Here is a 72,089-nt window from a genome sequence, read left to right on the forward strand (position 1 = left end):
CCTTCCAAGCTGACAGAGAAACACTGAACATCATCAGCCCTTTCTTGAGTCAAGTGCATATCTTGTGTGTGTAGCTCCAGAGGAAGACAGTTGTCAGTGGAGTTATTGACAATGCAGCCAGGAAGAGTGGGCCTTGTGGGAACATCCCAGATAAAGCTGTTCAAAGATGTGATGCTGGAAAATATCAGTCATCTGCTGTCAGTGGAATATCAGGTTCATAAATCAGATGTAGCTTCAAAGTTGTTTCAGGAGGAAAAACTGTGGGAAGAAGTAATTGGATTGCTCCAAACACAGAATTCAGGCAGGGAAAATAGTCTTAAAAAACAAGAAATGCTCTCCGTGCATCATATCTGCAGGAAAGTCATATCTACCATGATGTCATTGAAGGAGAATTCTCATACTCAAAAGAATGGCATTGTATGTAGTGAATTGCCAGAAGATTGTGCTCACATTTCCAGAGTGATTCAGCGTGTATTAACTCCCAAGGGAAGGAAACTCTACTTCAGTACTCTGTTTGGAAAAGCCCTCAATGACCAATCGTCTTTTAATCAACAGAAGCATTTTCACACTAGAAGTAAGTCATATGACTGTCATCTAATTGGGAAATCCTTTGTTCAAAACTCTGGCCATACACATTACAATGGAACTCACATTGGAGAGAAATCCTGTGAATATTATCTATGTGGGAAAGCTTTACTAAATATTCTGAAGTGAAATAACATGAGAAAATTCACACTGGAAAGAGAACATATATATGCCATTTATGTAGGAAAGCCTTCACTTGAAGTTCTGACCTTAGAGAACATGAGAGAATTCACACTGGGGAGAAACCTTATGTATGTCGTCTATGTGGTAAAGCCTTCACTCATTATTCTAAACTTAAATGGCATGAGAACAGTCTCACTGGAGAGAAACCCTAAGAATGTCTTCAATGTGTTAAGGCCTTCAGTCAAGGTGCTCAACTGAGATAACATGAAAGAACTCACATAGAAGAGAACCCATTTGAATGCCATCTATGTGGGAAAGCCTTCATTCTTTGTTCTTAGAGTACATGAGGGAGAGCACACTGGAGAGAAACCATATGAATGTGATCTGTGTGGGAAAACCTTCACTTGATGTCTGCCCTTAGAGAACATGAGAGAATTCACTCATGTTTTCTAATCTTAGACAACATGAGAGAACTCACACTGGAGAGAAACCCCATGAATGTCGTGTATGTGGGAAAGCCTTCATTCAAAGTTCTAACCTGAGAAGACATGAGAGAACTCACACTGGAGCGAAACCTTAGGAATGTCATCTATGTGGGAAAACCTTCACACGTGTTTTAACCAGAGACAACATGGGACAACTCACACTAGAGAAAAACCTTATGCATGTCACCCAGGTAGGAGAGCCTTCACCCATTGTTCTGGCTTTTGAAAACATGAGAAAACTCACAGGGGACAGATACAATAAGAAATAGGAAGCAGATGCTTTTGAGAGTTGTTCCTGAAAGCTCTGTATATGCTGACGTGAGTGCCATTTTCCCTGAGGCATATCCTAGCTGGGATCCTAATGACTCTGGGAAGTGGATTCACTTACAGCACTATAAGATACACATTTTGGCTGGTCTTAAGAACAAGGGAACCAAAACAAAAATATCTAAACAAAATAATGAGCCTAATGAGAATCCCTCTGTTTTCTTAGAATCTTTGAAGCTCCATAGGTATTCTGATATAGATCTGGAAATTCCAAAGTATACTAAATAATTAATATGAATTTTATTAGAGTACCTGGACATTCATAATAAATTACAGAATAAAAGGGCAGGCTTGGAATGCCCATGGCCATGTTCATAGACGTTGCTTTCAAGGTACTTAACAATCAAGAACAAGCTCAGCAAAAACAGCAGATAAAGTAACAGACTACCCTTCTGGCAGCTGCTCTACTGGGAACTGAGCATGAGGATGGCATAGCAGAGAAAAGAGAAAGGAGTAACTTAATACAGTTCAGTGTGCTTACTGCAGGAAAGAAGTGCACTGGAAACAAACCATCCCAAACTGACAAATAAGGCAGAATAAAGTAACGAAATGACATTAATGGCCCATGGATATGAACTAGAAAATTCTGATTAGGGTTTCCTGAGGGCAATGACAGAATCTTTCCCCCATCATGCCTATTTCCCACCAAAAAACTTAGGTAAAGGCGAGGGTGGGAAGCCAATTAGAGGACTTTCTCATTGATAAACCAGCAGTTTGCCACTGAAACAAATGAGCAAATTGTGATTATTGAAATACATGCCCAAAATACACCTAAAGTGCTGCCACGCTGTTTAGATTGTAAATTTAGGAAAAAGTATTTGCAGCATCAATTTTTGAATATGCCTGAATGCCCTATACCCTTCCTGGGAAGGTATCTGCTAACTAAATTAAATGCTTCCGCCGTATTTTCAAAATGAGAAATAAACCTGAGTATCTCCAAAGGACTGCATATGCAGGCTGCCTTTTTATAAGCTGAAGAACCTGAAAAAGAACCAGTACCAGTTCATATACTCAGACATGTCACATGTGAGGTGAAGAACTATAACTGCCCATCCAGAAAAGCTTAGCTCAAGGCAGGAACAAATCAACCCAAAGTAATCAATATCCTTTGTCATTGCAAGTGAGGGAAGGTATTTAAGCAATAATAGAAACTTTTTAAAAAAGTGAACAAATAGACAATCTGTTCCTCAATTCTGCATTTAAAATGTTAGAAATGCTCAATCAAGATATCAATTTGATTTGACACTTAATGTGGACAGAATGTTGCAGTTTGTTAATGAGAAAGCAATGTGATAATCTGCCCTTTGGTTCTAACTTTCAAATATTGGAGATGTCCCATCAAGATATCAGCTCAGTTGACATCTAATAACTTGATAAAAATGTTTTGTGTACGTACTTCTAAAAATAAAAAGATCCCAGATCATGCCTACCTTCTCATGAAAAAAAAAAAGCCGAAGCAGAGATCATATACCCAGAAAGCTAAAAATATTTACTGTCTGGCCCCTTACAGAGAGTTTTCTGTACTTTGGATGTCATAACTCATCTACTAACCAACATTACTTAACTCTGAAATTGATAAAGTTACCTCTTAAAAGCCAAAATAGTTTCCTCTGAATACATGGTGAAACATATGCCCACAAGTACACGCATTATTCCACATAACAGAATCATCGCTCTGTCTGATAGAATCAGTATTCACTTATTTTCTGCTAGAAGTCTGCCATTCTGCCACATTAAAGATAGGACAATGTCAGGAAGGCATTCAGTCTTTTCAAACTGCAAATAAAACTCGACTCTACCTGACTTCTGTTTTAAAAAACATTTGGAGACATCTTGGCCTACTTTCATGGTTGTATGTTTTTCTTCAGAACTGAGTAAAAACCTCATGTACTGATTTTCATTTACTTAGAAGTTGTGATGGTTTAGTTGATGTGTCAACTTGGCCAGGTGATGGTGTCCAGTTGTTTGGTCAAGGAAGCACTGGGCTGACTGTTACTGTAAGGATATTTCATGGATTTAAATAATCGGGAGGTTGATTGCATCTATGGCTGATTACATCTACAGTCAACTGAGGAGCCTACCTTTAACAATGAGAGGAGACTCATCCAATCAGTCGAAGGCCTTAAAAGTAGAAGTGATGATTTCAACAGTCAGAAGAGAAAATTTCCATCTCTACTTCAGCCAGCCTGTTTCTCCTGGAGAATGCATTGAATAACTTTCATCAGAGTTCCCAGCTTGCAGTCTGCAAGGAATTTGGATTTGCCCATCCCCACAGTTATATGAGCCAGTTCCTATTAAAAACTTCATATTTACATTGTGTGTGTGTGTATTTGTGTGTGTGTATGTTTGTATATATATATAAAATGTTTGTGTATGTGTGTGTGTGTATGTGTATATATATATTTTTTGTAGGTTTTGTTTCCCCAGGGAATCCTGACTAATACAGAAGTTACCTGGAGATTGCGGAAGGGCCATCATGGTTTTTAATGTCTATTATTTCTCAATTTCAATCTTCATTGTAAGAGGGAAAGTGAAGACAACTATACTCCAGCTCTTTCAACTTAAAATTCCTTGAATATCCAAAATGACTCTTCTTTTGACCCTGAAGAATTTTATGTGTCTATATATGCAGTATTATCTATTCAGCTAAGGGAATTGATGAAAAATAAATGAAAGCAATTATGTTCCACTTCAAAAGTTTCTTTTCAGTTGTTTTTATTTTGCCTAACCTAGTCACTTGCCCTTGGTTACCCCAGTCATGGGAACTTTATTGTCACTGGATACCCTTCACTTTAATCCCCAAAGCCTCATATCCTGTTTTTCACTCTTTCTCTTGATTTCAGCAGATGTTGTTTATTAATGTGTCCAGAGCTTAGGACATTTCAATTATGGACTGAAGAAAAAAGCTGTTTTCACTCCTTGTGCTTCTGCATAGTTACTGTTCCTTTGTTACCTTCAAGAGCATGGCTATCAGAATAAATAAAACATAAATCAAAAGGTGTGGAATGAAAAGGCTATTCAAATTCAGGTTCAATTTCTGTGGATCAGAAAGCAGAAATGCTACAGTTGTCCTGTTGTACTCATCACAGCTTATAAGTCTCACTTTTCTAACTTGATCCAGGCAAAGCTTCCTTGTTTTTAAAAACCTGCCATCTATCAGATTCTCCTTGTTTTGGTGTCAAAATACAGTGTAAATCGAGTTAAACAATGTGTATTGACCGTATAAGAAACGGCATGTGATCTGATCTGGCTGAGTGTAATATCTATGGAGAAAGTTGGTGAAAGATGAGGCTAAAAGAGGCAGCGTGAGTCCTGATTTACTTTTTAAGGCATTTGTACTGGCTCTCAAAACCATAGAAAGTCGGTGAACACAGCTAACTAGTCAAAATAACTGAGTTCTGGTGCTCCATTCTCATCAGCTGCTTGTCTTTGGACATTATTGAGCCAGCTTGTCCTTAGTTTTACCAGAAATTGAAAGAGGAGGATGAAACCAACTTTATATAACTGACAGTACTGCAATAAGGAGCAAATACGATATGTACAAAACATGAACAATGATGGGTTTTATGACGACCATCATATTCATTATAATGGTCACTCCACCAACTTCAGTTCATCAGAACCAGTTTAAAGGTATAGATGCAAAATGTCTAAGTTTAAATCTTGGCTCCACTACTTCCTGTGTGACTCACCTAAACCTCAGCTTCCTCTTCTACAAAATGGAGAGAACAGTCATGCTAATATAACCTACTAAACAATAAATGTTCAGAGTGGGAATTCAATAAAGCACTGAGAACAACGTTTGACACATGGCAGGAAGTAAGGGATAGCTTTATTGTCATCATCATTAATAGCTCACAATGAGAATGTAAGATGGGTATGAAGGAAAGAGTGAAAACTTACCTCACATCACCATGATGTGATGTGTAGGTGCAGAGTCCCTCCAGTGGAGGAATTTCACCAGTTGAAAGATGCCTTTTGTGGCTTTATGAGTAGTGCACATTTTAAGTGCCCAACAAATATGAGTTCCTTCATTCAATAAGCATTCAACAAATATGTGCCGAGAACCTAATATAAACCACACAATGTGGAGCAAGACAATCTAGAGTAGAGTGATAAGTGATAAGTGGGCAGCCTAATTTTGTCTGGGGAGCTGGGCATCAGGGAGGGATTCCTGGAGGCAATGTCTAAGCCAATTTGAAGTAGGAAAAGGAATTGGCAATGTGAAAGGGGTGGGGAAGGAAAACTTTCATCAGTGAGACCAGCATATAGGATGTCTAAAAGGTAAGAGAAGGTAGGGCAATCCATGGACTCAAAGAAAATTAATATGGCTAGAAAGCAAACTAGAACATGGAAATGTGGTGGGCACAAGAAAAGATCTGATGGTGGAGGACAATGAGTTTTGGTTGAGGCATCTGGAAATGTTCCTAAAGGCAACGGGAAGCAATGAAAGAGTTTTAAGCAAGGGAGTGCAAGATGGTCATATTTGCAATTGGGAGGGATCTGAACAAGAAAGTCACCCTGGCTGTAATGTGGTATGTGGAATTATCTAGCTGAGGGCTGATGATGGTCTGGACTAAGGCACAGAGATTTGAGATATCCAGGAAGAGGAACTGATAGGCCTTCTGATCAAATATGTCGAGGGTCACGTGGAGATCGGTAAAGGATAAAGGATTAAGCCACAAATTTTGAAGAGTAGAGAGAGTTTCTTATCTCTAAATGTCAGTGCTTTTCAGTAATAAAAACTATACTGGTCCATTTTATAACTACTACATGATGGGGATAAAAGAAAAAATATCGCTATGTGCTTTATCACCTCTCCCATCTGCCCCACCCTCACCTGCTTTCCAAGAAAGATGGATTCTGCTTTGGAGTTCTTGTCTTAGGTCCTCTTTGCTCCAGGAGGAAAACTGAAGGACACCAGAAACACAAAGTTGACCTACCTAATAAGGCAGTGAACCAGAAAGAGGAGGAAAGAGGCAAGAGAAGCAGCAGGGTAAGGGGTTTGTAAGAGTTTGGGAAACCTTGCAGTGGTTGTACAGAGATATTTGGGGGGTGTCTTAGTTTCTAAGGTGCTCAAAATGGGAATTTATTGACTCACAGTTTTAAGACTAGGAGAAGTACAAAATCAAGGCGTCAGCAAGGCGATGTTTTCTCCCTATTCTTGGGCTGGCATTCAGCAATCCTTAGGGTTCCTTGGCTTGAATGCCTGCTTCATGTCACATAGTCGTGCTCTCTTCTTTCTTCAGGTTCCATTGACTGCTGCCCTCCGGCTTCTGGTTCCTTGGCTCCTCCTTATAAAGCCTCAAGTAACAGGATTGAGACCCAAACTGATTCAGTTGGCCATACCTCACCCAAAAATAACCTCCTCAAAAGCTCCTATTGCAATGGTTCACACCCACAGCAACAGAATTAAGATTAAGACATGGTTTTCTCTTTTCTCCTGGGGTACATAATTCAACATGCCCTAGGAGTGCAGCAAAGTGTGGGAGATAGTGAGCGTGAAGTAAATGGGAGAAAGCATCTAAAAGACGGTTCTTAAATCGTCAATCGTGTAAAACGTCAGTAATATTTAAATTGCTTATCAATTATTTGAAATGTACAGCTGACTGCAACACCATGTTTAAGCGGGACCACAGCCTTCTAAGCTCTATAAGTCTTACCTATGTAGCAATGAGGCTTCCCCCAGAACTTAAGAGACACATTTCCAAAAAAACACTGCTTAGAATTCTTACCAGGGATTAAAAAAAAAAGAAAAGAAATAAAAAATAGCTGTGTTATTCACAACCAAATACATAGGATACAAAGAACTTTAGCAGACACTGGTCTTTCCCTTCCAATTTACGCTCACTTAAGAGGATTTAATAGGAAAGGTCTTAGGAAAGATGAATGAAAAAGAAGTTGCAAGGAAAAAATGCAGTCCTGGAATACCCTGAGCAGCTACATAGGAGGGAAGAGATTTTATGGTATAATCATTATCTGCTCAGAAGAAAGCAGCGTTGAGATTTGTGGCCTGCTGATTCTTAAAAAATATTTCCCATAAATGAATCAACCAAAAAGTGGACACTAAATCAAACTGTTTAGCAGATTAGGGTAGGAGATCTAAGACCACCAAAGTGACAGAGTACTGCTGCTTTGACAAAATGTAAAATGTGATTTATGAAATAGCCACATGCATTTTAACCTTTTATTATCAGAATGCAACCATTTCAAGCAAACAATTGTTCAACCTGTTTGAAGGAAAGGAATGTCTGGGAGCCTGAGCAAGCAAGCAGTACAAGGGGTACATGGCCAGGACACGTGGGTAGGTGAAGGGATGGGGCAAGAAGAGGGCTCGTCTTTGCAGAATTATGTCTTTCTATCTAACATTTAAAGTTACACTGCTTACATAGGAGGATCGGGTCTTGGGGAGTTTTGTCATTTTCATTCTAAAAGCAATGATGAGTTTGTTTCAGAACGAACATACTTCCCAGCCTACTGTACAGGGAATAAAATGTTGATTGTAATTGTGTATGCTATAGACAGCCCTCATGCAGCCCCCCAAATAGCTAAAAGGCTATGGCTTCATTCTAGCCCCAAATTTATGTCATAAGAAGAAACTGTATGTAAGAAAAATATATCATTGGATACTAGACTTTCATTTAGCATTCATACTTATAACTGAGTTATTCTATTTTTAGACATTCACATTTGGTCATAAAGGAAAATCCATTTTGAATATGCATCACTGGAATGGGGTTTCCTCAATTTGTTCCAGGCACTACACACCAATTACCAACTCCACACTGTTTGGCAGCTCCCATCAGAATGCCATACAAGACACTTATACTGTTCCGTAAGTATCAAAACAATACAGTGTGTGGTCTTATGATAAGGAAAATATACCAGCACATGAACACATAAGGAATTCTTCCTCCCCCAAATGCCCCAGAGGAGAATGGGTAGAACAGGATATAATCCCTGTACAGCTGGGACCCTGCAGATCACCTGAACTGTCAAGAAAGAAGAACGCTAGAGTAATGACCGATTACTCAGTCCACACAACACCAAGAGAAGAGAAGACACAAATTATTATTAATCTGTATTGCTAGAAATGAATAACACATTCTCACTCATCCTCCACTGCCCACATGAGAGAATCAGGATGAACAAAGGAGTCACATGGAATTGTAATTTCACTCCACTTTTATTTCTAGACGATTATCTCACCTTCGAGAGGCAAAAATGGCCAATGACTTATCATTGTATAAATAAGCAAATGGAGTAAATTAAGCTGTCCTCCCACAAATTGCAAACTGTTAACATGCATGCAATCCAGAAGTCCAAATTCCTAGTCCGATGCTTATCCCATTAGACTATAAAGATTACTGTGGCCATGCCTCAAAAAGTACTATTTTCTAAACCCTGACATTATTAACATTTTGGATAATTCTTTCTTGAGGGGCAGCAGAGGGTAGCTGTCCTGTGCATTGAAGGATATTTACAGGCATCCGTGGCCTCTACCCACTGGATGTCAGCAGCACCTGCTGGTTATGACAGTCAATCTCCAGGCATTGCCAAATGTCCCCTGGAAGGCAAATCATCCTGTTGAGAAACATAGGATAAAACAATATAAAAGAATCTCTTCCATCACTAATGCAGTATATAAATCCATCTTGGGAACTTAAGTCACACTCTCTTATAAACAACCTAACATTCGCTATTATAAACACTATCATAAACCCTATAATAAAGTCATCTTCTATATCATAGATTAGCAGAGAGTTAAGTCATTTGCTTAGAGGCCATTAAGTGGTACAGAATATCCATCTCACACTAATACAGGTATTAAGTCCAAGAGAAAATATACATTAATAGTCTACTTGTCTATTAGAAGCTGTAAAAATATACATCATCTCAGTATCAGTCACTTGGCCATAGGAGCATTTCACAGACATTTTCAAAATGCTGGTATTCATCCTGTCACACCATGTTATGTGTTGGTCAAGTGGGACCCTAGAGAGTTTTGAGGAACTACTAAATTCTGGGGACCTCTAGATTTATGGAGTTAACCAAGGAAAGTTGGATTACTCTTGAGTCAGAGCATATTTATAATTGCCCACTGAAGCCAATTCTAAGTTCCAAGTCAGTGAGCCTAAACCTCCTGCCATTCATTAGTCCTTTAATAATTATCTTCCTGGAGCCACTGAGTAGCTGGAAAAGATTTTCCATCATAGATAAGTTATGGAGCATGCTGTTCTGTACCTAGACTGTTTTAAGTCTGAATTTTACAATCTTTGCAAAAGTGAGCCATGTCTACTCAGCAAAGGTCTAGAAATATGACAATATCACTGGTCCATCACTTGGACATATTTAAATGAAGATATTAGGTAAAACCTGCTGTGGTGCTCCCCTATTATAGGTCTTTCTCAAAAGACATCCTCAGTATGGACATAGGAATGTAAGAAATGTCACTCTAAATTGGTATCAGGAATCTACCAGAGATTGCACCTACAAAGGACATATACTAATTCCTCAAGCAGTATGACCACATGGGGTTTAGAAGCACACAAATTGAGTATTTAAGAGTTACTCAAAACCATAACATCTTGATTGCAAACAGAATCATTGTTTCAGAACTTGAAGTTCTGTTCTTCCTTGAACACTGATTCCATGGGGTAAAAAATGAGGGGTTTGAAAGTCAGAATAGATAAATACTTTTTGGAGGGGTGGCAGGTTAGCCTGTCTTCATTCATATAATGCTTTTAGCTATAAGAACCCCTATTGAGTGACCACTTAGTGTAAATCCATCCTGATTCCTGGAAAAGAATGATATGCAACAACACAGGATCATACCTGAAGGAACTTTTTCCCAGCAGCCACAGCTCTTCCTGATCATCAGCTAGAAAACTTTCAGCTACTTATCTGAAAGTGACAAGCTGTGACACAGTCAAACTGAGAAAATGGCCGTCAAGGTCTAAATATCATTGCCACCCCTACCACAATCTGCAAATACAGGTGTTAAGCACTGGGATCAGACAAAATGAATTGATAATTCCATAGATCCTCTTCAGCTTGCACATGGTAGAATTTATAATGGATGACCCCAAACTTAAAATAAAGACCTGCTTCAGTATTGGTGAACTTAGAAATTATCGTCTCATAGAAAAGATTAGAATTCAGTTCTGTTATAATGAAGATCGTCAGCTTGAAGGAAAAGAAAAGATAAAAATGCATTTGTAACATAAGAAATGCTGTGTGTCTATGGCATAATTTAATAGTCCAACTAAGCCCCCAAACAACTCATTTTGCTAATAAGCACATGGCAACAAGGTTGGAAATGTAGTGTGAGACATCCTCTAATCTTGTCTGGTTTTGTGTGTTAAAATGATTCTCCTACATAGGGAAGAAAAGTGGGTAGAAAGCGTGGGAATTTGGTTGGTGCTGGACACTTGCTCTAAGCGTATTTTGCAAAGAAAAGACATTTGTGTATGGAAAATCAATAATCTAGTCAGGAGGAAGATTCTTTGTGTTTTGCAATCAAAGGGATAGTTGTGGAGCCCTAACTTGCTTGCCAATATTACAAGGCATCTTCAAAAAGTTACAGCAGCAGAGATTTTAAAGCCCACATGTTGGCTGACCTGCTTGATTCTTGTCCTTGGAAGAGCAGTTAAAGTTAACAGCAGGCAGAAAGTAGAGACTAGGGTAGGCTAGTGCTCTGGTTTGCTAGCTGCCGGAATGCAACAGACCAGAGATGGACAATTGGCTTTCAATAAAAGGGGATTTACTTAGCTAACTTATAGTTCTTCAGAGAAAAGGCAGCTAACTTTCAACTGAGGTTCTTTCTTATGTGGGAAGGCACAGGGTAATCTCTGCTGCCCTTCTCTCCAGGCCTCTGGGTTCCAACAACTTTCCCCAGGTGATTTCTTTCTGCATCTCCGAAGGCCTGGGCTGAGTTGCGAGCACTGAGATGAGGTATGCTGAGTTGCCTGGGCTGTGCTATGTTGCACGCTCTCATTTATGCACCAGCCAATTAAATCAAACATCGTTCATTGCAGCAGGCATGACTCCTAGCCGACTGCAGATGTAATGAGAAACAGATGAGATTCACATACATTGACTCATGTCCACAGCAATAGAACTAAGCATCTTCACCTAGCCAAGGTGACACCTGAACCTAACTGCCACAGCTAGTCACAGAATATTAGATTTGGATTTGGTTTTTTTTTTTTTTTGTACCTTATTAAACTAGAACTGATGGAACCCATGGGATAATGCTGGAAACATCATCCTGGCACTTCTGAATGAAAGTCATCTGACTGAACACTGTCCCATGGCAAACGCATTGAAATAATAAGATCAAGGCACATAAATTTGAAGTATAATATATTGAATTGAATATAAAAATTAAAATTGGCTACATTCAAACTACGAACGTAATCCTGAGAAATGTTTTGGGACTCTTGTCCTTCAGAGAGACTTGAACAAATTACTTGGTCCTCAGAAGGATGAGCCTGAAGAGATTACTTATTAGTTGAGACAGCACAAAGGAGACAACTGTTCTTCAAGATTACCTGCACAAGGCAAATTCTCTCTGGAGCCACTATCAATTATGTATTGTCGTGCAACAAACAACCCCAAAACATAGTGGGTTAATTTTTTTATTTCTCATGACTCTGTGGGTTGACTGGGCTGAGCTGGGCAATTCTTCCCCACCAGGTATATCTGTGACGTCATCCATGGGGTTGTCAGTTGGTTTTGGAATGTCCAAAACAGCCTCTCATGATGCACGGCCTCTCTCCATAGGTCCACTCGTCCTTCAGTAATCTAGCCTGAGCATCTTTATAATGTAGTAATTATCTTAAAAAGGAAAAATTTCACCTTGCAGCAGGATTAAATCCACTGTGCAAGCACTTTCCAGACTTCTGCTTGCATTATTCTTACTGTGATGGGTCATTTTATGCATCAACTTATCTAGATTATGGTACCCGGTTTGGTCAAACGTTGGCCTAGATGTCGCTGTAGAGATATTTTGTAGCTGTGATTAACTTCCACAATCAATTAACTTTAAGTAAAGGAGCTTACCTTGGATGATAGAGCTGGGCCTCTTCGGTCAATTGGAGGCCTTAAGGACAAAGGACTGAAGTTTCCAAAAAGGAGAAGGAATTTGCCTCAAGAATATACCATCTATCCTTTCAGCATTCCTAGCCTCCTGGCCTCCCCTATAGATGTCATACTTAATACTTCCACATCAACTCTTGCTGGAGTTTCCAGACTACTGGCTTCCTCTATGGATTCTGGACTCAGGACAGCAACATAACTCTTAGCAAAATTTCCAGTTCACCAGCCCTACAATCACGTGAGCCAATTCCTTAATATAAATCGTGTGTGCGTGTGAATACACACAGACATACAACCTGGTTGGTCTGCTTCTTTGGAGAACCCTGACTGATAGACGTACTTGGTAAACCCAGAGTCATTATGAGAAGACATTACAGAGAACTGGAGGAAGGTTCATTCAGACTACCATGTAACAGACTACTATAAACTCATGGGACTTGCATCCCATTACCTTGCATTGCATAATGTTAGTTTATATTATATTAATATCACATTATGTTTGTGTTATTGAATTGACCGAAAAATGCAAAATCAGACTGTGATTTCATTAGGTCAAAATAATGAGTTGGAAAAAATTCCCTCCAACTGCATGGTATTTTTTGGTGTTATCAAATACCAAATGAATCTCACTTTTGCCCCACATATGTATCCTCCTCTCTTCATATTACTAAAGATAAGATTTATTTTGAAGTGAGAGGGTAAGATAGTCACATCAGATATCCAAATTATTTGGTTGTGTTCAGATTTTACTATTATGAATTGTTAGAATACATCTATTAGCTACAATTTTTAAACACATTTATGAAGCCCAACTCATCTGAGTCCTTGTGGCTGCTTGGCAGACCCAAGACAGGTTCCATCCAGAGTTAGGTACATATCATACCTCCCAGCTAAGTGCTGCTGCCTGGAAACGTCAGTCAATTCTGGCACCAGAACGTTTGTGTCCAAGTCACATATTTGAGACTAATCATTCCTCACCAGGCTCTTATTCCTTCAATCAATGAAAGGCAACTCTGCCCTTACCTCATCTCTCTCCCTTATCTTCTCAGTCTCTTCATTCCTTACTTGTTAACAAATTAACCATCAATTTACCACTGATATCACCTTCCACTACCCCTCTAGATGCCTCCTTGCTATTGCAAACACAGCTGCAGAGGTCTCTTCACTGAATGCTACCTCCTTGATTAGCAGTTTCCTTTCCACTATTTCCAGGGGAGATCATCATGGGTGGAAGGTTGAGATTTTCCGATTGCCTCATTTCTGCTTCGAAATAGTTACTCTTCCACTGTCATGTAAATGTTCCTCTATCTGTGAGACTGACTGAGACCATTTGGGAAAACCACTTTCAAATCCTGCTATGGCCAACTACCACCTAAATGCTGTGGACACCAGTCTACTTCTCTCGCCAAGCCCTTCCCCGGCCCAGTGATTCAGACCTATAGATACAAAACTGGTACTAAACACGTCTAAGAGCCCACAAGTGTCTGACTCTCAAGTGTTTAAAACTAGACCCACTCTCTTCCTCATAAAGTGTACTTACTCCAGTATCATGTCTATTAGTATCACCCATAATCAGTGAAGTTATAAATTAGTAAGTCATTCTTGATGCTTTCCTCTTCTCTAGTTGCATCCTCTCAGTTTTCCAACTGAAACATTTTTTTAATCCACCTCCTCTCCATCCACCATTGCCTTTCAGCCCTCAGCATCTGTTACCAACACTACCAAAGCCATCTCCTAATAGTCTACCTGCTTCCAATCTTGTTACTTTTAAATCCTTCCTCTATGCAGCCACTCTCATAAGGAATGGTAAACCCTTTTAAAGCAAAGTCACTGCTTTGTTTTAAAAATGCACTGACTTCATGGGGTTGCCATGGGCGGTTCAGTGGCAGAATGCTCGCCTTTCATGAGGGAGACCCAGGTTCGATTCCCAGACCATGCACCCCCCCCAAAAAACAAAATTCAATGACTCCCCATTCATTTGTCTCACAAACACGTTGAGCATTTACTCTATGCCAGGTATTGTTCAGTTGCTAGGGATACAACAGTGAGCAAAAATACACCAAATTCTTGTCTTCAAAGAACGACATTCTGCTGGAGAACACAACAGTAAAAAATTTAAAAATAGATATGCAAATTATGTCAGGTAGTGACGATGCTATGGAGAAAAAAAAACCAAGGTTAAGAAATAGAAATTGAAAGGAAGTACCATTGTAGAGAAGATGTTCAGGGACAGGCTTTTGGAGGTGACATCTGAAGAAAGCAAAACGAGAGCAAAAGCATGTAGATATTTGAGAGAAGGAAATCCTCACAAACTTTGGGATAAAGTCTAAGCTCTTGAACATGGTAGACAAGGCACTCTGTGCTGACCTCTGCAACCTCTCCCATTTAACTATTTTCTCTCACTTTCCACCAGCAACGTTAAGCTGACTTCAGTTCTCAGTAGTCACCACGCTACTTCTTACTCCCACACCTTTCCTCACACATGCCCTGATTCAGATGTTTCTCCCCATTCTTCCTCCATCTCAAACTTCACCAGGTTCATGTAGCTCCCCCTTCCTTATTACCTCACTGAGATGCACACACACACACAGACACACACACACACACAGAGACACACACACACACACGCACACACACCCATTCTTCCCTCCATCTCAAACTTCACCAGGTTCATGTAGCTCCCCCTTCCTTATTACCTCACTGAGATGCACACACACACACAGACACACACACACACACACACACACACACACACACACCTCCAAAGCATCTTGAGGTAACCTTGCCATTGACCTCATCACACTGTTTTATAGGGTCATCGCATCAGAGGTTAATTTGAAATATGCAAATGTGAAAGGAAGTAATCTAAAAACATTAATACATTTTTACTTCATACATAAAATTTTAATTAATGCAAACCTGCAAATAATTTTTAAAAACTCATTGACTATTCTGTAATTTCAAAGCCAGCACACTTCATGGTTCTCCATCAGCATGTGGCAGTGCCACTCGGCCTAGGAAACAGAAAAAGCCACAGCCTTTGGTAAATTTCGTGGGAAAATTATCTGGAATTTTGGAGTTTTGAATTTTGAGAGCTTGTCAAGAATGTACCATTCATAATTTAACTTTAAATATCTATTTTCCCACTAATCTGTGAGCTTCTTGAGGACAGAGGTTGAGTCTTGCGAAGTTGTATATTGACAGCATCTAACATTAGTTAGCCCTCAAAAGTATTTCTCAAAGAAACATGAACACTGCATTACATTCTAGAAAGAGACGGCAAGAGCTGGTGGTAAAAAAACTGAAGCCCCAAATCTCAGTGAGACACTAGCAACCGGGAGGGATGGATTGAACTCACTTGTCAAAAGAAGGAAAGTTCTGTATTCTGTTCTACTTTTGGCCCATCCCCCATTTAACTCCTGAATCTATTGATAGATTGTTGTTTTTGACCTTTTTATTATTGTTTTAAATAGCTGTATTTTTTATTGAGAACGGACAACTGAAGAATAATTGTTATACTGCTATATGAATGTGGAATAGGAAGAAAAATAATAGATGATAGATCAGATAATTAGACAGATATAGATGATGCGGTTAGATGATTGACAGATAAATATAGCTTGACTATGTGTGCTTCTTTCTCTCTGTGACCCACCTTTGCAAAGTGGCTCATGATTGATAGCGTCCCACCAAAGGACTGTAAAAGATCACTGTGTGGAAAATTCATTGTGTGTAGAATCCTTTTCTTTTTTTAATCTTGGTCTTTGGAAGAAGACAAAGAAGTGTTTTGATCTCAGCTCCACCCAATATATGCCTTTAAGCACAGCTTAACCTCTCTTCCCTTCAGTTTCTTTATCTGTAAAGTAAGAATAACAAAACATATTTTGAGAGTTTCCAGGAGGATGATAAATAATATATTTATCTATATATTTTATCACTAAACTATAAAATTATATCGTGACAAAACAAAAGAAGTGTATTCCTGTTCGGAATGCCAAATTTTGTACTGCCAAAAGTTCAGACTTTAGAGGCAGAAAATTTTGGATTCAAATTTTGGCTTTGCTCTTTCTTCATCCTGTCACCTTTAGCAGTTACTTAACCTCACTGCACCTCAGTTCCGTCCTCTATAAAATGGTAATAATAAGGTATCTCATAGGTTTAATTGAGAGGGCTGAATGAAATTATGTTTGCACAGGACTTGACATATAGCAAGGATATACCATAAATTTTAGTTCTCCCTTCTGCCTTTCTTGGTAATAATATTTATTATATTTTTCTACAATAGTCTATATATACAGACAGCCTCCTAACTTTCTAAAAGCTTATAAATGACATTTGCTGGAAGTAAAACTTAAACAGTGATTCCAGGCCAGAATGTCCTCTGAGAAGCAAACTACAGCTATCCACATATTTCTTTATCTGCCTAGGAAGCACAGCTCCCTTTCCTCAGGCCAAACCATGCTTTCCTTAAGTAATAATCTCATTCAAATCATCCCTCTTTCTTCCCTGCTACTTCCTTCCTCCAGTCCATCGATTTCCATTACCTTGAAGGCCATGGAGCCATTCCTACCTAGGTAATCACCAGACCTGGAGTTCGCTCTTCCCTGAAATACTTATTTTATGAAAGCAAACCAAAGGGTTCTCAAGTTCACTCAAACAGCAGGTGTCTGTTTTGGCCAAGAAGGCGCTTTTCATTATAAGGACATTGTTTCAGGCTCCAGAAACATAAACGATGGAAAAGCTGAGTTCAGTCTATGTGGTTCCATTAGGTGTAGGTTACCCACTGGAAACCAAGCAAAAAGCAGGAGACTGACTAATTTGTGAACCCTTCCCACTCCTCTGGTGGCTTTGAGAAAAACAGGATCTTTAGCTCAAGAATATTAAATGTTTAGAGCTATAATCCTATCTCATTGGCTGACTGCTGTGTGACTTTTGAACACCAAATTTCAGACGCAAGCTGCAACCCCCAAATTAAAAAAAAACAAAGAGGGGAATCCCATTGGGGAGATATTTTCATAATGGATGTTCAGTAATGGAGGAAAAACATTGTTGCTTTTATCTATTGTGAAAGTCTGTGGGAACAGAACCAGAGACCCAAGAAGACATAGGAAAAATCGTGAATGGTACATAATAGTTACTTAGACTTCTAAGTCTAGAAGTGACATTAATTTTGAAATGCACTGAGACCTTGTAAAGAAGATGCCCTCTAAATTTCATGCGATAATGCCACATTAATTGTCCAATCTCTGAGTGCCTGATAACCATCTCTTGTCCCTAATTGTTTCATGTCTGCTCAATCAGAGAGCAGAAGGTTCTAAAGAATAACAGGTCATTCCTTCTTTTATCTCTCACCCTACCTACCATGATCCCAGTAGTTCGCTGGTGGAAATAAGTAAATAAAGGATTGAGTGAAGGATAAGGTGATGTTACATTAATATCTTAAAACACAATTTATGTTTGCGATATTATCTATGTTGAAGATTGATAACTTTTACTGTTCAAAATGATATCTTTAAAGGCTGACAGAATTCCCCTATAAAAAAGAAAGAGCTGAATTATTCAGGAAGAGATGAAAGCTATGAGTCAACTTCTGAGAAAGTTATTATTTCTAGTTTACCTTGTTCCATGGAGTGCCTAAAGTAGTTGAAGTCTTTATTATCAGCCTAACAAACTGATGGCCAAAGGACAATGCCAAGTTGCGTTAAGAGCTTTACAGTTCGGAAAGCTCTCCCTTATATTTTATCTCATTTTAGTTTTAGAGCAAATGTATGAGAAAGGTGCAATTGTGTTTATTTTACTGATAGGTTCAGAGAAGTAAATTGCCTTTCATGAGGTCACCAGAACTGGTAGGATTTCGAGCCAAGACTCACATTCCGTTTCCTGACCTCAGGCTCTGTATTTTTCCCCTGCTCTCTGGACAAAGCTAATTATAGACTTTGGAAGAGGTTAAATGGACAGGATATTGAATGGACAGACACCCCTCCCGGGCAGGGGAAGGAAATGTATCTTTTGAACATGTGACAAATAGCAACCTGGGCGAGGAATGACTAAAAGAGCACAATAAGAGCTTAAGAATCTAGAAAAACACTTACCCAAGATCTTTAAGAATCCCCAAATTCAAGGTCAATCTACCTCATTAAAAATCCACATGGCAATCAGCAAGTTCAAGCCCCTCCCTGGCCACATGGCTTGCAGCAGAGACACCAGCATTCCAGCCTCACCAAAGCCACAAGCCAACAGCTTCCAGAGCTCATGATTTCACATTGTTAGGTCACAACGCCTGCCTGCTTTGTGAACTAATTTGGAACGAGGTTACCAGAAGGCATGGACGATTTCATGTAATTGTGCCTATTTATCCTTTTCAAAAATATCAACCAAAACCAAGGTGGTTTGGTACCTTAGAAAGTGACACAAATTGTTGCTAAAAACAGGCCATGGCAGCAAATATCTCCTCTGCTTAAATTTAAGCATCATACTTTCTCATTTGCACAACTGCGTAACATTTGAAACATTTTCCCCTACCTTTCTTCAACATTTGAAACAACATTTTCCCCCACATTTCTTCAATTGCTTTTACTTACTTGGGATGAGGGGGTCTGATATTGGAGGATTTCAAAACTTCTATATAGCCAGGTAATTCACAATAGGTCCGGACCTCTTTCTTACTGCTGTTTTTGTTACTGTTGTAATAGTTGTTGTTTTCCTATAAACTGATACTACACTATCTCCTTAAAAGGTTTTTATAAGAAAACTTACAGTAGGTTACATTACATAGTGAGAAGACACTATACTTGATGTCTGAAGACCTAAGTCTGAAGCCCAACTCTGCAACTCATCATTTTTGGTAATCCTGGATATGCTATTTATCTCACTAAGTCTCAGTCTTATCTGTAAAATGGCGACAATATCTACCTCGTATCACTGGTGTGGGGCTCAACTGAAATAATGTACAAGTAAGCAATTTTTAAAATGCAAGCTATGTTCCTAAACTATGACGTGTGCCACACATGTTGATTGTTATCATTATTTTCTGGCCAAAGAAGACTTGAGATTCACTGTGCTGCCTGACTCTAAGCACAAAAATCTGTAAAATCCCAACTATGCCACTTAAGAGATGCCACACTGGGTTAGGGCATTTATCCATCCAGTCAAGATTTCACGTCTGGGGTAGCACAGCACAGAGGAGTATGTTAGTCCAAATAATATAAATTCCTCTTCGCAGATAGGCAGTGGAGCCTTGCATGCATGCCAGCTTCCCTCTCATCGAGCAGGAAGTCATATCTGCAGCCACAAAGCTAAGCAAAGTCAGCCTGGGTAAGGAATGACTAAAAGAGCATAACAAGAGCTTGAGAATCTAGAAAAACACTTGCCCAAGATCTTCCAGGGCTCGTGATTTCACATCGTTAGGTCACAATGCCCGTCTGCCACTAATCTGGAATGAGTGAGCCGACAGGCGTGGACAGACGCTGGATGCTGGGGGACTAGGAAAGGGGCAAACATCTAGTTCGTTGAATGAGAACTTGGTAAGAAGGTGGGGGGGGGGCAGAGCTAGGGCCCCACATCAGGTCAACAAAGTAGCCCATGTTCAAACCTGAAATTGCACAGTGAAAGAGACCACAAAGATGAGGAAACTGAAGAGCATCATATATGAGTAACCCCCACCAGCTTTGAAGCCTCAGTTCTCTACAAGCCACATCCAGCAAAAAGGAGTCACTCTCCTTGAGGGCAGGACCAGAACATCCAGAAGTAATTGGGATCTATAAATACCAATCACTAGTGATGAACTGAAATAAATGAGGACTACTCTACTGGCCAAAAATATCATTTGGAAAACACTTTATTTCAGAGAAAAAAATGATATTTTTAGCCTGTCCCTCTGTTTTCTAAGATGGTCCCCAAAGTAGTAGCCTTGGTTTTCCTTGGGATGGTGGTGTATGGGTGCAGGAAGGGAGGAACTAAGAGAAGATTGAGAAGATTCATTTCCTTTATGGGGGGGCAGGGGTGGTGAAAGCTCTGGAAGGCAAAAAAAAAAAATGGTTGAGTAAGTGAGCTCTAAAGGCTACAGGTTAGGGCATCTTAGAGTGAAAAGAAGCAGGTGATGATTAAAGAGGCACTGAAGGGGACAAGTTATTTGACTGAAATTTTTATTAAGTTCTACTTATAATAGCATTACCATCTCCTCTCCCTCCCCACATCTTCAGTGAAATACACATCATTCTCTAATGTTACATAGACCTTGATTGGCTTCTGGAGACTTGACCAAGAGATAAATCCAGCTTCAAAGGGAGAAAAAGGGACAATAGTATATAACCCTGGAGGCAGACTCATATTTGTAATACACGCAAAAAGACCTTGCATCCTTCAGTCACAATTACAGGGAACACAGATGAAAACAAAGTTATGAGAAATCTGAGTTGTAAATGATTTGGAAAGAAATTTGAAGTCACTACTTTTCAGGTGATTTCAAAATTGCAAAGCAGGCCAACAACCAAAAAAGGTTCAAGTCTAATTGTTCTGAAGTGAAATAATGGAATAATTCCAATTTAAAGTAAGAGTTGGGGCAACTGATTTTTTATAACACTGCAAAGATGGTCAGGAGACAATCTTTCTGTTCTCTTTCTGTTACTAAACAACAATTTGATCTTAAGCAAATCATTCATCAACTGTGGTTCCAGGTTTGCTCATCAGAAAGACAAAGAGGTTGGGCTCGTAAGCACGCAGGCCCTTTCCAGCTCTCATGTCCTGTGATGTCATGTGTCCTATGCCATCTAATTGTGACTTCACAACATCAGTCTCTCACAGATTTCTAAGTCAAATTCAACCTCTTGGTCTAAACTACCAGACACATGAGGAACACTAGTAAGTCAAATTGTCAGCTTTTGTTGATACATTCGACAGCTTTAGTTCAATGCACAATCATCTTTGCTTTCTTCTCCAATGAGTGCCTTTAATGCTTCTGTGTTGAAGCTCCTTTTCTAATCCTCAAACAATCTCTTCTGAAGATTCCATCATTTTTCCTGTGCCTCTACATCACGGTCCAGTTGCATTTCAAATTGAAAGCTTCTGTTCCATTACGTCTACAGGTATAGAAGGCATGATCTGCTCTTTTATTCCTTTTCCCTTCCCTCTCCTTAGAGCGGAGAGAAGGGTGTCATGGATTTGACATTCCTGTTCTAGCTCCCTTGTCAAGTCCTTACTCCTCTGGTGTTGAAGGATGGAAAGGGGAATGAGCAAGGAAGAAACACCAGCCACTTACTTAATTACAATCTTCTCTCTGTTGGGTTCTGCTACATGAATGCCTTCTAAGTAAACACACCTTCAGTGCTGGCTCTATCTTCAGACACAAGTGAAGGTTTTCTTGAGCATTTCTACGAGACTATCTGCACTGCATGCTTCTCTGAAGTGGGATTTCTGGTTTCTAGACAGCCTCCAATTCCCCACAGTGCCTGGCTCTAGCATCCATTCCACAGTCTTGTTGCTCAGTCCCTCTACCTTGTGGTCCCACCTCTGGAATGGGGAAGTGATTGAGACACTTAGAGTAGAGACAACTACCTCTTTCTAGAGCCATTTGGCCCATGGGAAGACCCTTCATCTTCAACGTTCCAATCCATGTGATTGTGGATGGCTCCCATGCTACCTCCTCCTCTCTGTGTCACGCCATTACTCTTCAGTAATTGTCTTTTATCTGCTTAGATAGATACAGAGGGGACCTCAGTGAGTCTGCTGTCTAAACATGAACTATCAGGGACAATCGTCCTTTCTTTCAATTATCCCCAAGCTCTACCAGCGATTCCTTGGAGCCCTTATTTGTCTGATTTTGAGAAGGTAGGGGAAACCACTGCATTTGCAATTGCTATTTGTGTTTACTAATTTTCATATACTCCTCCTCCATATTTCTCAGATTCCTGGCAGTTAGGTTAGCCATGTGACCAGTTTGGGCCGATGGAGTAAGAGTGGAAGCAGCATGTGTTGCCAGGATGAACCTGAAAACACAAGGTGGCAGAGACACAAGACGGAAGTAGCAGGACCTACAGAGAGGCTCCTGGTCCCAGTTGCTTTTTTTTTTTTAGAACTTAAAATGCTTTAATGCCTCTTTGTTCACATCTTTGAGCCCTATTTGAAGGCAACAGGAACAGCCATCCTACTGCAAATGTCTTTGCCTTTGTGTCCTCTCTTAGCCATCTGAACAGAAGACCAGTTGACTCAGCAAGCCGCTGTGGCCACAGTGAAAATCCTGTAAGATTGTCATAAAAAGTATATGTGCATTTCCTACCATGATAGCTCTCTTCCATCCAACCTCTATGTACCTTCTCTCCATAGGGCCGGGCAATTGCAATGTATCCAATATGAACTACATATCTCACAATCACGTACGTAAATGCAGTTTGTTTGTTATGTTATTAACTGAAACACACAAAGCAAGAAAACATTCGATAATAACGACAACTTAAATTTTTGAGGAGTCCCCACGTATGTAAGGGCTGCTTAAGTGATAAACTTCCTTTACTTTTCATCAGGTCTATCCTTCAGTATCCGGTTGGTCAAAAACAGTGAGATGTTATTTACAATAGTTAGCAAAGGGGTACATGACTTTGAAATTAAGATTCATCAAAGAACTGGGGCCAATTTGATCCCACAGTGCTTTGGGTTCTTGTGTTCCACAGCATTTGCTGTTTCCTATTTGCATTGCTTCTGAAAGTAATATAGTGAGAACCTAAGGCATATGCTCTGAGCAAGGGACATTTGCTGGAGTTCCTGTGTTTTTCTTTAACTGAGGTTTCCTAACACAAAATCATATAAAGTATGAATGCCAACTTATAACAATTTCACCCACAAACTATATTTAAGCACAGCCCAGTATTAGCAAATAAAATAAGACTACAGGAATGGCTTTACTGCTTAGGAGGGGAAACATACGCTTTCAGAACAGTTAACCCACAATAGCACAGCTGACAACTTCAAATAAAGGCCATAAGCCTGGGAGCCTTAACTCAATTTTAAACGGGCTCGGTGTAGTGTTTCATGTCATGGATAGAGTTTCTTACTACTTTTAACGGTGGACTTTAGAAACCTTCTTCCTGCAATTAGTATAATGGAGGATATAAAGGTGGAAATAGAAGACTTCTCTCCCGTTCACCTGGAACGTGAAAAAGTTTAAAATCATAAATAGTCCCCAGGTAAACAGGGGTCATATAGTCCATACTCCCAGACTCTGCAATTATGCTCATGTTTTGAGAATTTCCTGCTTAAAAAAATAATTCTGGTCAGGCCACATCTTAAAAAAACAGACCCAATCCATTGCTCACCCACAAATACATGACCCTTGAAGAAATTCTCAGCTCTCCGAATACACCCAGCATGGCCTGGCAGCTTTCTTACTGCTGTGAGAGGCAACATGCTTTCCATGGACCTTGGGTGTCAGTGCTGCCCCCCAGACAGCCTTCCTTTCGGTCACCCCACTCTGCCTCCAGGTTATCCATGCTTTTGTGATTCCTTCTTGCTCTGTCTAAACCTGGTGTGTGTGTTTTCTGCACAAGGATGGCACCTCAGCTTTCTTTTGACTCCTCATAGTAACTGAGCGCTTAAGGATATTGAATAAATGAATGAATGATGCCTGTCTAGGTTTCTTTCCTTCTGGCCTTTCAGGATAGCTAACGACACCAGTTTGCCAGCTGTCGAAACACAATATACCAGAAACAGGATGGCTTATAAAAAGGGGAATTTAGTAAGTTGCTAGTTTACAGTTCTAAGGACGAGAAAATGTCCCAGTTAAAGCAAGTCTATAGAAATGTCCAATCTAAGGCATCCAGGGAAAGATACCTTGCTTCAAGAAGGCCGATGAAATTCAGGGTTTCTCTCTCAAGTGGAAGGGCACATGGCAGACACGGTCAGCATTTCTCTCTTGGCTGGAAGGACACATGGCGAGCACAGCGTCATCTGCTAGCTTCCTCTCCAGCTCCCCAGGAGGCGTTTTCCTTCTTCATCTCCAAAAGTCTCTGGCTGGTGGACTCTTTGTTTCATGGTTCTGCGGTGTTCTGTTGCAGCTTTCTCGTGGCTCTGTCGTTCTTCTCTGCTCTCTTTTAATCTCTCTTTTATAGGATGCCAGCAAAGTAATCAAGACCCACATAGAATGGGTAGAGACATGTCTCCACCTAATCCAGCTCAGCAACCACTCTTGATTGAGTCACATCTCCAGGGAGATGATCTGATTAAAGTTTCAAACATCTATACTGAATAGGGATTAGAATAAACACCTGCCTTTGCAAAATGGGATTAGGAATAAAACATGGCTTTTCTAAGGTAATACATCCTTTCAAACCAGCACACTAACTAACGTGATAAATAATTTAATCTAAACATGCTAATGGTTTTGTAAATGACAGATTCCATACATTAACAGCCACCCATGAATTTAATTTTGAGAATCCAGTACTCTGAAAAATACCTTTCCGCATGTTGGCCAAGACTTGATAACAGTCCACATTCTATTTCTTAGTTTACAGGTTTGTTCTCTGCTAATAAGTAAACATTCTTAGGAAAAGTAGCATATTAACTCGTTTATAAAAGTATGAATGAAGAATCTTATAGACAGCAGGTGCAGTGAAAACAGAATTTGGAAACGATCTCTGAGAAGTACAATGAAAGGAGGGACAAAAGGAGATCATTTAAAGTTTGAGGGTACAAAAACATTCTGTCCATTTGATTTTTTTAAAGAATTAGTGTTTCTGTTCCAGTAACTCCAGAGAGCTCCAATCTTCATCTAAGACTACATACATTTTTAGCAGTTCCCTAAAAACATACTTGGGGAGAAGAAGGCTTTTTTAGAGCTTATCTTAGATACTAAAAATACCTAGTAAAGGGATGTGAAGGTAGGTCAGTGATACAATTCGCGCCTGCCATGTGGGAGACCCAGGTTCGATTCCCAGCCCATGTACTTCACAAACAAACAAACAAAAAACAACAAAAATTCAACAAATAGTGCCGCAATAAAGGGATAGTCACCTGGGAAAAGAATGAAACGTGACCCCCACCATAGAGCACACAAAGAAAAAAAAAAAGCCTACGATTTAATGCTCTCTCTGTCCTAGGTACTGTACACATATTATTTCATTTAACTCTCACACTTATGTCATGACTGCCCACTTTACAAACGCAGACGTAAAGGCTCTAAGAGATTAAAGCATAAATGAAGGAAAAGGTTTTCAACCGCCATCACACATTGGAACAGCTGCTCCAGATGAGCAGGCTCCCACACGCAACGCTGCCTCTGTGATTGTAGACACGACTCCATACGTCTCTGAACCCACTCAGCGCGCTGCCATATTGCTGCTAGACCTGACCCACTAATGTCACGGAACTAGCCACTGCACTGCCCTAGCTCAGAACTCCTTTTCAGAAATTACTTACCTAGCAAGCAACCTTAATTAATATTAATATTAATGCAAATAAACATTTTTTTAAAACTCGAGAGCTGGGTCTAAGGACCGGCCAAAGAGCTGCACTAAATCAGAGTTTTGGAGTTTAGTACATTCATGCCTAATGATCTGAACAATATGCAGCCTCTGCTCCCTACATTAAGCCCATTCCCAGCAGCCTTAAACCAAATTGGGAAAAATAATGACTCTCTAGTCATGAGAGCTGGAAATAGACTCACCATCTAGGACAAACCAATGATGACCTCATGCAAGGATCTTTTTGTTGGTTTGTTTGCTTGTTCCTGAAGCTGTGATGATGCATTTGAAAAGATAAAATTAATGGGAACATTCAGTTCAATAACTACTTTTCAGCACCTCTTATTGCAAAAGCCCGTGCAAAGTAAGCACTTTACTTACTTTGTGATGGGAGGTGGGGGGGTAGAGGGGGTGGGGAGTTGAGTAGATTTAAAAATGAATCCTCAAGGAGCTTATCAAATTTTGGGTACAAATATTTAGAGGAAAATAGGCCATTCTGATTTCCAGAATGAACTGTAAAGCATTCCACTTTCTTGGTGAAAGAGAAGACTTAGTCATATTGAAATCATGTGTTTTTCTTTTTCTGAAGCCTATTACACTTTTCTTTTCTTTTATAAAATTGACTTTTTAATCCGTTCCTACCTGCTGCTTCCCTAGAGGTGAGTATGAGAAGTTTCTGCCCCATATGTCACTACTGGCTCAGGAAGCTTTTGCTAAACCTCTGCCCAAATATTGCTTCACAGTATCTTTACACTCTTCGTTTGGGTATCATGTAAGTACGTGTAATTTTTAAGTTAATTTAATATCTACATTCAGCATCTGTGCCCTACCAGGACCCCTTTTAGTTTTTACATCTGTCCACCTATTCCAGTCAAAATACAACCTCGCCCATCGTTGAGGTTGATTACTGAGAGATATATTGATGTTTTTCTTTTTTAACCCTCTGGGCAACCTGGTCCTCATTAGCACCTGTTAAATTAGAGCATCAAAAATTTATATTTAAAGTTTGTTCTAAAAAGCAAAAGAACAAATACAAGTAAAATCTGTCGGCATATCAACTAATATTTTGCTGGGTTTATAACCCATAATGAAGAAAAGGTGAATTTTTATAAACAAGCCATTAACCAAAAGCAAACAGATACTGCCTCCTAATCAGCTTGCCTCATTTTAACTGTGGAATAAAAGCCCAATCAATACCTGTTTATCAATCTACCAAAGACAACTGAAGACCTCTATCTGATCATCCAAACTCTACAAGAGAAAAAAAAAAAATCAACTTCTGCCTCCATTAACCTCAACATTTCGCTCTAAAAATCTTGTTTGGGGTTAACACGTTTGCTTTCTTGCCTTAACCTCTCAATTCTTATTTCATGAATCTACATGACCTGAGCACTTAAAGATCATTTAGCCCGATCCCTTCATTTTACAAGTGGGGCCCCTAGGGACCATGCTGGGCTGAGAACCAAGGGCCCTAACTTCAGCTCCTCGCACCGCACCCCACTTACAGGACAAAGCAGGGCAGTGGGGAGACCAGGTTTAATTCACCTTAGCACTACCCAAGGGGGTGTTTAAGAAATACTGACCTGCTGAGCATGATAACAGCAGCGTGCAGGGGTCTCCCTAGAGGAAGGCTTTAGTGCCGGCAAATGTGGCCACATCACAAAGAGCCAAGCTAACGATGGTGTGGAGGTGGAGACGTGGCTGGACAAGGCAAGACGCTATTGTCGGGACAGCGGTAGAATGACTGGCCTTGGGAATGGGAATATGTGATGTGAAAGTTCCTCTCCTGAGTCCTCTTTTTTTTTCTTTTTTTTTTTTTTAATTTTTCAGTTGCATCTATTTGGTTCTCTGGCGCCTTTTGCTTTCTGGCTGAGGATTCTTTTTTCTTTTTTTATTTCTTCATCTCCAACATTTGGAAAAGAAAGAAGAGGGGGATGGAGGGTGGCAGGGTAATGCCAGCAGCCTCTTTGTCTTCCTGCTGTGCGGGCCCCTTGGCTGCGTGGCAGCCAGTCTTAGGGCGCCCCCTGCCGGCCTAAGTCTTAAAAAGACGTGACAGCATCGCTCTGTGCGTTTAGTTCTGCTAATAATAGGTTGCGGCAACATCTCTGCATGCACTGGGCCTCCGTATGCTCAGCTTGAAAAGCTTGGAAAATATCAAAATGAAGGTGATAAAAATGGCTTCCTGTAGGACTAGCTCCTATTCGAGTGGAAGATCACTCACCAGTCGGTTTAAATAAACCCTTTCTCTTAAATAGCCATTTTGTCATGAAAATAGCACTGTTTATTCCACTGGTAATATCTTATGTCGCAATCTGAACAGCATTTCTCCTCTACTGGGAGTGAGACAGAAAGCTCTGCCAATCAAACAGGAAAGAGAAGACTGCATGAGACAGCAGGCTTCTGTTCTCAGGGATAAAACCCCATATTCATTCGCAAAGGACCACTGCAACTTTAAAAACAATGTTGAAAGGAAAAGAAGTCAAAGTTGCAAAATAAGGTTCTAGGGGTGCTTTCTTGTTTGTCTCTTTTCTCTCTCACTTTCTTCCCTTAAGAGAAAGAATAAAAGCTGCTATAATTTTTGGTTTGGTTAAAAGCTAATGTATATTTACAGAAGCATTCAAGCCTCGGATAGCTTTGAATTTAGTAGCTCTTAGACATACAATAGAGCCATTGTGCTTCAAAGAATTCGGCCAGCCTTCATGACCCACCACTCAGTCTGTCGTCCATTAATCTAAACACTGGCTCTCTCAGAAAGATCCAGAAGACCAACAATCTTTTACGTTTCTTTCTTTCTTTTTTTTTTTTTAATACACACGGGCATGCTCCAGGAATCGAACCCGGGTCCTCTGGCATCACAGGCAAGCATTCCTGCCTGCTGAGCCACCATGGCCCACCCTCTTTTACATTTCTTAACACTCCCACCATCGGTTACTGTACCTAGGAGGAAAGTATTACTGAGAGATATTCCAGTGTGTCATCCAGAGAATTTTTAAGCAAGTTCTCCTCCACTTGACATAAGCGCAAAAGAAAAGGCTTTCTTTTCCCCTATTATCCATTTTGATAACAGGTAGACAGACATCTATCAAGCTCTGAATGGATTTAAAGGACTGGTTTGCTTTTTCTAATGTAAAAGCTAATACAATAAATATGAAGCCGCATACAATGGGGAAAGTTTTCTAAGTGCAATGAAATCCGCTGAAGATTTGGTTTGATAAGTACCTCCTTTTTAGAGCAGTGTAGTTTCTGCTACTGCAGTGATAAACAATGTTCATAGAACTTTAGAGAAACAATTTTAAAAGGAGAAAGAAGCAGAAAGGAAAGAAGGGAAGAAAGAAAGAAAAGAGAAAGCTGAACAACTCTTAAGTGATTTTGCCAACTAACAAGCCTATGGCTACTTTAGTTCCTCGCCTTTGCCTCACCAACAACTGCAGGTCACCAAGGAAGATTTCCCACAGGATCCCCTTTTTTTGCCCCAATGGATCATATGATTCAGGGAATCCACCAAAGAGTTGCCATAAAACTTTATCCGACTACAAAGCCATGTGGAGCCAAAATTCACGTGGAACCTTTCCCAGCTCAATTTCACTTTTAAAGCCCCACTAACCTAAAACAACGCAAGAAGAAAATGACTTATTTTGCCTGGAATTCATTTATTTATCTGTAATATAAGACCACTGACTGCCTTACTATTTTCAAAATTATACTTGGTATGACAGAAAGGAAAAGAGGGAACATTTGTGTTCCCCAAGATCCCTTTTCATTTTATGAAGTAAGAGTTTTGAGACATTACCTAGTTAATTCCCCAAACATCCAAAATTACCTCAGATGAGAGAAAGCCTGTCTTATTCTGGAAGATATCCACAGGACGAAGGGGAGAGACAACGCATCCTTATTTTTAATTCATTGCTCTATCTAAATACCCAACTACTAGACTCTAAGCTGAATTCTTCGGAGAAATGTTCAGCACTGGATATCAGAGCAGAATTAACTAGCCCATGGTGACTAACTAGCCTAGTGGTGACTGCTTCTATTAATCACAGCTAACTGCAAAATTAAACTTCCAATCTATCTTTCATTTTCATCCAAATAACAGAAAGCAATTCGGCCCATTTTTTTTTTCACCTAAATTATTTAATTAGATGGTCAGGTGCTATTCAGAAATTCTTCTTCTCTCTTTAATTCCATCACACCCAGTTTCCAACCATCTACCCACTTCTTTTTTTTCCCCCATAGGCAGGCACCAGGAATCAAACCCGGGTCTCTGACATGGCAGGGGAGAAGTCTGCCTGCTGAGCCACCATGGCCTGCCCTCTACCCACTCTTTTAACACTAATGACATAGAAAATCTAATGTTCCAAACATATTGTGATAATCCACAACTCTCTTTGCATGTGTTGTTCGCTCTCTTGTGAACTCCTATTCATCCTTCAAAACTCAGAATACATAACATGTCTTCCATTGTGAAGCCTCTCTTGATTCCCCCCCCTAAACAAAGCTAATTCCATTTCCTGGATGTTATCCCTTCAAGGGTGGCCCTGAACAGGTATCTCAATTACCCCTGGTGCTTGTTAAAATTGCAGAATCCCAGGCTTCACCCAGACCAACTAAATCAGACTCTGAGATAGAGGGCAAGAATCTGCATTTAGTAAACTTCCTCACAGGTGATTCTGATGCAAATTGAAGTATTTATGTAATTGCCTACATAGTTCTGAGTAATAGTAGTAGCAGCTAACATTTATTAAGATCTTATTTTATGCCAGGCACTGCTCTAAGTACTCTGTGTGTGTGTCTGTGTGTGTGTGTGAACATTCCTTTAATTCTCACAGTAACTTCATAAGAATGTACAATTTTCATCTCCGTTTATATGTTACTGATCAGCTCTGAGATAAGGAGAGATTAAGAAACTGGCCCCAGAGCACAGGGCTAGTAAATGACAAAGAAAAGATTCAGATCCAAGCAGTTTTGTCCTAGGTCCTGTCACTTAATCCTGTTTTACAGTCTCTAAAACAAATGACCTGTCACTAGGTATGATATCGTTTCATCTTGGTAAATGCCGTACTTATCATGGTGCATGATATACTTCATAAATGTTTACTGAATTGCTTAAAATGCAGAATAAACCAAGCTACGATGTTTTCATCTATGGATCATATCAGTGGGGTAAAAGGCCCTCATGGACCACTAAAAAAGTAAAGAAATAAATCTGGTAGTGCTTTGGTGAAACACCACTGACATTATGTCTGGTTTTCATTAAAAATCATAAGGAACATAATAAATACAAATACCAAAGCATATGCACAGCATCACACTGTAAACTTTAATACTGCAAAGGCAAACTGGGGGACAACCAAAAGGATCCCTGGAATTACTCGTGATCCCCAAACCATCTTTTGAAATTCCTTCGTCTAGATGTAACCTCAAAAAATAAAAATATATATATATATATATAAGATTTTACAGCTGCTTCATTTTTAGGGGTGGTATGTAACTGCCCTTCTGCTTTATCAAATACCTAGAAACTTCAGCCAAACAGCTTGGTTAAGTAAACTTTTCAAAATCCTTGAAGAAAGATCCAGCTGTCCGGGGACAGTAATGCCTTTCAAGTTTGGCTCAGCTCTCTCCAAGGCATGTGCACACACCCCCTCCACCAAGGCGGGGTGCTGTCAGGTGTGCCCAAGTGCACCCGAAATGCCACAGATGTTACTGACCGCTTCCTAGGAAGAAAAAAGGCCAAGACTTTGAACTATTAGCAAAACAGCCTGTTATCTGCAGAATTGGTAGCAGAACTCAAATGCTGTGTCTACAACGTCGCCTAAAAATCCAAATAAAAAGTTAAAAAGAACAAACCACTCAACCAGATAATTCGTATTATATGACACTATATATTATATTCCCTGTACCTGGATAATAAAGTAAATTTTTTTCTACTTTTTAGAATTCAAGTGTTTTGTACGTTGCATAGATGACCATAGTCCCAAATTTTAAGAGGTTGTTAAATTCTCACATCTTCCAAGGTTTGGGCTATCAGCCAGGGTCCCAGCTACCTAGTTAAAAGTTTACACACAAACCACCCATAATGTTAATTGTGATGGGATTTTTTAGCTGGGTTTCAATGGGTCCCACATCATGGTCAGTCTGGAAACCCAGATAAAAGAAACTTCCAGCCCCAGAAATTATAATCCTTCTTGCTTCTAAGACTTGCCAAGGAAACGTTTTTCAATTTAAAAAATATATATGTATATGAATAGAGTGCAGGGGTGGTTCCGTGGAATGCTCGCCTTCCATGCAGGAGACCCGGGTTCAATTCCCAGACCATGCACCCAAAATAAACAAACAAAAAACATATGCATAATACCCTGAAAGAGCATGCCAACTGCACTATTTAAATATATAGGATATTTAGCTGTTGGTTAGATTTAGAAGTTCAGAACATACAATATTTAAAGACAAGCTTTTACCAGACACATTCAGAGCAGCACGTTGCACAATGTTGCTTTGTTGCAGAGAGCTTACTACACATGCTTATAACTCCAGGCTGGTCCAGCATTTTGGCCATTTGAGCCAGGGTGAAATTGTCAGACAGGGTAAGAAGAGGTCTTTCTTGTGTAGAGAAGCAGAGATGTCAGTATTCTATTACCTCTACTTGTGGAGCATGTCTCTCCCTTTTATTTTTGTGTGTAGTTACAAAAAGGGTGATGAAGGAAGCAGATATTGTCAGCTCCACCAGAACCTACAAACAAAAAGTAGAGATTTCACCACTGTAAGGAAGATTTCCTATGATTTCTGTTTCCTCTTGTGATTTGCCTATATTTTCCCCCACGAAGGAATGCAACAGCTTTATAAATAGTGACTTAAGGACATAAGCCGACTCTCCAATCAAAGTCAAAAGTGGTTTGGTTTGCACTTGCGAAGGGAAAGTGTCCTATATTCAGCCTGCCTGTTTTGCACCATCCTTCTTCTAAGAAAGTTTTATCCTAGACATTCAGAACCACAAAACACGAAACCATTCATCTCTCACTTTAGAACCTTGTGTGAGCCACTCAACACCCTCAGGCATGCTTCTCTCCACTCAGGGAAGCTTGTTTCTCAGAGCCAAACACATTTCTATAAATGCTTCATGTGGGAAGGAACAAAATTGATAAGTCAGAAAGCTGACTCAGAAATGATTGGAAGTATTTCCCAGCAAATCTGCGGCTCCGTGGTGATTTTCTAGTGGGAGCACTATGCAAGGCTTGGCTGCCCGTCAGTAAAGGAGAGGCTATTTGGCTACCACTAAATGTGACTTTTGTATTTGTGGCAATTGCTTTTAATAAATGCCAAAGTGCCAGTTAAAAGGACTAAATTGCACGATTTGTGCTCTACAGCAATAAGTTGTGATGGGCAAACATGCCAGTTTTGGGGGAACTTGTGGCCCGGCCTCATGTATCTTTCTGGACAATGGAAACCAACTGTAATGGTCACAGCCTCGCCATCTGGGATCCCCCAGCTTCTAGAGGTGGCATCCGCTGATGGGGCTCACAGTTGTTGGGTCCTGGACCTTGTGCCAGTCAATCAATCATCAAAGACTTGTTGATCACTTACATGTTGACCAAATGGGCACCCAAGTTTTTCACTTGTGACAACCATCCATGATGATAATTTTTGAATTTATAAAAAAGTGCTGCATTACGGAATGCGGTCAAATGCATCAGGCTCCTTCAGGGCTCACTACAGAACCAGGAGAAGTAACCATTACTGTTGTCCAAATAGAACAGATGAGAAAACCCCAGGTCAGGGGGGCTCAACGTTGTGCCCCAAATCACACAGCAGTTATGAAGAGAGACACGTAGACCTGGTCTCCTTCCAGTATCTCTCACCCGTGAACACCGGCAAGGAATTCCATTCTGGTGCTTTCCCTGAAAGATTCTTATGACCCCCAAACATGCTACAAAGTTCTTCAGAAACCACAAAATGCATCACAGTTGCAAAAGGTCCCTCCAGTTACCCGCTTACCCTCCATGTTGCAACTCCTTCCACCTCTGCGACCATGTAGCTCAGGTCTTGGCTCTTAGGAGTCTTTAGCCCTTCTCTTCAGGGGAAGGGGAGGTGAGAAAAGACTTGTGTCCATGGACAGAGCTGGCAGGCAGAAGCTCTGAAATCCCAGAGACTGGCTTTGAATTCAAGCTTTGTACCTCTTTGCTGTATGTCCATTGGGAATTTTTTGTTCGGGCATTTTGAAAATTTTCTTCACTTTGGTTTCCTTTTCTGTAAGATAGAAATAACAAAAGCACCTACTTCAAAGAGTCATTATAGGAATTAAATGATACCAACAGCAAAGTTACATATTGCCTGGCATAGTATAGAAAGAACTCAATAATTACTCTTAGTAGTATCATCTTTAATGTCGTATTTATAAAATCCTTATAGTCTGATTTTGTTCCATTACGTATCTACTCATCTTCGTTATGAACACAATTAGATAAATGCGCTCTGGCGGGGCCCCAGGAGCAGCAGGAGGCATTGGAACTAGAGGATCTGGGGGAGGGGCTTGACGGATGGAAAAAGTCAGCAGGTGTTTATGTGGATTCAGAGGTTAATTGTTCAAAATCTGGAAGAGGGAGTTTTAGGCGCGTCCACGCAGTGCCCCCAAGCCTGGCCACTCCTGATCCTTCCTCCTTTCCCCTCATCACACCTTATGGCTGTACCATTCTCTTGGAAGTTTGCTAACTGCTGACTGCTTAGTTAAGGAAACCAATTCACGCTGAAGTACCAGTAAGTTCAGTTTACTATTGCCAGAAAATAAATTTGAATTTTTGCCTGGAGAAGTGAAAGGAGGCAATTCTGTCCAAGGAGTATACATCTGGGCTTGGGCAGATGGAAACTCATTCGTTCACTTAACTATAAAGACGCCTTCCTCTATTTCAAGAGCAAGGCACACAGCTGCCAACATGATCAGGACAGAGGTTAGAAGTCAAAGGTTAAAAGTCAAAGAATATAAAACCTCCCTCCCCGGATAACCAAATCCCAGGAGAGCCTGATGAAGCCCCGTTCTAACCAAATCTAGTGGCTGTCAAACTCGCCCAGCTGTTCCTGAACCTGCCTCGCTCTCTCTTCCTCTCTTGACTCTGGGTGGGGTGCAGGGTTCATCTCCCAGCTGGCTGCCACTGGGCAAGACGTTCCTCCTGCCCGTCAACCCCTGATTAAACTCATGGGTAACCTTCTGTCTAGGGTGTTCTTGGGTCCCGGGGCTGGGCTGGGCTGGAACACTTCAACCCGCCAAGCCGCCATGCACTCAGCAGATGTGCCAGGACACAGGCCCTGAACCCTGCAAACAAGGTCTGACGCCGCTGCATTTCCAGTCCAGCGGGAGGGAGTCACGAGATTAAGCAAGTGGACTAACAAAGCAATAATTCCAACTAGCAATCACGGCTAAAGAAGTAAACAGGCTTACAAAGGAGTCTGTCCTACAAAGAAGAAACAGTCAGGGAAGAGGTGGGTTCACACTACAAAAGCATGAGACGGAAAAGAGCTTGAGTTCTAGGACTCAAAGCAGATAGCACTTTTGTGCTCGAAAACTTGGGGACAGGGTGTGCAGGGAGTGTGGGGGAGGTGACCTAGGGGAGAAACAGGGAGAGAGCAGGCATTATATTGCAGACCTTGGAAAAGAGTTTGGATCTTACTGAAGGACTGGACCAAGAAAGCTCTCCAGATTCCGTATACTTCTAAATTCTTTAATATATATATATATATATTTATTTCAAGGAAATATAAATTCGTTTTTAATTTAGGACCAAAACTCTCAGCTCTCTTAATTCTTGGCCACAGCCACCGCACTCCTCTGTAATTTCAGACTCTTGCCTCTGCCAAGCTTGCTGTGCTGAAAAGAGACAGGTCACCTTTGTTCTGGCACCAGCATTGCCAGAACCACGTCCTCAAGCAAATCACTGACCTTGGTAGGGCTTTTAAAGGAGGTTGCATCAGAGGAGCTCAAAGACCCTTTTCACCCTAAGTTAATTTGATCAAATAGGAGGGGAAAAAAATGACCTTAGCCTCTCAGGGCTGAGCTCTTACTCTTTCCACTTTAGAGACAATTATAGCATGGGAGTTAAAAGACTGAACTTTGATGTTACAAACCTAGATTTCAATCATCACTCTGCATCCTAACTCTGCTGCCTTTAACAAATGACTTAATCTCCTTAAGCCCATTTACTCACCTGTAAAATGTGGGTAAAGACTGTACCTACCTCAAAGGATCCTTAGGAAGATTAAATGAGATAATATATCAAATATCAGGGGTATTATTATTACTAGGCCATTAATTTATCCACATACATAGAGTTTTCCTCAACAGGATGGCATGACTTGGATTGGGGGAAATAATGGACGTAAGACTTGGAGGCATACGCCCAAGCAGTTCTTGGCACTTATTCTCATAAATCAGCATCTATTAAGCCAATATTAAGGATGAACCAATATGAAGTAAGGCTGGATCTGTTTGGAGCCCAGAGGTAAAGTATGGTCTGGAAACTTGAGGCCATTGAAAGGTTTTCAGCTGAAAAGGTATTTGCTCACTTGATGGGAAACACATGGCCCATTGGGAACCTCAGGAAAACACCAGCCATCCACAGTTCCAATCTCATGTGTGTAAGGAATGAGAGGAGGAACTTGGACAAAGCTTTATTCTACTAGATACAGTCACTGCCGGCAAAAAAGAAGAAGAAAACAATTAAACTTCTAACATGAGCTAAATCAAATAAGCCCACCAACCTCTTAGTAAAATATACAGGCATTAAGCCAGGCAGTCTTGACACGTGTTTAAAGACTACCCAACTTTCAGAAGGACTGAATAAATAGACTCCAAGTTGTGTGGCTCTTGGGAAAATTTCAAAAGAGTAAATGCCATTTGATGGCACCATTTTCCTCCTCCGGTTCATAAAAATTACAGAATCACAGGGTTGGAAGGGAAATCAGAGGTCATCTTGCCCTAACCTGATTCCTAACACATTCATTTCAGAGGCCAAATGAATCCGAGCAAAATGATCTCCAAAGTTTAAATTGTGACTCAACTGCTTAAGCAAATAAGAAGAAATGTTGAGTAGAAGTGGAGACCAGGCAGGAAGAGGGTAGGTCCAATTTTGGCTAACTTCTGGTTCTCTGAGAGTTCAACAACCTCTTAGTTGGCTCGATGTTCTTGTTTTGTTTTGTTTTGTTTTGTTTTAATTCTAAGAATATTCTGCTTTTGTAAGTGCCTCGCAGTCAAACACATCTCTTGATATCAGGATGTATGCCTTCTGAACTTGACTACTTCCAGTTACGAACCATTTGGACAATCAGGAAGGGATGAGGGTGAGAAGTAAGGACAGGGGGCCAGGCAGCTTGCCAGATTTCGTTGCATTCCTGATTCCAGGCAGAGGAACACAATGATAAAATAGTCATCACAAAAAAAAAATTGTGAATGAGGTAGGTGGCCCTGATTCCTTAATAAAATTTACTCAGTTTAAATCAACGTTCTACCATATAGCATATGGTAGGTTGCTTATCAATGGGTATGTAGTCCGTAGTTTAAATGTTGAAAGGAGGAAGGAAGGAAGGGAGGGAGGGAGGGAGAAAGGAAGGAGGCAAACAGGTAAGTTTGAAAAAATACAGCTAAAATTGAACAGTTACAACCATTTATTGACGCCTTGACCCTCTACTCGATGCTTTAAAAATGTTCTTGTTTTGGTTCTCAAAGCAGGCTAGGCTATGATGCCCTTTTCACAAACAAGAAAATTTGACTATTTGATTATTACTTTAGAAGAGTTAAGTGACTTTCATTCTCTTCTTGTCTTGTAATGTGGAAATATTACTTTGAAAATGAAAATCACATTTACTGTCTTATGAGTGGTCATCGCGATTGGCTGTATGTGTATAAAAACGCTGAGGGAAGATCTTAAGGAAATTACAGAACGTGGCCTACCTACTACTGTTGAGCGTGAACCCGAGACCCACAGGGCTCCAGTGCCTTACAAACTGTGATAGTTAGATTCAGTTGTCAACTGGGCCAGGTGAAGGCACCTAGTTCTGTTGCTGTGGACATGAGCCAATGGTACGTGACCCTCATCTGTTGCTGATTACATCTGCAGTCGGCTAGGAGGCGTGCCTGCTGCAGTGAATGATGTTTGACTTAATTGGCTGGTGCTTAAATGAGAGAGTGCAACGTAGCACAGCCCAAGCAGCTCGGCATTCCTCATCTCAGCACTCGCCGCTCAGCCCAGGCCTTTGGAGATGCAGAAAGGAATCACCCCAGGGAAAGTTGTTGGAACCTAGAGGCCTGGAGAGAAGGCCAGCAGAGATCACCCTGTGCCTTCCCATGTAAGAAAGAACCTCAGATGAAAGCTAGCTGCCTTTCCTCTGAAGAACTAATGAAATAAATCCCCTTTTATTAAAAGCCAATCCGTCTCTGATGTGTTGTATTCCGGCAGCTAGCAGAGTAGAACACATACCCTGCTCTCCTCTGTGCAAATTGCATTGAGTTCTCAACTCTCTGAAAAAGGTGAACTTCACATGAAACTTTTTCACTCAGCTTCATCTGAGATTGACTATTTTAACTGAATCAACTTGTCACAACCAAGCAGTTAATTGAGAACATTAGATTGTACTATACATACCATTTAAGCATACACATTTAAGCATACACAGGTTCCACAACTCAAAAACAAAAATGTATGTCTTCTATTTTGGAATTGCAATGGCAGAGGTATTTTAAAGAACACACTTGTAACAGAATAAGCAACAAAACAGTCTTCTCTAATTGGGGGCGGGGGCGGGAGAGTTACTCCTTTTTTCATAACAGCATCTGCATTACATCTCCAGATGCTCTGCCAGATTGTTAACTCTACACCCCAAAGCATCTGAATTTGGCAAGCTTGCATCGGACACACAACTGAAGCCAAAACGGCATATAGGGGCCACGTGAAAAAAGACCGAATCTCAATTAGTGGGTCAAGAAACAAGCTAATCAATTAGCCGCCTGGCTTTTTCCAACTCACCAAATTGAGATGCCTTTAGAAGTAGAAACTGATCTTTGCAAATGAACTTTCCCCTCTACTCTCTCCTCTGGGAGGTAAGATATTGTAAGAAAATAATTGTATGAATCATCTATATTTCTGGAAAATACTGAGTGCCTCCAGGTGTGACACAGATGTTAGGCAATAAAAGGGGAAAAAACGATTTTTCGTGCATAAGGTGCACACATCCATAAACTCACATTGACACCGGGTCCTGCAGTGCGCCCTGTCTCTACAGTGGTCACCAGAAGTTCCAAAGGCTCAGGTCCCACTCCCAGTAAAAGTGCCTAAAGGGAGAGAAATGTAAAAAATGCACAATTGCCCTATCAGGGCTCTGGGTTACACTGCCTGAATTCAAATTCCAGGGTCACCACTTACTCCTTGTGTCATACTGGGTAAGTGGGGAAACCTCTCCAAGCCACAGCTTCTTTTCTATTAGATGGGGATGATAGTAGGACATCTGTCTTGGGATTGTTGTAAAGACTGAGTTCTGCATGGAAAGGAACTAGCATGGTTCCCATCACCAAGCTTTACGGGTAGGATACAATTGCTAACCTGCATTTTTCTATGAAAAAAATAATAATAATAAGGAAGGAACGAACAGTGGAAAGAAAGAAGGCAGGCAAAGGAAGGGAGGGGAAGGAAAAAACTATTTAATTTATCCTTTTCGTAGTTCTGTGATAACAGAAAAGATTCTGCTGAACATCTTTAGAAGTGAGTCACAGCCAACAAAAGTGAAATGCCCTTAAGGAGAGGGAAGGAGAAAGGAGGGAAGAAAGGGCAGTTGTGCTCCCTGAATATTGTCAATGCACCAAATATTGTGCACACATGACCTCATTTTCTGAAGAAACAGGCATCCCGGAACTGCAGTGACCTATCACACCGTCAGCTGAACAGTGGAACTGACTTTCAAACCCAGATGTACTTGGCTCTAAAATTCACCTTCTTTCCATTTCACCATCATCCACATCTCAGGTGGCAATATTGATCTGAAGATTATTTGGAAGGTTTGTCTTAGCCCAGGTGTGCTAATCTTCCAAGCAACACTGGTAGAGAACATTTTAAACTGTGATATTATCCTCCAAGTACTATTTTACAATCCCTAGTTTTTGAACTCAAACTCAGATTGACATGCTAAGGACTTATGGGGTTTGGTTGTAGTTTTTATACTTAATGTTAGGCCTGGGTCAAAAGGAGGAATTAAGCTTCTTAGGAAAAATTTGAATAAAACTAAGTTTAGAATTAGAGCTATCTGTCCAGATACCTCAAACTCTGCAGATTTCCTGTTAATCTAGATGTTCAATCAGTCTGCAGGTAGACGTCTCAATCAGTCAGCCCATCTTCTTTGATGCAATTAGGGAGGACAAGGCAAAGACTAGCAGAGAGGTGTTCACTAAACACAGGGCTATCTGTGGATTTCTACACTCCACCTCTTGCCCAGATTACTGAAAAAGCCTCCTTACTGATCTCCCAGCTTCTGCTCTTTTCCACCCCTAATCTATTCCCCCTGCACAGTGGTAAAAGTTATCTTAATATGCGTCAGATCATGCCACATCCCCACTTAAAATTCTTTTGTGGCTGCCCGTTGCTCTTAGAATAAACCCAACTTTTTAAGATACAGCCTTAAAATCCTGTACTATTTGGCCCATCCTTATCTTGGGCATGGTTTTCTAGATCTTCTAAAGGTATGACCAAACTTGGTTTGGGGTTTTCATGATCAATTCCCACTAAATCTTTCCAACTCAGAGTCTTTGGATATGCTACTCTTCCTACCTAAAGGGATCTTCTGTCCACTGCTTCCACCCAATTCCCATCCCTGCCATCACCACACACACACACACACACACACACACACACACACACACACACACACAGGAAGAGAGAGAGAGAGAGTGCACAGTTCCCGTTTCCTACTCCTTCTCATAATTTAGGTCTAAGTCTTCAGGAAACCTTTTCCAACCCACTGTCTCAAGTATTGCTGAGCCCACACATGTCCCCAGCCCTTTGTCTTTATGTATTCTTTCGCTGGTGGCTGGCTTAATACCCCGGCACATGAAGAACCCTCAATAAAATTTCATTAGGCAAATGAGCAAATGAACAAGTGTATATGTATCTTCCATTCTCTTTTCTTCAGATCTCTTAGCACTCTCTAAAATTATATTATTGGTTCATTTGTTTACTCTTTTATTCCCTGACTCTCCACCGGAATGTAAACTCCATGAGAGCAGGACTTTGCTATGTTCAACATCTTATCCCGAGTGCCTAAAAGTGTCTATCCTAACACACATACAGTTAAGTATTTGTTGAATGGATGAATCAATGAATGAATGTATATCTGTAGCCTGGGGTCAAGTGCAGTGTCTGGTTCAGAATGAATGCTTAATGAATTGAATTGTGCTGTGAATTCTTCTTATCATGTAGTAATAATTTGATTTTTGACCCACATAGAGACTATAATTAATTGTTTATATAGTTGAAGACTATAATAGACTAAATTTTATAGTTATTTCATTTTCAGAAGCAGGGGAGCATCTTTTACCTTGCCAAACCTCTCAATGGTTTGCCTTACAATGATCAGTTATCACAGGTCTTGAGTTGAAAAACCTTCTCTTGATATGAGCTATTGAGTCATCTTTTACTTAAAGGTCCCCCACCACCTTCCCTTAGGGTTAATGAAAATCAATCTCGAGAGATGTTCTGTTAAGACAGAGAAATAATTTGCCCTTCAAACAGCTATTTTCATGACCAGATCCCACTTTGACTCTTTCAAGTACTGCCTGTAGCACTCACCAAAAAAAACCTCTCTTGACACAACATTTTGACCAAGTTCAATCTGGTTATTCATGTTATTTCAACTTTTTTTTAGTTGAAAAGATAAACATGATCTCTGAAAAAAAAAAAAAAAAACATAATCAAAAACCAGCCCACAGGCCCTTCCAAGGCCCAGCCCTGGTTTCCAGATGCTCTTCTTTCTCAGCTTGGTTTAATTAAGACACTGAATGTCAGCAACCCATCAGCCTCAGGTGTGATTCAGATTACCCCAAAGCATTAGAAAATCTGCCAAGTTACTCAAGCCTGAGAGTGCAGTTGAGAAATGTATTCCCAGAAACAAAGTCCATCATTACAAGGGGAAGTCTTGTTGGGAGGAGGAGCAAAGTGGCTTTTGATTATCTCCCTCCCTGCTCTGGATTTAGAAACCGAATGGAAAGAATTCAGTCCAAATTCAGTCGATATCCTACCTCAACGACAATGTTCCTGATGAAGCTGCAAGACTTCTGAAGTCTAATTCTTTCTCAGATCTGGCTAATTCTCAATTATGATCTTGGTATGCAAAGATGTTGAGAACTTGGGGGTACAAGGGTAGTCCAATGGTATGCGGGAGACCCAGGTTCGATCCTGGCCCATGCACTTCCCCAAAGCAAACAAACAAGCAAACAAAGAAAGAAAAAAACAAACAAAAATTTAATGAATGATGCTGCAATAATGGGCTACTCACATGGAAAAAGAATGAAATGTGATTTCAGGCATATAGCACGCACAAAAAAAAAGATGTTGAGAACTCTAGTGGGTCTGTACCTTCACACAGTAATAAGCTCACAGCAAGCTTGTTTATTCTTCCTTTTCTCCCTTGGGGTGTCAGATCTGAACTTTCTATAGCGCCTCTGGGTCCATAGTTAGGCAAAAAATGTTATTAGCTAACGCAGTTTGCCGGCTGCAGTAGCCAAATTGGAAGGTAACGTTCAGCATGATACAGTCATAGATGAAAATCAGACTCCTGTGGGAGAAGGGAAGAGAATTCTCTTTGGGATAAACAAGGCCCTTTGCCCAAGATCTGAAGAACAGAGTGTGCAAGCCCTGCGCGAACAGCAAAAAAAAAAAACCATGAAAAGCTACTCCAGCTCCACGATGTGGAATGCAGGACCCCCACTAAATCAATGCGAAAGCTTAGCCAAAAATGTTTAGGTTCTTTCTCCAGGCAACCAAAACAAATGTAAAACAAAAGTGGTACCCACACAAAACCAGAATATAAAATCTCATAAGTCACCACGTATTTTTTTCTTCGCCATGTTTTCAAGAGGTAGGACCAGAGATTTCAGGTACTGGGCGAACACACGAGTAGCTCATTACTATTGATTTGATCTATGAGCCTCCAGAAAAATAGATTTGAGTGGTTCTTGCTCTGGAGTGAGTAAATTGGTGATTTTCGTATCAGAAAGAAACAGGCAGTGCCTCTGGCAGCTCCACAGTGATACACGTGGGGTAAGAGGGATTTCCTCACAAGTTTTTATGGTGCAAGCGGCATCTCGAAAGATGGTTAGAAGAAGCTAAAACACAAACAAAACTGCAGCTCCTTGTGTAGCCCTGGAGCTGAGAATGCAGAGCAATCTGCAATTGGATAGGATGGTTTTCATGATCAAGATGTGTTCTTTTGAGGATCACCCGCCATCATGAATGACACGGTAACTATCTGGACCAGGAAGTTCATGACCAACCGACTACTTCAGAGGAAACAAATGGTCATTGATGTCCTTCATCCTGGAAAGGCAACGGTACCTAAGACAGAAATTCGGGAAAAACTAGCCAAAATGTACAAGACTACACCAGATGTCATCTTTGTATTTGGATTCAGAACCCATTTTGGTGGTGGCAAGACGACTGGCTTTGGCATGATTTATGATTCCTTGGATTATGCAAAGAAAAATGAACCTAAACACAGACTTGCAAGACATGGCCTATATGAGAAGAAAAAGACGTCAAGAAAACAGCGAAAGGAACGCAAGAATAGAATGAAGAAGGTCAGGGGTACTGCAAAGGCCAATGTTGGTGCTGGCAAAAAGTGAGCTGGAGATTGGATAACAGAAAGAGTAAAGATTCTTCAGTGACTTGTTCCGTGATTGTGCAGATATTTCACCAGAGGATTAATAAAACTAAAAACTTTAAAAAAAAAAAAAGATGCGTTCTTTTGAAATTCCACAAAACCTACCATATTAACCAACATGCCATGACATTTGCTTGGGTCAACCTCAGTGGATGGCGACAGGGTTTGTGGGGAAAGTACTCAATGAATCAAGAGGCCCACATTCTTCTCCCAATTCTGTCATGTGCTAACTTGCTAGATAACCTTAAGAAAATAAATTTATGTCTCTGTTTCAATATGCATGTCTGAAAAATGAGACTGGTAGCTTCTGACCCAGCTACCACCCAGAATTGAAAGAATGTGATATATGCAAAAATGCTTCGGAAAGCTAAAAGTTAAATAACGTTAAGAATGAATTTTTAGGGTCCTATAAAAGTTTCCTTGTATCAGTTCACCAGCTGGCTTCACTTGGTAATGGAATCCTCACAACTTAGGCAATTATAGGAAACAAAACAAAACAATGTTCAAGGTTTCTTCACCTGGGTAAAGAAGCTTCCAATCAGTAGGTCTAACCTTTGGAAGCAGTGGGAGTACAGATGGCATATGACCTAACTAGAAAAATCCCTTCACAACCCTTTAACAAAACACCGTGTTTTCCTTAAATAGCTCGGTTCAGTGTCATCCCAAAACTGCTGAAAAGAACATTTATAGTTGTTTCAACCCAAATCAATGAAAACACAGAAATCAGGTGAAGACACAATAGGGTTTACAACGAATGATCTACGGAAAATGATCAGGAGCAAGGAGCTGGGCCCCACTTCTTACGAGCCCACACAGTCTCTCGCTTCAACTATTTTAATGGTCCTCTAATAGATCGCATAGTGTTTGGTAGATAGGATAGGATAAGATAGGATATATATTATATAGCATACAATATATATATATACATTAGTATATTATACTATACTATAATGTATAGTATCTACTATGTGTGTGTGTATATATATATATACACTATATACGTATAGTACAGTATAATACACTAATTCATTCTAGGATAGTATCTTTAATGACTACCACCTTTGAGCATCCTTTAAATGGCAAGCCAGGCCCTTCACAATATGTCCCTGCTTTATCTCCTTTAATTCCCCCTTATACTTTGTGTTCCAGAAACACTAAACTAGCTGCCATTATCCAAATACACCATGCAACTCCATACTTTCATGACATTTTAATGCTGTGTACTCTGTACTCTGAATGCTTTTCCACCCTTTATCCACCTAAAATAAGAACACTCATCCTTCTAGTTTCTGTTTAAACATCATTTCTGTGAAGCCTTCCAGAGTCGTCTGATGTTTCAAGATGCTGTTTACACCATAAAAACTTGCAGAGAAATCCCTCTTAACCCACGTGCATCACTATGGAGCTGCCAGAGGCACAGCCAGCCAGCAAAGCTGTCATGCCCTCCTGTCTCTACCTCCCTGCCCCTAGGGTAGAGACCGAGTTCTAGCCATTTTTATATTCCTTGCTCCTATCCCAGTCCTGGATACACCTTTTGAAATTTATGCAGTGTTAATGATGAGAGATAAACTTGGAGTGCTGCACTTAGAGTCACATGCACAACATTTTTAGAGGATTTCAAAGGTTCCGATGGATTCATACTTAAAGAACATGAAGTTTTGAGCATTTAAGCCTTAGTCTTAAGCTGCGAGGGTGGCCCATCACCGTGCAAAATATGCTGCAGCTAAAAGCAGTGGTTGGAAGCATGGTCTCCTGGAGAAAGATATGGATGCAGAAGGATGGAGGGATAACACCCCAAGGAAACCACACACACCTGCTATTAGGAGTTCTCCATACCAGTAGAGACTGCTAGCAGCAGAAGACCCTGCTGGAGCCATTGGAAATTTATTCAATCCTGTGGAAACAGATACAGGTGTCAAAAGGAAGGGGCAAAAGATGTCTCAGGAAAAATACTACCTTCCACACTGAATCCACTCCCCAACTCAAGCTGGTGTGGGAGAAGCTGTGAAAGAGAAGATGACATCTCCTTCTTCATCATGATCATGTATTTATCAGGTTATCACTTCTGCTTTGGGAGATGATGAAGAGATATCTTTTCTTCCCAGACACAGCATCATAGTCGCTTCTTCCCCACTGGCACAGATTGTCCCAGCTAGATCCCTATCTAACTATTTACCAGGTGAAATGCAAGTATGTGACTCTAAGTGCAGTACCCCAAGTCATCCAGTCCCATGCTCTGCTGAACTCCCCAGGTGGGCCCATGGGCTCGACATCACAGCAAGCATTCAGGCAGGAAACAGAAAACCAGTCCTTCCTCCTGCAATACCAATCTCTATGACAGCCTGTCCACCACTGGGGAACAGAGAAGGCAATCTTTCATCATTAACACTGCATCCCCAATTTGTCTTTCTCTTTTCCTCTCCACTGTCTTCGTATAGGAAGGCGAATGAAATGCAAGGATTACAGGTGGTGGAAGCAGGACTGATTCAACCTCTCCTTTTGTACATTCTAGGCTCTGATCAGTAACTGAGTCCAACTGTAAAGGAATCAATCTAACTTAGTCAAACTTCACACCTGTTGTTTTCAGATGTGGACCCATAGCAGCACATATACACGTGTGTATGTCTGTGTGTGTGTGTGTATATGTGTATATGTAAATGTAGGTGTCACGAACATCATGCACCTGTCTGTTCTCCATTTCTACAAACCAAAAGTATCACAATGTAGGTATTAGAGCTGTATAAACTCTATCGTAATGTGGATTTTAGATTTATTTATCCACTGCATAAAATAGCAAAAATATCATATTACCAAAACTGGTGATATTGTTACTCTTTCAAAAATGTATCTATGTACATATGTATTAATGGATATATGTATTTAGTATTTCCTATGTATAAAATAAAATACTGTACAAGATATTTTTTATTTTGCACATTCTTTTCCAGATAACTATATGTTTCTATTGAATCTATTAACCACCTGAAAGCTAAACCCTAAAAGAAAACTAAAAATCTTACGAAAGGCATGTTGTGGTGCTTTGGAACTCAGAAAATCACATTCTTAAAGTTAACCCATTTCTGTGGGTGTGGATCCATCGTAAGCAGGATCTTTCGATGAAGCTACTTCAGTTAAGGTATGACCCACCTCATTCAGGATGCATCTTAACTCTTTTATGGGAGTCCTTTATAAATGGTGTGGAGACAGAGAGAAAGAGAAAGCCACAGAAGCAGACGCTGAAAACACAAACCCAGAAGAGGAGGGGGAGGCCAGAAAACTCTGCCATGTGCCTTGGCATGTGGCAGAAGCGTCAAGAATCGCCAGCAGCCAGTCTTCTGGAAGAAAGCATTGCCTTGATGATGCCTTGATTTGGACATTTTTCTCAACCTCAATAAATCCCCATTGTTTAAGCCAACCCATTTCATGGTATCTACTTTCAGCAACCTAGGAAACTAAAATACATGTAATAGACCTGAAATGGTTTAATTGTAATATCTCAGCTGACTCTGCCACAAGTGATGTTTGAAACTATATGAGGGGCTACAATAATAACTAAGATAGAGTCAATGATTCTAAATAAAGGCAATGATTTTTAAACACTTGGAAAATTTTTTTCAGACACTACTCAAATGAACTTATTCCCACCCCCAAATCAAGACTATCTAATTATTTCCATGGTTGCTGTTTAGAACAGAAAGAAAAGCAATTCAGGGAAGACCAAGGGAAGGAGATTTCTGCAGATGAGCAGCAGAAAATTTCGCAGAATGAAAACTACAGTAAAATAACTCTCCTTGAATTTCATAAATGCATGGATCTACTTCTCAGCAAATTAGGAACCATCATGACTAGAAGTTTGGAAAACTGTGTTGGGGATCAATTCCCCATGATTCTCGAGCCTCCCTGCGCATCTTGTAAGGGACACACTGACTACTCTTTGTTCTGGGCTTTCTTTTCAAGATGTTTTATAGTGAATAGCCTTGATACATAGAGATAAAAGCCTCCCTCAGGGGTAAAAAAGCAAATTTACATCTAGCCTTGGAATACTGTGACAGTGTCTTCCTCTGAAGCAAAGGGTAGCCATATTCATCATCCAGTATAATAAGGTAAACGTCTCTCTCCAGAGCAAAGAACAGGCATGCTTACCACTCATTTAAAAAGTGCAGATTCCCTAAGCTTTGAGTTCATCCCATGTAGCAAAATGCACTGCATGGGCAAGTGTCACCTGGCCTTCTTTGCATCACCCTGTGTGAATTAGGGCTTGTGGAACTAGTGCAAAAAAAAAAAAAAATGTCGATTATCTGCTGCTATTGCTCTGAGTAATAACATTCCCTGTGTCTCTGACCCAAGAGTCTTGTGTCAGCTACCAGCATCCATGAAACTTTGCCAAGCTAACTTATTAGCTTAAGAGTAAGGTAAAATCTCAGACCCTTCATACTTCTCAAAAAGTTTATAAAGATGCTGTTGTTGGGGTCAGAACTTTGAGTAAATTCAGAGAGGGAAACAGAATTCTCTGTCATGATACAAAGAAGCAACCTTTTCAGTACACATTGGTGTGGGATGCAGAAGAAACAAGAACAAGCAATAAGTCAGCACAATGAATAAAGAAAACATACTAGATAGAACAATTACTCCTTTTAACCACCTAAATAAGCCTTCTACTAATTATTTACTGAGAAGGGACTGAAATTGATAGTACATACTAGAAACACTGTATGAATTTGCAAGGATATTTCAATATGTATGTGATTTCAGTTATCCTTCCACATTGCAACTTTCCCCATCACAGTTTCCATATATTTGGGTCAGCATAAGAAATCAAATGGGAATTTGGGGAGAGTTTTGCAGAAGCCACAAATGACACACAAAGGCCAGCTGATCTGCACTGCTGGCTAATGGTGAGTACCAGAAAGGAATTTCAAAGGTTATTTTCATTTATTTTATTTATTTATTTATTTTTGCATTGGCAGGCACCAGGAACAAAGGTTATTTTTTAATGTCTTTTTTTATTCATTCAGTATACTTAGCTGTATTCTACCCAAATCTGTTCCATTTTTTAAAATTTTTAATATTTTTAATTTCTTTTTCACACAGCATTTTTACTGAACACTGACCCATGTATAGCCTATAACTAAACACTTAATCCAAATTTTACAATAAGGTACTGTAAAACCCCCATAAAAGATAAAGAAAAAAACCCAGACTTCTTCTCTGATACTAAGAGAAGCCAAAACAACTTTACACAGATTTTCCAGATAATGGGGGCACTATACCCCTAACCCCTGTAATGTGAAAGGGATAACTGTAAATGCATTTACCTAAGTGGTAAGCAAACTTCAGTTATACCACAATATAGCCTTGATTAGGGTTTTTATGAGGTATAGTTTGCATACAATAAAGTCCAAATGTTTCAAGTGTACAATTTGATGAGTTTTGACAAACACATACAACTATGTAACCACTACAGCTATCACTCCAAAAGGTTCTTTTGTGCCCTTCTCAGTAAACCCCCTCAGTAAACACCCATCCATTCTCTATCAATTTGGTTTTTGTTTTGTTGTTTTTTTAGGTTTTGTTTTGTTTTTTGGCATAGGCAGGCTCCGGTAATCAAACCCGGGTCTTTGGAACAGAAGGTGAGAATTCTGCTACTGAGCCACAGTTGCACTGCCCTCAATTTGTTTTTTAAAGTAATATTTACAAAAATTGAATTTATATACAGGAAAATCTGTCCTTTTATGTGTACTGTTCTATAATTTTTGATAAACATATACAGCCATGTAACTACCACCTCAATCAAGATACAGAATATTTTCATCACTCTAAAAAGTTCCCTCATGCCCGTTTGTGGCCAATTACTGCCCCCATCCCTAGTCCCAAGAAAATACTGACCTATTTCTTCTTCTTCCAATTTTGTCTTTTCGAGAAAATATATAAGTGGCATCATATCTCTCCATTTATTTAGGTCTTCTTTATTTTCTCTCATGGAAGTTCTGTATTTTTCAGAATACATATTTTCGCCTATTTATTAGATTCTTCTCTAAATATTTCATGACTTTTTTAAATTTCAATTTCTATATGTTTATTGCTAGTATCTAGAAACACAATTTTTTATATTGCCCCCGTATTCTGCAACCTTGCCAAACTCAGTTATTAGTCCTAGTAACACCTTTTCAATTCTTTGGGGATTTTTTTATGTAGATAATCATATCTTGTTTTTTATTTTTCTTTTTTAGCATGGGCAGGCACTGGGAATTGAACCCGGGTCTCGGGCATGACAGGTGAGAACTCTGCCTGTTGAGCCACCATGGCCCGCCCTCGTATAATTTTTAAATAAAGAATTTTATTTCTTCCTTTCTAATCTGTATTCCTTTCTATCTTTTTCTTGCCTCATTTCATTGGTCAGGACCTCAAGAATGATATTGAATCAAAGAAAAAACAGAACTTTACCTCATTTCTGATCTTAGGAAGAAAACATTCAATTTTCACTACTAAATGTGAGGTGAATCATAGGTGATTTGTGTAACTTCAGGCTGAAGAAGTTCCTTTTTATCCCTAATTTGCCGAAAGATCTTGCCATTAACAAATGTTAAATTGTGTCAAACGGCTTTTCTGCCCCAGTTACAATGATCATATTGTATTGCTTCTTATCTGCTAATATGGCAAATTACATTGATTTTTTGATGTTGAACTGATCTTGCAATTTTACAGTAAACTCCACTTAGTCATGAGTTACTTCTCCTTTCAATGTATTATGGTATTTGATTTGTTATTTCTAATGATTTTTGTGTCTTTGGTAATTATGAATATTGTTTAACTCTCTTTTCTTATAATGTCTTTGCCTCATGAACTGGAATGCATTCTTGTCAGTCACATTTACTGATTTATTTTTGGTCCCTACTAATTCTAAATATGCTAACACAGTTTGCCTATATAATTCTCAAACTGAAATTGCCGTATCAATTATTAATAAAGACAGTTATCTAAATCAGGTGGTCCAAACTGACTGTTAAGAAAAAATTCCAATGACTAACATGTCTGAGCAAGTATCTTTTCACACATAATAAGATCTATCCCTAACTGGATGTGCCAGATATGCCACGTTATATTTTCATCCTCCAAAAATGAAGACCTCTAACATGGTGGATGGGGCTACTTGGCTTCATATTTTAGCCTGAAAAAGTCTGTTTAGGAGTGTGTAGAGACTATCATTAGTATTTTATCTCCTGTGCTGTGGGAAAGCCAGGCTGTCACATAAGGAGCTTCAAAAGCTTAAATATAGAGTCTTACCTCAAATGCATTTATTTTATATCAGTCGAAATTTAGTGTTTATCTCTGTTGTCCTTCTGCCTTGGATAATTCTGAAAAAAAATTTTTTATGCTTGGGTTTTTCTGTTCTTTTGCATGATCACAGAAAGTTTAAAAGTAAAACCTTCAAAACCGTTGCAATGAAGGCCGATTGCTATTTACCTAATTTATCACCCTTTCCCCAAAAAAATCACCAGGACAATCATAAAAGAAAAGTGCTAAAATTTTCTAGCTCATAATTCATGCATATTCATGAAAATTAGCAATTATGGCCCTGTTTCTTTCATTTACTAACACTTACTGTATGGCAGGAATCTTGTAGACAATGAAGAGGCAAGAGTAAGTAAACAAGATGCTCTTCCTTTGGAAGAATTTTTTGTATAGTAGGAGAGATTCAGGAGTAAAGACACACTCACAATTGTTATGATAAAGATAAGAAAGGGAGAAAAGCTAGGAGTTTGAAACCGGAAAAAAAGGAAATGACCGCCTTAGAATTAATATAAAGTAGTTTCACTTTTTCCTTATGGCGATAGGGACCACAGTAGAGTTTTGTGTGTGTGTGTGTGTGTGCATGTGTGTGTGTGTGTTAACATATCAACAGTTTTTCAAACATATGCAATGGTTGTAAAGCTTTACAGTAAACACCTACACATCCTGCACGTTATCACCTCCATTATCTGCCCATCCATCCGTTTATCCATTCATCATCCCATCTTTTTTACATACATGTTAAAATAAGTTGTAGACAGTGTACTTCTTCCCAAACACTTCAGCATGTGTATTAGTAGAGTTCAATATTTATTCATAATTTGTTTCTTTTCAGGTAAAATTTACATATGATGAAAGACACAGACATTAAGAGCACCATTCAGTGAATTTAAATCAACACATATACCAGTGCAAGTCAAATCCTTATCAAGATATCACACATTGCATTAATCCCTGAAAGATCTCTTGTCTCCCCTCGGTAAATCCTTGACCCCACCAACAGAGGAAACCAATGTCTTTCTTTTTATCAGCATAGATTAGTTTTGCCTATTCTAGAACTTTCAGATCATCGGGATCTATCCATGTTGTTCCATGTATCAGTGGTTCATTCCTTTTCATTGCTGAAAAGTATTACATTGTCTTGATATATACCACAGATTTTGTGCTCTCTTATTGATGGATCCCTGGGACATTTCCAGCTTTGGCAGTTATTAATAATGCTACTTTAAATGTTCTTGTCAAGCCATTTTATGGACATATGATTTCATTTATCTTGGGTACATACCTTATAGTGGGCTTGCTGGATTATAGGACAAATGTATGTTTAGGTTTCTAAGAAACTGCCAGAATTTTTTTTCCAAAGCGACTGTGCCATTTTATACTCTTACCAACAAATGTGGGAGAGTTCTTATTGCTCCATATCCTTTCCAACAGTTGCTAGTGTTGGGCTTTTTAAAATTTGCCATTCTGGTGGGTATGTAGAGATAGTTCATTGTTGTTTAACTTACTTTTTCCCTAATGGTTAATAGTGTTGAAAAGTTTTTCTTGTGCATATTGGCCACTCATATACCTTCCTTTATGAAGTATCTATTTAAATATATGGCTCATTTTTAATTGGGTTATTTGTCTTTTTCTTATTGAGTCCTTCATATATTCTGACTACTAGTCCTTCAGCAGGTATACGTTTTGCAAGTACTTTCTTCCGACATTTGGTATGACTATTATTTCCTTAATGATGTCTTTTGCTGAGCAGACGATTTGAATTTTCACAAAATCTAATTTTTCGATTTTTATAGGTTTATTGCTTTCTGTGTCCTGTCTATGAATCCTTTGCCTACCCTAAATTGCAAAGACATTCTCCTTTGTCTTTTTCAATCATTTAACATTTACATTTAGCTGTAAGATGCATCTCAAATTAATTTTTGTAGACAGTGAGTATTGGGGATTGCATCATGCTCCTGCCTCCCTACCCCTGCCCCTGCAAAGACACATTCCAGTTATGACCCCTGGTCTGCTGAGTGGGAAGCCACTTTTAAACAGGACCTTTGAAGTTGCTATTAGTTAAGATGTGTCCAAGATGAATAAGGAGGAGTCTCAATCCATATGACTGGAGTCCTTATAAGAAGAAGAAACTGGGAATTGGGTTGCAGTCAGTGAATAGAAGCCAGAAGTCAGAAGAAACCAGGTAATGAGGCAGAGATGCAAGAAGGAACCCCAACGATCATGGCAAGCCACGTGCCAGAACACTATAAATTCCAGGAGAAAGCATGGCCTGTCAAGACCTTGATTTTGGACTTACAGCCTCCAAAATTGTGAGATAGTAAATTCCTATCACTTAAGTTAGGCAGTTGTGGTACTTGCCATAGCAGCTCTGGAAAACTAAAACAGTGGGATAAGAATCAATTCATTTCTGTTTCTATATGGATTTCCAATTGTTTCAACTACAACTTTCCCCACTGGGTTGGAATATTCTGCTACCTTTGTTGAAAAGCAAATGACCATCTATGTGATGGATTATAGCTTGGCTCTATCTTGGTCAATTCTATACTATTAATCAATTTTTTTGATCCTTTGTTGCCCCATTGTACTGAAATGCCTTAATAGTAAGTTTGTCTCGCAGTTAGGTGGAGTAAATATTCCATCTTTGTTCTTTTTCAAGCATGCTTTGGTTTGTCTAGGTCCTTTGGATTTCCAAATAAATTTTGAATCAGCTTGTCAAAAGCCTAGTAGGATTATGATTGGGGTTGTTTTGAATCTATAGATCAATTACAGGGAAATAATGCAAGCGTTTTAAACAAGGGACACAACATTATTAGATTTCTATTTTAGATCACTCTGGCTGCGATGTAGAAAATAGCTTTGAAGAGTAGTCAGGGAAACAGCCGAGAGGCTGCAGCAATAATGCAAGTGAGCGCTGGTGCTCAAAACTAAGGTATTGTGATGCAGATAGAGAAAATAGATCAATTTTACTGATACTAAAAAAAGATGAGTATAAGGTTTCATTTGAAGAAGTTTCTGCAGTTGTAAACATTTCCAAAAACAAAAAATGATGGCCAATGTTCTCATTTCACAAAATGGGGAAACTGACGTCTTACAGAGGAAAAGTCACTTGACGCATCACCATTTCATCATTGCTGAATGATTAGAATATTCACAGGTGTAGAAAACAAGGATTGCTGTCAAGAGGAAAACTGGGCCCAAAAGATAATTACTGTGGTGACTGGGAATCAAGGACTGCTGCACGGCTGAGCTCCCCAGCTCTCTGTCTGAGCCCATAAGACCCCATTTTATTTACAATCATTTTTACAGATAGGGAAACTGAGTTGACTTCTTTCCGTTACATTGTGGACTGTCACTGAGAGCAAATTGGACTCTAACATCTGGTCCAGCACTTTGACACAAATTCACTTTTATTCTGGACAAGAGCCAAAATTAGCTCATTGAAAAGAAGTAACGAAGCTCCAATTTTTGTGCAAATACACACTAGTTTGCCATCTAAAAAAACTGTCGCTCCAAGGTCATTTTTCAGAGTTCAAGCAAAAGAGAACCCTTCTCTGAAGTAACACACTATGGTGCCTCATAAATGACTAAAAGACACAGTGGGCTCATGCTTTACATGATGGTAAGGCCACGGATCACATCCCATCTATTTGGGGAACACTAGACAATGGTGACTGCTCATGTTGCAAGCTCTGGAGACCTCCTGTTCATCTCTGTTGAAAGCCACAGCAATGACAAATCTAACTTGTTTCAAAAATGAGTCCCGTCCTCACTGATCTGGGCAATTTCATTCAACAGACAGTCTCTTAATGCATGTAAACATGGTTGCTGGCTATGAACAAGAATAAATGATTCCTACCATGAAGGTTTTGATGTGACTCTCTTGACCTTGGGGCTAAGTCTCCAATAACCCGTCAACTAAGGAAGGAAAATCCTCTGGAGTTGGTTGCTTTGCATCATGTAGCTTGAACAACTGGTTGATTGTTAGAGATCTTTCCTTGTCCATTAGTCCTTTCGGTGCTTGAAGATAATGAATGGAATACAGACTTATGGGGCTTCTGGAGTCTCGGTGCATCTGTCATCACAGTAGAGATTGGCAAAACTATGTAAAACCCTGTGGAGCTATTCACAGAGCCATGTCGATTTGTGAAAGAGGAGTTGAATGACTGTACAATTAGAAATACAATACCCTAGAAGAGTACTGTTATCAAAGATGAGCTCATGTACATTAAAGTAATTATCACATTGAAATATCATTTGTCCCTAAGAAGTAAGACTATAGCTGACTTTTAGTTTCTTCTATATTTTTGGTATTTCCAAAATGTCTGCAAATATACAGTGAACTGCTTTTATAATTAAAAAAACTTTTAATTAAAGAAATGACGTGTGGATTTAAGGAAAAATAAAAGTCTATATAATTTGAAATACTGAATGAAAAACAATCGTGAAAGATCAATGGCAAAATAACAGGATAAATAATGCCTACCTGAGAGAAACAAAGAAAAGGGAGCAAAAGAGAGAGAAAAAGGGAGTAAACAAAGAGGAGGCTTTTTAAAATTAGCTGATACAATTTCAAAATAAGCCAACAAAGCTGACATGGCTATTAAAGGCAATTAATGGAATATGAGTTTTCATTAGCAGATCAAAGGACAGAACAGTTCCCACATCCTCTACACTGCTCAGCCATTATGTTAGCAACACATTTTAAGAACACTGTCCAAATGAACTGCATTCAGAAAGAAAGCAACCTAGATGACTGAAGGTCTGGAAAACATCTTTACAAAAGGGTAGTTAAAGGAATTCCGCAAATGTAACCTGAAAATAGGACACCTAGTAATTTTCAAGTACTTTGTGCACAGACACACAAAAAAGAATTAGCCTAATTCAAAACTGTTCTAGAGGTTGTCTGATTCAAATTTAGCCAATGAACTTGTCTCTCGTGGGAATATAAAAGAAATGTACCACTGGAAAACACAGCTCACTGTTCAAATCACTCTGGGATTTATCAGGGCATCACTCTGAACAAACCAACAAAATCTCATGCTCTACTCAAGGTTCCATGTGCTTATGGTGTTCAATTATACTGTCCACATAAGTTATATTAGAAATGCACTTGTCAAAATATAAATTTTGTACCAAATAAACATTTTTTGCCTTAGTCTCACACATAAGTTACAGTTTTAAAATATGAATTACCATCTATTTTCAACATCCTGCAATATTGACATTCCTTTGTTCTTCCACACACAAAAACATTTTTAATTTGTACATTTAGTCACTATCATTGTACACTCCAGGCATTCCTAGATTACACCATCTCAGTCTTTATCGTGCATCTTTCCTTCTGATCTCATTTGTGTCCCCAGCCCTCCTCCCTCTATCATTCTCACATTCAACTTCATTCAGTATACTAACAATATTGTATTGAGGTTAGGTAGTATTGTGCTATCCATTTCTGAATTTTTACAATCAGTCCTGTCGCACGATCTGTATCCTTTCAGCTCCAATTACCCAATACCAACCCTATTTCTATCTCCTGATGGTCTCTGTTCTTAACGAAAGTCTCCACGTTCACTCACTAATGTTAGTTCATATCAGTCATACAGTGTTTGTCTTTTTGTTTCTGGCTAATCTCACTCAGCAAAATGTCCTCAAAGTCCATCCATGTTGTTACATATTTCATAATTTTCTTCTGTCCTATAGCTGCATAATATTCCATTATATGCATATATCACAGCTTGTTTAGCCACTCGTCTGTTGATGGACATTTTGGCTGTTTCCATCTCTTGTCAGTTGTAAATAATGCTGCTATAAACACTGGTGTGCAAATGTCTGTTTGTGTCCTTGCCCTCATGTCCTCTGAATAGATACCTAGCAATGGTATTGTTGGGTCATATGGCAATTCCATACTTAGCTTCGTGAGGTCCTTTCCTTCTTGATTCTGGCATTCAATTTTTTCCAAACTCTTGCAATATTTCTTTACCCTTTTTACATTTTTTGCTCAACTAGATAGAAGCATTTTCTATTACTTACAAAAAAATATTAAATAACATGTCTATTTAGGACTTGTGTCTTAGGCAGTTTTCTCCTTTTATCTGTCTTCAATAGATGAGACGCTTTATTAAGTGAGAAATTACCAGCATGTGTTTCTAAAACTTAACGGCTTTGAGGTATTATCCAAGATATTCATCAAAATGTGAAATAAAAGAAAATGATTCATTTCTGTACACAGTTGCTTTGTTCAACTGCTACACAAAAGACACTTAATGAAAACTGAAAAAAAAAAACATTCTCTGAGACCCTGAGTTCCTGTCCTCGATTATACAAGGCTTAATTCACAGCAAGTTCTGCCCTTTTAATTGTCTAATATGGCCACTAATTGCTCCATTAAGGAAAGATTTCTAATTCCCTATATTCAAGATTCATGTACACAGTTTAATGGATCGTGCCTATTGGGCCAACTTCAAATGAAAGCTCACTGTTTAAAACAACTAAAGATTTTTGACAAACCAGGAAGGGAAGGGTGGAAGGCTCTCAATTAGGAAGGCAATCTTACACTAAAATAGACCTATTGCAGAGTCCTACTATATTTCAGAATCCTAGTAGAGGCTGAACGATGAGTTTCATTGTCCTGTTAAAACAAAATGGCTGTAGGATATATTCAGAAAACATGTCTTGGAAAGTAAGCAAATAAACATCAAATCAACTTTGTACATCAGTATGAAAAACATTACTTTACAGAACCAAGTGAACCACTTAGCATGGATTTAAGATTCAGAAAATTTAGGGGAAAGTCCAATGGTGTTCTTTATATTTATGCTAAGGGAAAAAAATATTTGCCGAATGTGTTTAAAACTAATCCATAGAATCACAAGGTACGACCATGTGTCTTACCCACTCCTTTCTCAGTAGCTTCTTGTCTTGACTCTCCCTCACTGCCAAGCACCACTGATTTGATTTCTTTGCTTTTTAGTTCTCTATTTCTGATGGTGCACCCCCCTTAAGACCTGTCCTACTCCAATTAATTACTTTTGGGAAAAATGTAACTAAAAAATAAGAAAATAAATTTATCTATTTAACATATTTTAGCTTATAAGTGAACTTATATGCTATTTCTTAAACCAAACGAAGAATAAACCTAAAATCTGGGGCATAATTATTCCTACCAAATTGTATGACAGCATGCTGTGACAACCTAGTTTTGCATTTGACATTCACTATATAATCATATCAGGGATTGTTTTTGGAAAACTATTCACAAGCTTTATTTCTCTGCGGGCAGCTCTTAATCCTTTAAAATATTCAAGCCATTTTCTTTGGAAGCACACACCTTGCCACCTACCTTGTTTTCTTTCTCTTCTTCAATTATTAATTGTTTGAACTCTGCCAGATCTTCATTTACCACTGGCTTTGTCTATGATTCAAGCAGCTATTCAGGATCATTTTCATTGGTTTCATTACATCCTCCACCTTTTTCAAGATTACAACTTTGCAATGTATTTTTGCTTTATAACATCTGACAGATAGCAGGAGACTATTGTCAAAGAACCTGCCACTTTGGAGCAGACTTGATGCCGGTTTCTAAGGGACAGGTTTCTGAGGAGAGCTAATTGGATATGTTTATAGTTTGTGTGTCAATTAAGGTATTAATAGCTGCTGTAAAGCAAGATAACAACAAGGTCATCTCAGTCGATGACAACCAATCAGGAGATTAAGAAAGAAAATTGCACACTCGTGGTTCTGAGAGATCCCTAAAAATGGCTACATATCTGATCCACTTACTTTCCATTTGCCCAGAACTGTCATTCTCAATTGCAAGGGAGGCACTCTGAAGAGAATTCACTTGTCGCTGTTCTTGCTATCCCCCCTGCCCTCTGGGAAAAGGGCTTCCCTAACCTTCCTCCACTGCCACACGGGAAGGAAAGGATGCTTTACTTAGAGACAGTGCAGAGTCCACTTTCTACCTACTCACATCTGGAGGTCCGAGGTGCTCAGATCAAAATCATCAAGGCTGCTAAATCTAGACTCATGGTTTCTGTCACACTAGAATTTCCTAAAAACTTAGAAGGTGTCATATATATATATATATATATATATTCTGTCAATCAGTTTTATGTGACAGTACATGCATCCTCATTTTTTTTCTAGACTTAATGGCAGTTTTCTTGAGGCCATCTGTGCCAGCCTGAGTCTGTAGTGTACCCCAGAAAAGCCAAGTTCTTTAGTTAGTCCTCATTCACTATTGTTGGGTGAGAACTTTTTTATTGTTTCCATGGAGATGTGACCCACCCAATTGTGGGTGGTAATTTTTGATTAGATAGTTTCCATGGAGATGTGTCTCTGCCCATTCAAAATGGGGTGGCTTACTGGAGCCCTTTAAGAGGGAATCATTTTGGGAAAAGCTTTAGAGCCACGAGAGCCACCAGAACCGACTGAGCCCCAGGAAAGCTATCAAAGAGAAACTAGCAGATCTCACCATGTGCCTTTTCAGCTGAGAGAGAAACCCTGAGCATCATTAGCCTTCTTGAACGAAGTTATCTGTCCCTGGATGCCTTAGATTGGACATTTTCATTGCCTTAGAACTGTAAACTTGCAACTTAACAAATTTCCCTTTTTAAAAGTCATTCCATTTCTGGTATGCTGCATTCAGGCAGCTTGCAAACTAGAACATCATCAGACCTGGGTAGACTTCCACTATTAATATGGCCTCTGCACAAGGCTCAGTTTTAATAGGCCTTTGACTCGCTGGCTGTTTTAATCTTCCTATTGTTTGGGGTCTACAGGCAATTCATTGACTTTTTAAACCGTTTCAAGTTCCCAAATTCCTGTCCCTTATCTATCTCTTTTCATTTCTGCCTGCAATTCTTGCCTGTCTTCATCTCTTTCTTTTAAAAACTAGCTATCAGGAGACTGGGGAGAAAAGTGGAAATATTCAACTCCTCCAACTGATATTTTTGCAAGTAGTGGAGACAACCAACCCAATAGGGTGAGCCCTCAATTTTGAGGCTTGCCCCTACGAAGCTTATTCCTGCAAAAGAGACACTAAGCTTACTTATAAGTAGGCCTAAGAGTCACCTCCAGAGAATCTCATTTGTTGCTCAGATGTGGCCTCTCTCTCTAAGCCAGCTTGGCTGGTGAACACACTGTCCTCCTCCCTACATGGGACATGACTCTCAGGGGTGTAAATCTCCCTGGCAATGTGGGACAGGACTCCCAGGATGAGCTGGGACCTGATGTCAAGGGATTGAGAAAGCCTTCTTCTTGAGGTGATTCTTATGCATTATATAGAAATTCCCTTTTTAGTTTATGGTGTATTGTAGTGGCTAGAGGGAAGTACCTGAAACTCCTGGGCTATGTTCCAGTAGCTTTGACTCTTGAAGACAACTGTATAACTATATACCTTTTACAGTGTGACTGTGTGATTGTGAAAACCCTGTGCTGGATGCTTCTTTTATCAAAGGTATGGACAGATGAGTAATAATAATAATAATAATAATAATAATAATAATGATAAAAAATAATAGGGTGGGGGAATAAAGGGTAAAATAAATCCGGTAGACTAAAATACTGGTGGTCAGTGTGAAGGAGGAACAAGGGGTATGGGATGTATGAGTGTTTTCTTTTTTTATTTTTATTTCTTTTTCCAGAGGGATATAAAAGTCCTAAGAATGATCATGGTGATGTATACACAACTATGAGTAGATATTGCGAGACACTGATTGTATACTATGGTACTATATGTGTGGAAAAGTTCCTCAATAAAAATATGTTTTGAATAAATAAATAAATAAATAAAACAAAGCAAACAAGCAAAAAAAAAAAAAAGCTAAGTGAAGCCAGTAACAATCAACACACTTTAATGAAATTATGGTTTCTAATTCCTTTCCCTAAAGCAATCCATTTTGTCTTCACTTGGTCTGCCTTGCAAGCTCTCAACAGAGTAATTGCTTGGCCATATATTTTGCCACTGAGTAGCATGGGTCTCTATCGTTCCATACTCCAATGTCAATTTCCCCACTGCCCCCAGCTCACAAACAAATACTGAGTCAATGTCACATATTTTGATTTTGATACTATTATACTACTTTTGGCACCAATTTCTATAACAGTAGCAGTAGCTGCTGTGACAGATAAACCCCAAAACGTCAGTGGCATAAAAGGTTTCTGTTTTTCATCAGCCAAGTAGGAGATGGAAGAGAGTGAAAACGGGATACGGAAGGCTTTGTATGAACATGACCTTGAAGTGGTAGATATCATTTCTGCTCAAATTCCAGTGGCCAAAGCTCAGTTACATGGCCAACCCTAACTGCAAGGGATGCTGGGAAAGGCAGTTCTAGCTAGCTCTAGCTAAGAGAAAGAATTTTGGTAAATAGTTATCCACTCCCTCCCACAATTTGCTTATGATTATTTTTATGACATGGCAATTTTTGCATCCATAATTTCATAATGGCTTGGAGTCCGAAATAAGGCCTCCTAGGAAACTTAGAGAAATAAAGAATTTGGTCTGGCAGTCAATGACAAACACATCTGCAACCTCTGCACCTTGCTCTGAGGGTGATCTGGGGAAAAAAAAAACCTGTGCACCTCGCCTACTCACTCTCTCTTCCACCAACTTCCCCGAGAAATTCTTAAACCTTTTCAGTTCTCAGGAATGACATTTAAGATTTACAAATTTATTCACATTCTGGTATTAATCATTGAAAAGGCTTAATGTCTAAATTATCTAGCCAGAATTTACATTTCAGGCAGCATAAGAGTGATTTTGTCTTTCTGGAATTCCAGAAGACCACAGTTTTGCTGTCTGGGAGAGCTATTCTGATCATGAAATCACACTTTGTGAGCTAATCCTGCCTCTTTAAGTATAAATTACATTTTGAGATTTCAGAAGGTGGGAGTAACAGTGAACTGTTTTCCCTGAAACCTCTGCCAAATAGTCTAGCATATTAGAATTATGCTCAGTTTTCTTGATGGAGTTAGAACTAAGTAGAAAAAAAAACACTTTCTTTTAAAATATCAGTTCTGTTCTGGGTGGGTTTTCTATGTCCTTCTTGCCTTATGTGACAATCCAATTCTTTGGCAATACGAGGAAAGGTGAGCAGCAGGAAACACGGCTCAAACCCATGCATTCAATAAAATAACATATTCCACCCAACAAAGGAAAACACAGAAATCCAGTCAAGAATATCCCGGGTATCTTAAGCACTCTGAATACAGATGTCTCATGAGCATTTCTGAGCACTATTACATACCAGACCTTAAACTAGATGGTAGTGTATCTTTAACTCATTTCATTCTCTGCAGTATGTAATTTTATTCTCATTTTTACAGGTAAAAACACTGAGAAGTAAGTGATTTCCTAAGGTTGCAGTTAAGTAAGGAGAATCGTAATTTTTACCGTGATCTGTTAAACTCTAGAATTTATATTTTTCCCTCTTTAACATGCCTTTATTATCCAATCTTCTCATATGCTTGATAAGCTCATAAGCCAATCTCTGATTTCTCTACTCTTCCCTATCTTCAGTAAGTAACTTCTGGGACTATAAAAGTGACAGGCTATAGCTTCCCCAGAAGATCTTCTGTTTCTCATCAATCCGAGGTTGAAAACTCAGCATCTAATTTTCCTATGACAACAAAAACCAAGCACAAAGCAAAACCAAGAGCAGTGAAAGAAGATGGGTGTTAAGAAATATCAAAAGGATCTTTTTAAAAATATCTTCCTTCAGAAAATATTTGGAAACCACATATCTGACAAAAGTTTAACAACCAGAATTTATAGAGAAATCCTTCAACTTAACAAAAAGATAACCCAATTTTTAAAATAGGCAAAATACTTAAATAGACATCTCTCCAAAGAAGATATACAAATGGTCAGAAAGAACATGAAAAGATGTTCAACATCATTAGCCATCAGGGAAATGCAAATCAAAACTTCGGTGAGACATCATTTCACACCTATCAGAATAGTTACTATTAAAATTAAAAACCAAGTGTTGGAGAGAATGTGGAGAAATACAAACACTCATTCACCATTGAAGGGAATGTAAAATGGTACAACTGCTGTGGAAGACAGTTTGGCAGTTGCTCAGAAACCTAAGTATAGAGCGACCATATGACGCAGCAATTTTACTACCAGGCATCTATCCGAAAGAAGTGAAAGCAGGAAATCAAAGAAAGATCTGCACACTGGTATTCTTAGTGGCAATATTGACAACTGCAAAAAGATGGAAGCAACCCAAGTTTTCATTAACTGATGAATGGATAAACAAAATGTGGTATATATACACAACGGAATATTACTCAGCCATAAAAAGGAATAAAGTTCCAATACATGTGACAACATGGATGAATCTTGAAGACATAAAGTTGAGTGAAATAAGCCAGACACAAAAGGACAAATATTGTATGAGCTTACTGATTTGAAACAATTAGAATAAGCAAACTCATAGAGTCAGAATCTAGAATACGGGTTTTGAGGGGATGGGGATGGGAAGGTAAGGCTCAAAATGTCCAGGTTTCTATTTGGAATAATGGAAGTGTTTTGAAAAGAATGGTGGTGATGAAAACATAGCATTGTGAATACAATTAACAGCACTGAAATACATACATCTGAATATGATTAAAAGGAGAAATGTTAGATTATATATATGATAACAGAATAAAAATTAGAAAAAAACAAATGGAACTAAATTACACAAACAGTGAACCCTAAGTTAAATCATGGACTATAGTTAATAGTATAATTATAAAAATGTATTTTCATCAATTGGAACAAATGTTTCACACCAATTAAAAATGTTGGTGGTGGGATGGTGTATGGAAATCCTATATTTTACACATGATCGTTCTATAAACCCACAAGTTCTTTAATAAGAAAAAAATTTTTCCTTCTATACATTCCATTGAAAAAGAACTACACAGATACTGTCTCAAAGATTGGTACCTCCTCGAAGGAAAAGGAGAGAACGAGCAATGATAAAGAAAAATTTTAACACTAAAAATTTTTACTGTACCTTATCTCTTTCCATATACAATCATTTTTGTGATATAATAAGAATCATTTGCCCATTTGTTGTAGAGAACACAGTTTAACCATGCAAGTTTGGGGCAGTTACACTTTTCCTATTTGATGAAAAGCATTACAGCCAAGATACTTTGAAAGGAACCATATCTTGCAACCTAAACCCAGTTTTGAAAGATAAATGAGAAGCCATTTATATCACTGGAAATGTATGTCTGGTTGCAGCTTGCTCTTTAAAAATCCAACACTGGGTGAAATCAGGAAAGGGAGAGGTCAAAAACAGATCTGAACATTCTTGCGTGTAAATTTGAGAGGTCCTAAAATTATACTCTTCGGGAACCATCTCAGCAGCCTGCCTAACTGGAAATCTTCCTCTTTATGTGATGATAAAAGGTTATTTTTAAAGAAGCTGGAATTAGATACCATAGGAATCTTTTTGCATCTTCAGTCAGATCCAAACAGAAGTGTTCCTAAGAGGTAAATGCCAATCAATTGCTTTTCATGTCTGTAAAGACAAAGCAAAGTGGAATAGCTTTCAATTACAGTTGGAGAGCTTTCACATCAACCTAGAAAAGGTCCTTCTTGAGGATGACAAAGGTCCCATCTCTAATATTGGGAAATGTAGTAAAGCCTCCATGTTTAGAGATATTCGAGAAGACACACCAGCTCTTCTAGATAAGCACTCCTTACTAAAGTCAGGGTGCAAGACAGAATGTTCTCCTGAAGTTCCAACCAGCTATGGCTCCATAACTGGTATCTCCCAAAGATCCACAAAGGTAGCTGATTTTTCAAATGTATGCCTACTGAAAATACCAAAAATGGCTCTTCTTTATAAATCATTATTTTAAATACAAACTTTAAATTATCAATATGTCCATCTCACTACAGAAAGCAGTATTCATTCACGTTTCCTATCAATGTGTGCTAGATCCAGTTCACATTGGATCAGAAGAGTCAACTGTGTCCATTTCTTCCCAACTCTGCATTCAGTGATGTCACAACGGTAGCATGAAATCAGTGATGATGTAAGCATTTCATCATGGAAATCAGCAAACAGTACAAATCTAGCCCTTTTTTTTTTTTTTACCCCAGAGAACTGATTGTTAAACATTTACTACCTCATCGCTGTTTGTCACTGTTGTTTGAAAAGAAGCATCGGCTTTCTGCCTATGTGATTCTAGCTATGTGACATTTGGCTAGTTTCTCATCTGAGAAATAGAAATACAATTCCTATTTCATAGGACTTTTGTGAGCATTATTGGGGATAATGGACCTGAAGTGTTGAGCACAGCGCCTGCACAAACGTGATGATGGTGATAGCACTGCTAGGAAGAGAAATTGTCATTGCATCGGCAATGTCCATCTAAATGCACGTACATTTTAAAAAATTATCTTGGGAATTGAATTGCACTATTGTAAAGTTGAGAAAAAATTCCAAATTTATGAGTCTCAAACCAAAATGCATAGGACCAAGTTGAATAGAATTTCTTTGCCTTTCAAACTATGGTAGGAAATCCCCATACTTCATGATTGTAGTTGTTTGGATGCTTTAAATCAGTGTTTCCTAATCAAAATGTCATAAGAATCATCTGGAAAATGTCCAGGAGAGGCTTAAGAAATGTTATTCTTGGGTGGGCCACGGTGGCTCAGCAGGTAAGAGTGCTTGCCTGCCATGCCCGAGGACCTGGGTTCAATTCCCGGTGCCTGCCCATGTAAAAGAAATGGTATTCTTATCCCAGCCTTTTAATTTATCTCAACCATTCTCAAACTTTAATGTGCATCAGAATCCCTTGGAGGTCTTATTAAAACATAGTGTGGGACTCTACCCCCAGAACTTCTCATTCAGTGAGTCCAAGATGGGGCATAAGAATTTGTATTTCTAACAAGTTCTCAGGTGACGTGGATGCTTTGGTCAGGCAACTAGTTTGAGAACCACTGTACTATCTCATCCTTCTACGCTGAAATGACCTATTACCCTTGGCCCAAACTAGTGCATGTTAGTGGCCTTTACCTTTATGATACTTGCTTTCCCAGGAGGTATCTTGTTCTTTGTATCAGTTTGGGTGTATTGCTGCATAACAAACTGCCCCGAAATGTAGAATCTTAAAAAGATTTTTTTTTAAATTGTCCTTCATGAGTCTATGGATCCCCTAACTGGTTCTGCTGATTTAAGCTGATTTGGTTGATCTCCAATCGGACTTCATCAGGAAGCCGGGGTCAACTGGACTTTGACTGGTCTAAGGTTGTCTCAAATGTCTGGTGGTTGGCTAGCTGTTAGCTGTGATGACAAGGGGCACTGACCATGTGTTGCTCATCATCTAGAGGCTACCCTGGACTGGTTCACCTGGTGATGGCAGGGTACCAAGAGAGAGAACAGAAGCTCTCAAGATTTTATTATATTTATTTTTAATTAGAGCTGTAGGTTTACAGAAGAATCATGCAGAAAGTACAGAGTTCCCACACACAAAGTCTTCCTAATATTAATACTTTGGATTAATTTATTAATTACTTTGTATTAATATGGTACTTTCTTATAATTATACTATTAACTATAGTCGGTAGATTATATTAGGGTTCACTATGTTGTATAGTCGTAAGGTTTATTTTTATTTTTATTCTGATAACATATATACAGCCCAAAATTTCCCATGTCAATCCCTTTCAAATATACAATTCAGTGTTTTACATTCACACAACTTTCCCATCATCCCAAACAGAAACTCTGTATCAATCCCCATGCCTTACCATAAACCTGGCCCATGGCAAACTTATTTCATATAAGCGAGGTGAAACAATGTTCTTTTGTGTTTGGCTTATTTCACTCAACATATGTCTTCAAGGTATATTCATGCTGTCACATGTATCAGAACATCATTCCTTTATCCAGCTGAATAATACTCCATCATATGTATACACCACATTTTATTTATCCATTCTTCAGCTGATGGACACTTGGGTTGCTTCCATATTTTGGCAGTTGTGAATAATGCCACAAGGAACATCAGTAGGCAAATATCTGTTTAAGTCCCTGCTTTTAAATATTTTGGGTTAGATTCTATGTTAGTTTACAAACTGCTGGAATGCAACATATCAGAACTGGAATGGCTTTTTGAAAGTAGAATTTTATGTGGCCTCTCTCTCCAGCCAACACAACAAGCAAACTCACCACACTCCCCCTGTCTACGTGGAACATGACTCCCAGGGGTGTGGACCTTCCTGGCAACATGGGACAGAAATCCTGGAATGAGCTGAGACTCAACATCAAGGGATTGAGAAAACCTTCTCGACCAAAAGGGGGAAGAGTGAAATGAGACAAATAAAGTGTCAATGGCTGAGAGATTCCAAACAGAGTCAAGAAGTTATCCTGGAGGTTATTCTTATGCATTATGTAGATATCGCCTTGTTAGTCAAGACATAGCGGAGAGGATGGAGGGAACTGCCTGAAAAGGTGGAGCTGTGTTCCAGTAGCCATGTTTTATGTTTTTGAAGATGATTATATAATGATATAGTTTTCACAATGTGACTGTGTGATTGTGAAAACCTTGTGTCTGATGCTCCTTTTATCTACCATGTCAACAGATGAGTAAAACATATGGAATAAAGATGAATAATAGGGGGAACAAATGTTAAACTAAATTTAGAGTGAAATGATGGTGATCGGTGAGGGGCAGGGGTGGGGGATAATGGTATGTATAAATTTTTTTCTGTTTTCTTTTTATTTCTTTTTCTGAATAGATGCAAATGTTCTAAGAAATGATCATGATGATGAATATGCAGCTATGTGATGATATTGTGAATTACTGATTATATATGTAGGACAGAATGATCAGAAGTTATGAATGTTTGCATTTGGTGTTTCTTGCTATCTAAAAAGTTTTTTTAATCAATAAAAAAAGTGGAATTTTAATAAGTTCCAAGTTTACAGTCCTAAGCCTTTGAAAATGTCTAAACTAAAGCATCCAGGAAAAGATACCTTAATTCAGGAAAGGCTGGTGAGTCTGGAACAGCTCTGTCAGTTGGGAAGTCCCATGACTGGCCCTGCTCCTGGGCTCCACTGCTTTCAGTCTCTGTTCCTGTGGGGTTCCTCACTTGGCTTCTCCAGGGCTGGCCTTCATCTCCTGGCTTCCCTTGTATCTTTCCCAGTTTTGGCAGGCTTAACATATCATGGTGACATCTGCTGGGCTCCCATCATCTCCAAATATCCATGTGTCCATTCTCTGACTGTCAGCTCTGCTCTGAAGATTCTATTGGTGCTGTCATTTCTCCAAAATGTTTCCTCTATTAAATGATTGCAGTAAACTAATCAAGACACACCTGGGATGTGCGGAATCACATCTCCATCTAATCAAAGATCCCACCCACAGTTAGGTATGTTACATCTTCATGGAGATAATTTGATCAAAAGATTCCAACCTACAGTGTTAAATCAGGGTTAAAAGAAATGGCTGTTCTCATAAGATTGGATCAGAATTAAAACCTGGCTTTTCTGGGGTGCATAATACTTTCAAACTGGCTCAGATACCTAGAAATGGGATTGCAAAGTCATATGGTAATTATATGTTTAACTTTCTGATGAACTGCCAAATACAAGTGACTGCACCATTTTATATTTCCATTAACAATGAATAAGTGTTCCTATTTCTCCCCATCCTCTTCATTATTTATTTTCCTTTTTTTTTTAATAATAGCCACTCCAATGGGTGTGAAATCGTGTCTCATTGTGGTGTGATTTGCATTTCCCTAATGGCTAATGATACTGTGCATCTTCTCATGTGCTTTTTGGTCATTTATAGATCTTCTTTAGAGTCTATTCAAGTCTTTTGCTTATTTTAAAATTGCATTCTTTGTCTTTTTGTTTTTGAGTTGGAGAATTTCTTTATATATTCTGGATATTCAGCTCTTATTAAATAACTGGTTTCTGAATATTTTCTCCCATTCTGTAGGTTGTCTTTTAGCTTTCATGTTAAAGTCCTTTGCTGCATAAAATATTTTAATTCTGATGAAATCTCATTACCCATTTGTTCTTTTGTTGCTTGTACTTTAGGTATAAAGTCTAAGAAACCATTGCCTAATACAAGTTCCTGAAAATGTTTCCCTATGTTTTCTTCTAGAGAATTTATACTTTTACTTCTTACATTTAGTTCTTTGATCGAAGTGTTAATTCCACCCAAGGTGATTTAGAGATTCATTGCAATTTCAGTAAAAGTCCAGCAACCATCTTTATACAAATGGAAAAGCCAATCATCAAATTTAAACGAAAAGTTAAGGGGCCCTGAATACCAAACAACACCTTGAAAGAGAACTATGTTGGAGGACTCAAACTCTCCAATCTTAACACTTATTACAAAATTGTGGTAATCAAAAGAGCATGGCATTGGCATAGGGACAAACATATAGACCGATGGAATCAAACTGAGAGTTCAGAAGTAAACCCTCATATCTATGACCAGTTGATTTTTGATAAGGGTACCAAGTCTACTGAATGGAGAAAGAATAGCTCTTCAATAAATGCTGCTGAGAAAATTGGGTATCCATATGCAAAATAATGAAGGTGGACCATATCTCAGTCTCAGCAGTGGCATAAGTTCTCCTGCATTCTTTAAGTCAAAGCAAATCACCTGATCACCCCAGATTCCAGGAGTCAGGGAACTAGATTCCACCTGTCCATGGGAAGAGCTGCAAGGTCACATTGCAAAAAGTGTGGAGAACAGAGGAATGGAAAATAGGGGCCATTTTTATAATTGATCTATCACAATCCCTAATGCAAATAAAACACCAGCTAGCTACTTGACAGCCTAAGAAATGCCCAGACACAATATATGCTAAGGTAAAAGCAGCTTTGGAGTCAAGCTGACATTCCTACTACATAGATTACAGTCATTTAAGTATGCATTACTTGCCCTCCCCCACCTTCCAAAAATGAAGTTATCCCTCACTATGAATACAGGGCCAGACTTCTGCAACCCAGGTGTACCTGGATCCTTGCCACTCCTGCATGTGCACAACAAACCACCTACCAGTTGTTTGATCTTGCAAGAGGGACATTACATAATAGGTTTGCCACATAATTAAGACATATTTTTCCTGGATCCCTGTATCTCCCTCCTCTGCTTCGTTCTTAAGTGCATTTTATATTTTAATAACATTTGCCCAAGACACTGCACTCAAATTCAGAGTGGTATTTTTTTTAAGAACACTTTGATCTTACTTCCAAGATGAAATCTACCCAAATCCATTTAACTCTAACTTAATATTAAAATGCCATGTATTGTTTCCATAATAGAAATAATGCCAAAGCTACCACAGGAAAAGGTCAAAGAGATGAGAGGACTCAGCAAGCCATATCATATTTATGCTGTATGTGGGTATTTTTTCTTCTTTATTCTTTAAATACTGACATTAGCCTTTGAACATGCTTTGAGGGATTTAAAAGCATAGCTCTCTACTGGGATTTACTAGAATATCTATGGAAACCAGACTTCACTTCCAATATCTTGAGCTCTTCTAGGATAATCAACCCTCTATTTGGGCTCCAAATGTTACTACTTGTAAAAAAAAAAATCCATTAATGAATGAATTATATATTCAGTAACCATAGAAATTTGCTTATGAACGTTCTTAGAAGGTTTACAACCCTTGAGCAAATAAATCTTTAGGCTCTTTTCTCTTCCTTCCCTCTGCTTTTTCCTTACTAGAAATCTTTTTTCATAGAAATGAATATCAAGTTCATCTGTGATTTTAAAAAAGAAGTCATGAAAGAAAATCATATCACCTAACACAGGAATCTTCGTGAATGGGGTGAACCAGTCCCTCCCGTTTTGCTTTGGTGACACCTAGAAGGAAATAGATGAGCTCACTGTATGTGTAGTAGATAAGCGGTTACTTGATTACAATAATACACAAAAATTAATAACGCAAAAGTAAAATTCTGCTTTTCTATTACTGAGCTCAACTCTGGATCCTCCATCTCAGCTAAGCAGCAAAAAATCTAATTTAGTCTAGAACATGTGACCACTCAATTGGATCCCTATGCAGCTGCCTGGCCTAAGAGATCTTATGAGGACATGTCCACAGCTGCCACCTGCAGTAAGCAGCAGTCTCCTCTGCAGACCTCATTAGGGAATGTGCTCTTAGGTCATTCTCAGCTAAATCTCTTGCTTTATATTCTGGGTCCAAAGGAAACCCATGGATTTGTCACCCTGGTGGAGAAATCACTCCCTTATCAGTTTATGCCACTATCTTTCTCAGGCTCCCCAACTTTTAAGGAATATTTGACCAGCCCCACTCTCACCCCTCTGTGGGATAACCACTTTATGTGTGTAGGACATGTTTAATCTTATCTTTGAACCAACTGCTTTAAAACCACATGTGTATGGTTCTGCAGCCTAAGAGAAGTGAAATCCAGAAGAAAAAAAAATTTTTTTGCTGTAGTTGTTGACCCAAGTACAAAAAAAATAAATTACTGGGTGGTGCAACGGTGGTTCAGTGGCAGAATTCTCACCTGCCGTGCCAGAGACCCAGGTTCAATTCCCGGTGCTTGCCCATGTGGGGAAAAAAAATTACTGATATGTGAAAAATGAGAATTTACATTATATAGTAGCTATGAAAACTAGATCTTAGTAGGCAAATAAGTACTTGGAGGCTTAGTAAAGTGATAAATGCATCAATAGATTTGAATTATGTAATTATTTTTGCCAGTTAAATCAAAGTTTTTGCTTTCCTACGAATTCTAGACCCTGTAATTTGCACTTTGTATTTCCCCTAATTACCTCATAAGTATTCATGATTTCTCTCTAGCAAGACTAT

The 72,089-nt window shown here is 39.2% G+C and overlaps 1 long non-coding RNA gene and 1 pseudogene across 4 annotated transcripts; one reads left to right on the forward strand and one right to left on the reverse strand.

Moving 5' to 3' along the window:
• Positions 1–8,704: 8,704 nt before the first annotated feature.
• On the reverse strand, positions 8,705–28,090 carry LOC143681100 (uncharacterized). 4 transcript variants are annotated; one of them, XR_013174357.1, is made up of 4 exons: positions 27,655–28,090; positions 26,275–26,343; positions 16,276–16,476; positions 8,705–9,104 (listed from the first exon to the last, which is right to left on the reverse strand). It is a non-coding gene; the product is annotated as an uncharacterized LOC143681100 (long non-coding RNA). The 4 variants fall into 4 exon arrangements; XR_013174358.1 differs by lacking the exon at positions 8,705–9,104 and adding an exon at positions 12,152–12,359; XR_013174355.1 differs by lacking the exon at positions 8,705–9,104 and adding an exon at positions 15,572–15,634.
• Positions 28,091–43,531: 15,441 nt separating this feature from the next.
• On the forward strand, positions 43,532–43,998 carry LOC143679084 (small ribosomal subunit protein eS24 pseudogene; annotated as a pseudogene).
• Positions 43,999–72,089: the final 28,091 nt, after the last annotated feature.

The sequence above is a fragment of the Tamandua tetradactyla genome, chromosome 4 (assembly GCF_023851605.1).
Source record: "Tamandua tetradactyla isolate mTamTet1 chromosome 4, mTamTet1.pri, whole genome shotgun sequence".
Taxonomy (NCBI): Eukaryota; Metazoa; Chordata; class Mammalia; order Pilosa; family Myrmecophagidae; genus Tamandua; species Tamandua tetradactyla.